This window comes from Amblyomma maculatum, chromosome 8 (assembly GCF_055883805.1).
Source record: "Amblyomma maculatum isolate TAMU_Amacu chromosome 8, ASM5588380v1, whole genome shotgun sequence".
Classification (NCBI taxonomy): Eukaryota; Metazoa; Arthropoda; class Arachnida; order Ixodida; family Ixodidae; genus Amblyomma; species Amblyomma maculatum.
The window spans coordinates 114,038,567-114,110,655 of NC_139351.1; the positions used below are offsets into that span (position 1 = coordinate 114,038,567).

Below are 72,089 nucleotides of genomic sequence, written 5' to 3' on the forward strand. Positions count from 1 at the left end.
AACTGGTCTGATCATGCATTAAAACCACCAGTTGATAACGCTTGTCTGTGTCCCCTCGCTGGTCCTGTCTTCCTTTGTGCGATATTATTTCACGTTTAATAAATAAAGGAGTGGAGCAGGTGGAGCTTCATGAAGTCGACGATGTCCAATGCCCAGCATGAAGGTGTGTTGCAGTTTTACACGAGGCGTGATCGGCTACGGCGATAGCATGGTGCCCTCGTGCCTGGAAACGTGCGAAGATGAAGACGACGATGCTTGTTGTGCAGCGTGAGATGAAACACGTTGTGCACGAGTACGTGGCGAAACTCGCAAACAAACGAAATAAGGCTATCACTCTAAAATTCATAGGCGATTGATGCGATTCATTATACGGAGCATGTGTCTATCCCAACCTCACTTAACTCGAAGGCAGATAGGGGGATTTTTCTCTCCCCGCTTTGTCTCCTGTCAATGGCCTGCTTCAACTTAAACGCCAAAAACTTCAACGTCACCTTCAACGCTATAACTTTCCGCAATAATGGGCATTGCAATGCTCACTCATTAATAAATAAATAATGTTTACTTGCAGTAGAAACAGCCTCCTTAAAAGCACCGCCATTTGCCACCTCAACTTCGGTCTCTCTCTGCTGGCATTCTCTTGCTGACTATGGACCCACTGTTATCTAGTTATGCTATCCCATGCATATGGAAGCATCTCACATATCTTTATTGTCGAGGACAGATATCCAGAAAAAAAAACCTATGCAGTGATGTTTTACTGATGATAAACTTTGGACAAAATAATGCTTGTAATTTACTGACGCCGTGGTACAATTATGTTGGCATTATTAGTCGACACCTTAGGAGGCAAGTTCTTACAGACTACAGCCTTTCTTACAAAAACTATGCTGTCGTGATTGTTTCCGGTGGAAACGGTGAATAAATGTTTTGTTGGCTACGAAGTATTTGTTATGAAGAATGCCAAAGAAGATGCAAGTGACCAATTTTTTTCTTATTTTAATATTTTATCGCTTTTTTGTGGAGGGCGGAGGATAAAAATGCTGATAAATGACGTAGGTGCAGAGAAACAAGCTTTATGTCACAACTAACGCTCAGATATACAATCCCCGGCGCATTCCGTATTTCTTATAATTATACTACATCAATAATTCGCCCATGAAGCTTTTTACACGGGATAAGATTTACCTGGGCAGACAGAGTATCCGCAATAGAAACGTAATTGGTTAAGCATCACTATATTGCGCGAACAACTTGTCAGGCCAGCAGCTACAATCCAATAACACTTTACAATCATCATTGTAAAAGTACGAATTAGTGTGCTACTTTTCTCCTCTATGCACCAGTCAACAACCACAGCCAACCTCTCATATCCCCTCTAGAGCTATACGACCCGCTTTCTTATTTTCTTTTCATTTCTTGTATTTTCTAGTTGCTATTCTTTTACTGCCACCCATTGGACAGTCTCAGCAGAGCTGCCCTGGGTTTCATTTCCGGCATATATATTCAATTACCACCTTATGCCCGACCTTTATAAGGGCTCTCAATTATTCACAATCCACATTGACAAAACGTCACTCAGTAGCCTGCCGCATAGCACTAAAATGTATTGTCCGAAACAGAGGCAGGGAAGAAAGGAAGGGAGTATAGAGAAAGACGCAGTATACTTCTGAATTCGCGGCCACGCCAAATTGCGTTAGCGATCGCAGTTCGGAACCAAACGTACGTTTACTGAATAGCAAACGCAATTACGGAACGAGAAGGGGCATGGTAATGTTTACAACAGAAAGTGCGCGCCTGCCAAAGACGCGAGCAGAGGCATTGCCGAGTCTTTGTTTACGGTCCATCTATCTCTGCCTGCCACAACAGTACTTAAGTACGGCCTTCAGCCTTGAAAACCCTCGTCGCGAATGGTTAACTGGAGGCACTGAGCTTTTACTGTATCCAGAATTAAACCAATTAGCCACTCAGTGAGAGTGCACGAACTATTCTTCTATACTATTCCATGTTCAATCGGCTTCGGATGCGGCAAGAATGAGATATAGCGCCAAAATATTAATTGCGATGATACGCCACCCCTATTCATACCCCCCATCGAAAACTGAAGAAAATCCCGCACGGAATCTTTCTCAAGAGAGCCGCATTGGAATAGTGAGGCAGAACCAAGGGTATAGAAAGTGCTTTTGCCGCAAGATACGGGCCACAGAACGCGCGTAACAGTGACGACAATTTCTGTGGATCCCATGCCTCCTGCTATCTCTCGAAAAGTAGAGTCAACAAAGCCCGCAACAAACTCAAGAGAATGGTTGTCTTACTGGCGTTGTTTCATCACCACGCTCGTACAATCGAACAGCAGAAAACCAGTAGCTATTTACTTACACCGCAACCATACCAATCACGTACATCTTATTGTCGCCACATTGATGTCCAAAGGCCACGAAGGCGACTCAGCGTGTTGTTATCGTGAAAGTGGCGGGTAAAGGCACACAGCCGCTTTTGTCCAGTATGGAAGCTCTAAGCACTGAAAATTAAAAATTGTCGCAGTCAATGGGTTATTTAAGAATATTTAATTTCATTTCATTTATTGTACCCTCAGGGCTTTCGCATTACAGAGAGGGGGGGGGGGGGGGAGTAGTAAAACAAAACAAAATCAAGTACAAGAGGCAGCGTGACACAAAACGATTCTATTGAAAATAGTTCAAAACGAAATTAAACAAAAAGGAATATAGTACACATGAGTCAACAAACAGCAACCAAACAAAAACATCCAAAAATAAATTCGTGAAACAACTTGGGAATCAGATTCAACAGTGGGATCAATGCGGCTCTCAAAACGCGTAGGGTCAACGATGCAAGTAACTTCCTGTGGAAGATGGTTCCAGTCATTGCATGTTTTAGGACGGAAGGAATTAAAGCATGTCATTTCCTACAGTGGGGAGCAGCAACTTTTTCAATGTGGTCGATGCGAGGCGAGATGAAAGATGGCTCTTTTATACGTACAGGTAGCTTTCAACAGTGCGTTGTGGTTGTATAGCTTGTGGAAAAGACAAGCGCGTGAAAGTTTATGGCGGGTAGACAGTGATTGAAGCTTGAGGTTAGATTTCATACGCGTAACACTTGCTGCCCGATGATAATTTCCAACTATGAAACGGGCGCTTCGATTCTGCTTAGCCTCTAGTTCATGTATTAACGTGATATTACCGGGGTCCCAGATGGAGGATGCATACTCGAGTTGCGGACGGATAAGTATGGTGTACAGTAACATTTTCAATGAAGGCGATAAAGAGAAATTTCTGCGGGCATACCCAAGCATGCGGTTAGCCTTTGAAGTGATGTGCCTGATGTGAAAATTCCAAGAAAGATTATAAGATATATTAATACCAAGGTATTTGTAGGATGATACCGATTCAAGACGAGTACCATTAAGAAAGTAGTCTGGATCTGTTTGTTTGTTACGAGTGACACGCGTGCATTTGCATTTAGATGTGTTTGATTCCATCTTCCATGATCGGCCCCAGTCATATATTTTGTTTAAATCAGTTTGTAGGCATGCAATGTCATTCGCGTTAATAATTACTCTATAAATTACGCAGTCGTCGACAAACAAGCAGATATTAGATGAGATATTAAGAGGCAAGTCATTTATGTAGATCAAAAATAATAATGGCCCAAGAACCGATCCTTGTGGCACGCCTAAATGCAGAGGGGCTAATTGTGAGTAGCGATTGTTTATACAGGCGAACTGAGTGCGGTTACTAAGGAAGGCACGAATTCAATTAAGTATGTTAGGATCAAGGTTAAGGTGGTTCAGCCTTAACCTTGCCTTGCCTCAACCTGAGCCTAAAACAAAAGAGAATGACTAACTTTATCAAAGGCTATTGAGAAATCTAAGAATAGGCAATCTGTTATGAATCCAGAGTCTAGAGAGTCATGAAGGTCCTTAGTGAAGGTCATAAACTGTGTTTCACACGAAGAGAATTTGCGAAATCCATGCTGCTTTGGAGTAAAGAACTGGTTATATTCTAAAAAGTTAACAATTTGATTAAATATAATGTGCTCAAGAACTTTACATGGGACGGAAGTAAGTGAAATGGGACAATAATTACGTGAATCGTGTCATCTCCGGATTTATGCACTGGAATGACGTTTCCGGTAAGCCAGTCATAGGGAAGGATGTGATGATCTAAGCTTTGCGAGAAGAGACATTGCAGTGTAATAGAAGAATACTCAACAGTATTTTTAAGGAATTTGATGCTGACGTCATCAATGCCGCATGAGGATGACACTTTTAGTTGGTTAATGACACTCCGAAATTACAATGGCGTCCATTGGTAAGAAGTGATATGCTTGCTGTGAAGGTAGCGTTGAAGGACCAGTAGAGCTGGAGAAAACCTTGATGAACGTGTCATTGAAAACAGTTGCGCACAGTGGGTCAGGCACTGGATCACCCTGCTCAGTAACTAGTACTATGGTGCTCATTCGGTTGCCTTTTACTGTGAAAAAAATTGCTAATGGCCATAAATTATTTTCTTTTAAAGAGATAGACATGGAGAAATCGTCGAGGTAATACAACAGCCGAACGCCACTAGCAATGTGTCGAATAGTATTATTAGCCGGAGAACCGGGAGCTTTTTCACCAGAAAGGTGATAATTGGTTACAAAGGAGAAGAAAAAGCGATCGTACTCTACCATACTCCATACGAAAAATTGTTAAAAGCTAATATAGCAGCCCAAATATTATCCCTGTATAAACTTTTACATCGAAGCTGTGTTGACATAAAGGTAAAAATTGCAACAAAATCTGGCAGCGCCTGGCTTTTATTCTGTGTCCCGTCACGTGATTGAAAGCTAGCAACAGCCTTAATCCATAGCTCTCTTCACAGTCTTCATCTTCTTTCGATGCCCAGTCGCCACACTCGAAAAAACTCTGCCGATGTGAATATAGAGCTATAGGAGAGCGCCTAAATGCCGATGAAGCCACCGGCATAATGTCAGGAAGCGTTAGTTTAGACATACAGAAATGTCATGATGGCAGAAGGATGATCCCGCAAAAGAAGGCACCGAACAATCTACCTGACCAATAAAAACAGCTTTTTCTTCCTCATATCTTAAAATAACCGAGGCAGAGTTATTTAAAAATACAGACACAGCAAGTATTTTCATTGCAACCAAAAACACTAAAGTTATGAAAATTCCACCACAGCTGATTTTGGCGTATGTTTCTAAATACGCAATGCAACATACGCCCAAAGTTGATTATGTGGCTTAGCCGGCACACTAGAAAAACATCGTGAGCAACTAATATTTTCAGTTACGCTCCAATGACCAATCACCGCAAGAACTAGAGGTATTGATTTCGAGCGAAGACATTATTCACAAACGAAAGGCCAAAGCCCATTAGACCTGCCTCCAGAGCCAACGTTATGAAACGAACTGAAGTGCTGTACATGTTTTCCCAAAATTAAGCAAACGAGTGCAGATTAGGCCCACGGGTTTCTATAAATGTCCGCGTTCCTGCGTCCCACTCATTTCGTTGATAGAAGAGTTCAGTAATCCATAAAGATGGATCTAAGCTTTGATAACCGGGAGATTGGAGACCAAACAATTTAGCTGCTTGCGCTGCTAAGCCAAAACATCTCGTCGCTCTGTTGACCGGATTTGTCAACAGTCACAAAATCTGTCAGAAAGCTACAGACACCCCTTCTCTTAGTAGACTAGAGTCGCATTCATTGGGCATATAGATTCGACGATAGTGACTGTCGAGGCCACAGTGGCGACGTTGGATTCCGAAAACGGCAGCCTTGATCCAGACGCGGAAAACGGAAACGCTTGCACGTCTGTCATGTCACTGCATGTTAAAGAAGCCCGCGTAGATGGTAAATATTAACTAAGCACTGTCGACTAAAGCATCACTCATAGCCTGTTGTGCAGAATAAACCTCAGATGTCATAGTAGACTGTAGCGTCTAAAGCTAGTGAACGGTCCCGAAGTTCTTATTAGATGCATAACCAGGAGCCACTGGTACCTTCCGAAACAGCAGCACAAATTTAGTGGAGCACATCGGACTTATTTTTCCCAACACACAGCATGCACAGTGACTGGGATGCCAAAAGTTTCAAGCCTCGCCCTCTCCCCCCCCCCCCCCTCCCCTTACCCCGTACCCCCCTTTTCTCGTCCTTTGATTTACTTCCTTGCGTCCAACTTCAGTTTTAGGCTCTTTGTCTCCTTCGCAAACATCATCGGCCGAGTTAGCGGAAGTGCTCGTGCAAGGTCGATGGCGTCACGTCACCCGCAGCAATTTCCCAAGCTCGGTCGTTCGCGCCGCGCTGCCCTGTTACGTTCCCTTCCTCCTCTCCCCTCTCATTAGCAGGACACGATGCGCCCACGACGAGCGAACTAGCGCGATGTGACCCCCGCTGCCACGCCTCTATCTTCCCCGTACCGGCCATGGGCTACGCTCGTGACCGAAGCGCGGAACAGTGCTGCCCCGGATCTATTTTTCGCCACTCTTCGAATCTGCGAGTCACGTTCGCTCAAGCTGTTTGCCTTGCTCAAGCGCGCCGGTGCGGCACCGCTGTTGTCAACGTTCTCGGCGTTGCGTTGAGTGTGCAGACAGACTTAGGCCAGCATGACGGCAGAGCTAATGTTTCGCTAATTGCGTTAAGAGCGTTTTGGAAGGTTGCTGCAATGTCGCAAAGCAGAGACGCACAAAGCCTAGTACTAAACACTCCACGTGGCTAAATAACATTTTTTGTTTGTTTACTCTCTACTGCCCAGTGGTATTCCTACTGAGTTGTATTTTCTGAAATGCATGTCAGTTTCTGGCCAACCATAACTCTGGTGACTCTTGACCGGTCCCATAATGTCCGCAAACACCACAAAATTCCTATACAAAGAAACAAGCCCGTGCAGCAAAATTGAGGATATCTGTTAAAGTGCCACAACGATTGTAGTGATGCATGCATCTTGCACCGGCCCCACGTATTATTTTATGAACAAGAAAAAAAGAGAGCTGTGGAAGCAAGTTAGACCTAATATTGAATTTAACATTGCGCAGTTGGCATCAAATACACTACATAGAAACATCCCGATCATTACACCATACAAACATGGCCGCAGTAAACATGTATACTAACGTGGTGAGTTATTGGCAGTAACAACCCTCACACATCGGCTTGTGTGTTTCCTGCGAGCACGCACAGATAAGTGGTTTCAGATGAAAGTGCTGCCTTTGAAATCAATTCATTGGCTCTTTCTTGAGAATGAATGACGGTTTGACAAACTGCCATGCTTACGTATGCATTTGTTTAGTGAGCAAAATAAGATGGAACAAACTTGCTGCGTTAGTGGGGACACATTAAATGTAAACCTAGTTGGGAAATAGAGAGAAAGCAGCTCTTTCGACCCCTATTCATGAAGTAAATAATAATCGGATGCTCAAACTTTGTTCCCTTTTATATCGCTCACGACTGTATAAGCACGCTCCTTAAGAGAAGAGTAACACATGATGTACACTTTAAATACAGCGCGAAAAGCATTCAAAAAATGAAGTTCGCACAATCTCCCCGCACCAATGCATTCCAGCAAAATTCGCATTCTTATGTTGCGAAACTGTCGTGGGCTGTGTCGGTTCCAAAACTCCAGATCTTTATGTCACTGCGTTGCTGAGGCTTAGCCCACAGTCAGAGAATCAAAGTTCGGTGGCCGAAATAAGTGAATGACGCAGACTTTCCATTATTTTCACATTGTGTCAGAACAGACAGAACATTCTGCTGTCTATTACGAAAGAGAGCCAGGCGTCATTGCTACCCCCCCCCCCCCCCCAAAAAAAAAAAAAAAGCAGTGTATATATACGTAAGCCCACAGCAACTCGCTTCCACAAGAAGCATCGATAACTTTTTTTTAACTTTATAGTCCCTCGCAGGCGAGGCATTGGGACATTAAGCTCTATATACTATACCATCTTTATCCGCCGTGATGGTGTAGAAAAGAGAAGGCGACAGGCAAAGGTGATATATATACTTAAGCAACAGCGGCGTTAGTTGTTCGATAGAACGAATGTACGTTGAAAACGGTAGAATGTTGAAACAGCGTACTACAGTAATTTAAATGGATATTGAGATCAAATGTTCCTAGAAAAACTCAAAAACTCAATTCTATAGCTTATAATGGCTATGCCGATATTTCAACTACACTTAAACACTCAGTTAGTGCTGACAAAATTGCGCTTGAAACTTTTCTTGCGTCGAAGTTCAAATTTACGATGTCAAGGCTGGAAAAGAATCCGTCATAACTGTGTTTGAAGCAAATGGCATTGTAACTTAGCCTGCGAGGTCCGCAAGATAGGAACTGTATCAACGCAGCGCATTTTTGTTGCGAAATCACCTGTTCATAACTATAGCCTCATATTATTTTACCTCCTGTTTTTTCTTTTTATCTATAAGCGAGCCGTCGTTAAAGCAGTATTGCATTTTTCAAAGTAATCTATCTATGCATGACAGCAATTTATTTCTCTTCTGAAAGCTCTAGCAAGCCTACCAAACTAGCATGAATATTTGAAACAGCGAGAGAACCGGCCGTTACAAGCAAGAAACTAAGCGGGTAAATACGTGTTGTAAACCGAATGGCCGACGTGAGCTTGTTAGTCTAATAGTCCTACTAGAATCTGTGCTTCACTGTGTACGTAATTAACACCACTAAAAAGTCGACATAATGAGCAGCATGGAGCTCGCAGGTCGCGAGTCACATCTTACCAGTATCCCTCGAAAAAAAAAGTGTGACAGCTGCACCTAACGGATAATTACTCGAATTAGCGGGGAAGCTCACGAAAAGGGTACAACCTAAATAGAGGACAGCGTAGAGAGCTATGGAAAGAAAAATGATAGGCGTAACACCTGAAACGTGCAAAGGGGCTCAGGAAACAAATGCAGGATAATCACGTTCTGTACGAAATCAAGAAAAGGGTATGGGCAACGGATATAATGCGAAGCCAAGATAACACATGGTTGCTAATAGTAACGAACTGGATTCCAAGCAATGGTAAGCGTAGCAGGGAAGTTGCAGCATGTTAGGTAGGGTGAATAAATTAGAAATTATCGCGAGTATTGTAACAAATTTAGGCACAGTCCTTCCCCATTGCTTTTTGTGTCCAGCAACTTGTACCCCGTCTTTAGGCATTGCTAAATAGGGAACAGCGCAAACACAGTGTGTCCAGCAACTTGTACCCATTCCAGTCCCGTCTTTAGGCATTGCTAAATTGGGGTCAACACAAACAAACAAGTAGAAAGAAACAGTTGTTCTGAAGGTGGACACATTAGTCCCTACTCGAGAAATTCGAATGTTAGGAAACCCAGTCGTTCCCACCCACGTTAGGAAAGTGCTCAGCCTTGGCCCGAAGTTCTGCATCTCACCAAGATTGTACAGAATGGGAAAGCCTGAGCACTGTCCGCACCACAGCCTCAAAAGACAAAGCAGGAGATAACAGCGTGCTCATACACCTAGATTTCGACCAACTTCCCAACAAGCCATGCATGAAAGTATCAATCAACATGAGCAATATTGTATCTACACTGCCAGATAATGAGTGAGAACTTATATCCAGCAAATAAGGCGGGTACGTCGTAGTAGCCAATTGAACGTACTCTCTAAAACCCAAGCAGTCACTAAGAGAGAAGTTTGAACAAATAAAAGGAAGAACCCTAAATAAGGAAAAAGCGGAAGCTGAAGTATTATTATGAAACCCAGGCTTGAAAGAGATGGCGAGCATTGTAAAGGCCTAACCTCGAACGCCTTCTTCTCTGCAAAACAACTCAAAGAAGGTTCTCCTTCTGTTCAATTGTCTCAGAACGAGACATCTCGTAGCACATTTTAGGTGTCTATTCGCAACAATCTATGTCATTGCTCGCAATCGACGATCCCTTCGTCATCAGAAACACTGAAGAGGATGCCTACGTAACGCTCTCAAGGAATAGACGCATCATCTATAAAAAATATGGACCTCTACTGCTCTCTGCAGCAACCGGCAATTCCATCAGCCGTCGGTGAAGTAATAAAAATCACAGAACAATTAGTTTTTAAAACAACTGTTGCATGAGCGCAGTCGGAATGTATGTTTCGCTGTAAAAGCACCCCTCCTTTAAATTTTATGAGTGCTTCATCCCTCCCTCTCCTCACCTCCTTTCTGCCTTTTTCTTTCGCTTGTTTCGTTTTTTTGGTGGCAGTGTATGCCAGTTCAGTCGTTCAGTCGTGTCCGACTCTTCGTGACCCTATTGACCATGTCACGCCACGCTTTCCGGTCTCTCACTATCTTCCTAACATTGCATAACTTCATCTGCAGTGCCTCGAGGATGCCATCTAACCATCGCGTTCGCTGCCTACACCTTCTCCGGTGACCCTCAACCTTTCCCAACATCAAATCTTTCTCCAGCGACTCCTCTCTTCTCATCAGATGACCAAAGTAGCTGAGCTTTAACTTTAGAATTTCGACCAACTGCCTTTCTGCCTCTTTCTTTCGCTTGTTTCGTTTTTTGGCGGCAGTGCATGACATCCCTAAAAAATATTTCTGGCTACGCCACTGAACTATGCCATCAGTGTCAGCAAGTTCTTCGACGTGCTGCTGCTCTATCTTCAGTCTTTGGCAGTTTGGATTGATGGGACGCTTCACAAGCAAAAGGGTGGCGTATGCATAGGGTCCTACTTAGTACTTGCGCTGAGCGACCTATCCCTGGTCACATATGACAGAATCATACTACAAAATCTGAAGACTATGAGACCGTCAAACTCATACGGCATGTTGATGGCTATCACATCGCCATCAAACAGATCGCCTACAATCAGCTCCATCATAGGCAAGTTTAGGTTCAAACTGGCACGTCTGTTATTGACTTCAGATGTACCGGCATGCAACGAACTCAGATTCCTTGGCATGACCTTCACAATAACACCGGATGACATCTGGTGGAGATTCGTGTCACACTCGATGATGCGCCTTATAGCCTTCTCGTCAGCGCACTCGAAACTAGTGAAGTGCGGCAATCCCGCATCAGCTTTAAAGGACGCACTCCTAATATCGTGCTTCCCCTGTGTCCCGACCGGCTTCCACGCGCAAGGCGGACGGTTAACAGACGCGGGGTACCTCACGTCGGACCTCGCAGGCTTAGCAGAAAGAACTACTACGTGAAATTCGCCATATCCACCCCACTAACTACGGCACGGATCAGTCCATAACAGAGGTCACTCCCTACGTGGACAAAGCGAGACATACACTCAAGAAGATCGCCAAAAAACGCGGAATTGGCATATCCTTTTGGGCGCCCGAAACACAATGAGACCTCTGCAAAAAAAAAGTAATAATAATCAAGACAATCTCCCGAAAACAGCGCACAACGTTAAGCACAAACCACCAATTTTGAAGCTCTGGGAGGTCTCGGTTGTCTACAAGTGTCTGGTTGTCTGTCGTGCAGTGCGTCCTACATTGGACAGACAAGAAGATGCATCAACGAGCGTCTTAAAGAACACGCTAAGTCACTCAAGACCAGCACATGCAACAATTCGCATATTCATTGTAAGAAATCATTTTGCCTGTCAGCCATTGACGAGACGAAGATTTTCAAAAGATGTCGCGAAAAACACACACGGGAGATTCCTGAAGCCCACCTGATTCGAAACCATGACAACGCATGTGTCAACACTCCCTCCATTAACCTACTATTAACAGCGCCTGTGTCGTTCTTGTCCTCTTTGTCCTGCGTCTACGTTGTTTCCTTGTTGCTGTTTTATTTAGCAATGTTACACCAACTAGCCCGCAACACTATCCTCGTGAGCCGTCTTTGGATAAGTGTGATGTAAAGACACCAGTGTGCGTCTTCATGGCAGCTAGGGACTACTGGGGTGTATATTGTGAATATTCCTCGTCAAGTAATCCTCCTCATTGGCTCATAGTTAGGCTAGTATTTAATAGCAAACAAAAAGAGGATCAATATTCTCTATCTCTCAGTCCAGAAATTGCAGACAACCGCGATGAATTCAAGGCCGCCTAAATAATAATCGATAAACGAGCATATACAGAGCATGACAAGTGTCCAGTTTTTCTCCCCTTTTCATTACGTAGCAGAAAAATAAAATTGTGCTTATTATGAGTAAAAGATATTTAGCAAAGCTTGACCTATTCCCCTCAAAGAAGAAGTTAATCGAATCTCAGGATAGCGCCACATGTGAACCTAATTAAGTGCATACAGCGCTTTAAAGCTTCTTCCATCCCAACGCACAAGAGATGTCGTACGCTGTAGGGCTCGGAAGAGCAAAATGTAGTGCTTTCATTTCCGGCAATATTCTAAAATGAGTGTCACTACTGCCTGGCTCCACACCTTGTCTCCGACGTGAAGCGCAGTTCCTTTATGTTGCTGATGGCTTTGTCATTATTATTTTTTATTTCCTGCTCCCCTTACTTTGACTTTTTTCTAGGTACACTGTAGATCACGAGAAAAAAAAATAGTTACTTCAAGAAGCGCAAAAGCTGGACCTCAAGCTTCATTTAATTTCGATAATCATTCTGCAAGGCCTGACCGCTGATAACAAATATCAGTATGCCCTTTTTTTCTTCTTGTAATAATATGTCCTCACACTGCTCTAACCCCGACACATTTGCAGTAAGCCTGGAGCCTAATTTAACTACTATGAAATGGTTAATTTCCTGTTCCCAGCATAACCTATTTAACGAATAGTGCGATCGCAGGGGAAATCGGAGGAGACAAGTGATTACAGTCAATCAAAGTAAACAATAAAGCTATAGGCCAATTTAACCTGGCTTGTTTTGTGTTGCTATGCTCATGCTCATGCGGATCATATTTTCAGGCATTCATATTCCTTGCTGTTTCTGCCGTAGAAGATCGCCTGAAACTTTAACTGATTTTTTTTCTCTTCAGTGTTTTGATCATACCGTAACCCCCTGTGCCATGCCTGAACCTAAATTTGCTCAAGTTGCGCTTTGTTGACGAGCATCCAGGACATCCTCTTTTCTTTTTAATCTTGCCTTGCTCCTACATTCCTGTTACTTCCAGAAGGTTTATCATATATACGCTGCCACCTTTACTTATGCTGCCCATAAGTGAGCTCTCATACGCCAAAGCAAGGGCTGCACATCCACGCAAACTAAGACAAGCATTACACACACTAAACAGAGCGAATAATAATTGATGAACAACACCAACTGGCTCTGCTAGATCGTTACAACACCGAGTTTCGCCTGGCTCAGTGACCTTGAAACCAGACCATGGTCAAGCCAAGTACATCCCTTAGACTAACGACGTATGCCAGGTATGGCTATAGAATATGGGAATGGGAAGACGCAGTATCTGTTACACTTCTCAGCAGGCGCCTGAACCCCACCGTAAGGCAAAGGAGGAAGATGAAAGCGAAAGAAGAAAGAGGCGCCGTAATGGAGGGATTTAGAGTAGTTTCAACCACCTGGGGATCTTCGAATTGCAATGACATTGCACAGCACACGGCTTTTTCTTTTGCGTTTCACCTACATCAGAACGCGGAGAGAAAAGTCGTATGTGTGCTGTGAAACTGTGTAAGAAGCCAAATTGGCGGCTACATGCGTGGCTTTCCGTGGTCGCAAGTGCACCAGCATTGCAGCGGCTTTAAAACACCAGAATTACAGAACTTTCGCTCGTTCTATCTAATTTTAGGTGGGATGTAACATCATCCATTTTTTATCACCGCCTTTCCCTTCTTAAAAGAAAGAGGGGGAGATGTCTAAAACATGATGTCATCAGTACGTTGTGCAATCTCTCTGAGCGTAAAATTTTCAGAGGGATTCGAAATTAATTTGGTGCCATCCTTTAGGAAAACCCTTCCCGTCTTCGTTCTTTCTTCCCCGCTCAGCGATTCAGTCCTTCACTCATTGCACTACTGAGGTGTCCATCCGAAAATGAGACAATTTCTACATCTTCCTTTAACTCAAACCCATTTTTTTTTTCATCTAGCCTCGTTTGAGAGACATTCATTTTTAAAACTGTCGAAATACATAGCCTTCCAAAAGTTGCTTTATGCTTCATAACCCCTACCCTGTTAAATTTATGGAAAAGCTCTTCAGCGACGTGGACTCATGAGGGGTATGATGTCAGACTTCGGTAGGAGAGCTTTGATAAAGTTGAACGGATATTTTGCGTGCGGCAAACGTTCCGAAATCAATACCCGTGGTGTCCCGAGTAAACAAAATAATAAAAACTAGCTGCATCTATAGCCCATTGAAGGCAAAAACCCGACGTTAGTGAAATTCGCAATCATGTGAAATTTTGATGAAAATAAAATCCAAGAAAATTATCTACCCCTCGCTGAAACGCGACCAATGCATCGCCCACGTGTACCTCACAAGGAGCGAGCCTGTATATATGCCACATGCCACATCGTCTTCCCTCTGCTTTACGCCGGGTTATCCGCTTGAACAGAGTATAGACAGACCCACAAATCTAAAGCACCGTTGTAGTGTGTCCCTAAGGACTCGATGCGCACTTCAAAACATGCACCACGTCATTTATTCCGTTTTACACCTCCCCATCGCTTCAATCACTTGAAAATCTACGGCGTTGGAATTCAAGACTGTCGAGGAATAATAGCAACAAATCAAGACAAATCCCTCTCTGGCGTTCCAGCGCAGTCAAGATCTTCACCATGTGTAGGCTTCACTATATCTCTTCGCTGTATACCCTACACCGCTTTCCACCATTCCTTCCGGCTCCGTCCCACGAGGCTCCAACGTGCAGGTCGTTTGTCTTTGACAAAGCTGTTTACCGGCTTCTTTATCCACACCGGCATTGGCACGGCCCCTTCTCCGTCTCTGCTCTCCTTTGGGCGCATTCCTCAGCGAGCCCCAACCCAATGGCACACTACCGTGCGGTAAAGGGGCACAGCGAGCGCCAGGTCCATTTAGCACAGCCGGCCCACACTCACGAGAGGAGACGAGGAAAGCCTTGTCCTTTCACTTGCCGCCCCAGACGCCGCCATTGTTGCCATGGAAACTACTTCTCTCGGCATCATATAATGCGAGGTCGCTTGGAGTGGCTAAGGCTCGGTCTGAGACAGTAATGGGCAAGCATTAATACTACTATGTCTTCGAAAGTGTAGACTCTGATCTCATTTAGCAATAGGGAATGACATTCTACATGACCTGTCGTTTCGTTCCCAAAGAAGCTAATGTGTCTGGGCTGCATAAACCATATTTTAAATAACACAAGGCAGAATTAAAGTTTGATTAATGAACATTCAGATGGCCGCAAGGTTATAATTTCAATGTGGTCACAAAAAGCGGCGACCATAAGGATGCAAGTGTTAGAAAACAAAGCATAACAAAGAAAGTGAATGCGACTAGTTTGATTGCCCCTCGTGCTGTTATAGTGCAACCAAAAGCGCGAACCGTGTGTGTTAATAGTTTTAAACTACAAACAGCGTTAGCATGGCGCACAAAAAAAAAACGGATCCACAGTCTACATTGCATGTAGATTGTGAATCGAGGTGCTGCTTCTGTTAAATCACAAGCCGACTCAAGTAATGCTGCTACAAAGGCGTTAGAAACGCACCTCTGTGATGCACGAGGTGCTAAAATAGAACAATTGCTTCATGGCAAAGCCTTAGAAAATTACAAGCGCGAGCCGTCAGCATCGGCACCTACAGCCTGACCGCCGAGAACGTTGATTGTAATAGCACGCTTGCTGAAGCCGTCACCTCGAACAAAAATTGGTGCCCATGTTTTGCGTTATTAACTTTATTCAGGATTAGACGTCAGCCGGAGGAGCCCAAGACAGATCCTAGATCGATGTTTGAAAACCCTGACTTCGAGAAGTGACTTTAAGGAAAGAAATTGCATCGGATCGACCTGGCCACTCCCGTTAATCCACACATGCCGCAATTTGAGCAATTTGGAAAAAAAAAAAAAAAGGCCCTCTTTCGCATAACATAGTCATTTGATACAAACTTAGACGCATATAATTATTGCTCGACATACTTTTCCCAGGATTTAGTTTCCAGTCACCCCACAGTGTAGAAAACCAAATGCGTTACCCACTGTACATGGTTAAGCGCCAAACAAGTGGCATTCATTTAAGGATCGCATTTATCTTCAAGTGCGGGGTATCCTAATTGTAATGCGAAACATTACTTTCTCGAAGAATGATAATGTAGTCAATGAAGTCGAATTATAGGAGTCATAAAATGACATTCAAAAAAGGTGGCGGATCCTATTGAACACACGCAGCGCCAAATAAAGAACGCGCGCGATGCAGCTCTTGCAAAGGAAACGTTTAGACCAACCCAAGCATTTCAAGTGGGAGGCGAGAATGGAACTTCATAACCACGACGTGTTTTGAAGCGAAAGGCTTCACCACGAGGGTCGGAGCCCTTCATGGTCCGAGCCAAGCTTCGCGTGGGCCGTATGATGCAAAAGCCATATTCTGAGCATGCGCGAAGCCGAGTGACGTCACGCGCAGCGCAAGTGGCCGCCGTCTCCACAGCCGTCGCCGCCTGATCTTTCGCCGCAGCCGCGCGCTACTGACTATGTGTGTCCTCTTTTAAAAAATTTGTCTCCACCTGAAAATCGAGCATCCCTTGGATCTCCAGCCGAGCGCTTTGCCGCTGTGCCACGACCCGGGTCATGCAACGGTCTTCATAATTCCTCTTGTCATTATTATTATTATTATTACCATGAGGATAATCGCGGGATTCCGTCAGTGACAGATACTGCGATTGGCGCAGAATATGAAAGTACCAAAGACTAAAATAAATTCACTTAATTAGGGTGACGTCACCCATCTGCCGTCAGCTATGAGGACCAAGCGGGAACGAGTGCGCTCCAATGCCGCCGGGCGGCGCTTCTTGCCTTCCGCGAGTAAGAAATGCCGGGATAATGAAGCATAGGGCATTGTGGGGATACAACAGGTATGAGGTTTTGGGGGGTACTTGAAAAGTAATTACGGTGCCCAGGCTTACTTTTGAAAATGCGGTTTTGTGCCTAAAATCAGAGGTACAGTCGACATTAGAAGTGAATCATAGAGCCGTCGGACGGTTACCACAGGGTGCCCACGGCAAAACCACAAATGAGGCGGTATAGAAAGATAAGGGCTGGGCATCTTTCGAAGTACGGGAAGCTCACAGTAAAATATTATTTGAGGAACGCGTGAGGAAAATGGACAGTAGCAGATGGGCACCTAAAGTATTTAAATACCTATACCTAAAAAGCGTTGACTCACAATGGACGAAAAGAACTAGGAAACTAACCAGTAAGCATGCTGGTCACAAGGAAAAGGAAATAAAGAGCGTTAAGCTAGAGTGTTCACTCTACCATCGAATTTGTCCAATGTTTACCTTCTGTGTTTTTCACCTATTGCTTAGGTAAGCAATAGGTGAAAAACACAGAAGGTAAAAATTGGATAAATTCGATGGAAAAGAAACAGAGCGTGGAACTTGGAAAAGCATATCAGGAAGGAAGTTTTCTTTGATAACTCAAGAGGCAGTGCCCTACTTTTTAAAGCTATATCAGGGTGCCTTAGAACACGCAGCTAGAAAAAGAAATTTAACAATGAAGATAACTCATGTGCAGTATGTGGTAACTGCACAGAAACAAGTGCCCCTATTATACTCGAATGTAATGGTATCCATCCGGAAGTCGATGCAGGCGCAGTCATTCTTCCTGAAGCTCTGGGGTTTAAAGATACCAACGGCTGGATGAATGAACCTGCGGTGGAAGCTAGCAAAAACTATTGGAAGATTGGCTGCTCAAAAGCAGAAAAGTAGCATAATGTTAGTAATGTTAGTAATGTAGAAACAAAAATTCAATAAATAGAATGATGGTAGAATTAACCAATCTAAAACAATAATTAATATATAGGGGGGGGGGGGTGAGCAGAGCATAATTGCAGCTGCTACCACCCCGTTCCAAAAGGGACGCTTCTATATTCCATCCATTCAACCGACTGGCAGATGCAGCGCCTTTCTTTTCCTATAAACAAATTATAGAACGCCGGTGAACTTCGACGTAATCGACATGGAAGCCAGAGAGAGTTTAGTTTCTGACGAACGGCGCAGAAGACTGGAGAAATTAACTTCTTGTGATAACGAGGTAGTCACTGCTTTTCGGTACGTATATCCAGGCATAACGCAGCTAAGCCATCTTTTATTTTATTTTCTTTATTGAATGCTTAGAGAGGAACATAAACATATAGATCAATAGGGACAATTCGTCAGCATCACAGAATAATACATCGTTGTATAAACATTTCCTTCAAAGCCTCTTGAACCTTCACTAGCAGGTACAGGAATTTAAGCAATTGACTCTTAGTGTTGCTATGGAAACAAACGAAACAAACGAAGAATCGCTACGAAAGCAACGAAGCATTGCACAATAATAATAATAATAATAATAATAATAATAATAATAATAATAATAATAATAATAATAATAATAATAATAATAATTGGTTCACGGGAAAGCAAAGGCGCATTATCTAGCTGTCAGACGTGTTTCTGTGGACACCCTGAAGGGAGGGAGGAGGGAGTAAAAGTGGAAAGAGCTGCGGAGTAATTTCGACTACCTGGGCATCTTTACCGGTCACTAACATCGCACAGTACACGGGAAACAAAACTGATTCATTTATAGGGAGGGAAAGGTGCGGTAACTGTCTCACTTGTTTTCTGTGGACACCTCAACCCACGGACGCATGTCCGTTTCGTCTCGATCGGAACGCAGCCGCTAGCGATCGGGATCGAACCCGGGTACTCCGGCACAGATAGCGTCTGCCCCTTTTCGTCATAACTGCTTTTCTTTCAAAATTTTGCATTATATCCGTGCCTTTCGAGTCGCAAGGCCTCCATCAATTGGTACAGCACTACTTCAAACAAAAGCGCGGATGCAAACGGGAACGCTTATAACAACAAGACCGCTTCGCTGCAGCACGAAAATGCGTGCAAAAAAGCCAGCTTGCCTTCTTTGAAAGCAGGAAGCGCAAAAACCATTAACTTCTGAAACAAAAAAAAAAAGAACAAGCTATGCTTGTTACAGATTGAAATGCCACAAATTCAATAAAGCTGTTACCGGAACCATTGATGAAATGTTTTCCACCTATATCAAAGTAAATCTTCTTGGTGGGTTCAGTAAAGGGAAGGAATTCAATGTGGAAGAACCAATGTCCGGTTGAGACCGAAAACGAGAAGCCCTAAGCTTACAAGAGCTGTGTTTTTTGCGACTTTCTCAACGCTGAAAGTAACACATAATGAAATGAAGAGTAACTGGATGCATCTTCATTAAATCCTCATCAGGACATCATTACCCGAAAAGCGTAATTCCTCACTAACTTTTACGACGCGACAGCAATAACTTTCGACTGTTTTATTATTGTGCGCTCTGCAGTATGCTCTTTATTTAGGGCTACAAAGGAGGTTTTGCAGAGGAACTCCGCGTTTAATAAGACCGTCACCAAAGGTGCAGAAATTCAAGCGTAATAGCTCTGCCCGAAGGCCGCCTCAGGCCTTATGAATAAAAAGTGCAAATTCTCTCCATATTGTGCAGCAATCATAGTGATATTTAAATGAGACAAAATTGGTTATAGCCTAAGGCGCTGCAGCCTTTGTTTGGCAACTAATAGGAAAGTCAGTTTATAGTCCTTGTTGAGAGGGAGATTAAGCTTTTTCGATGTGAATGCGAGAACTTTCCTTATTTCAGCATCAGTCTGAATACTGTTATCGACGTATTTATCTATATCAACTAGGCTTTTATATAGTATAGAGCAAGTAGTTTCAAATTATCCGCCTTTAACCGTGGCCAATACTACATATCTACACAGTTATTAGGCGATACGTTCTCATACTTTCTGTGACCCTTAGCAACATTGTTTTTCCTTCTGAGTGGATAGACTGCCATCCTTAAAGACAATAGATTGTTTAATCACTGCATGACGTCTTGTGCATATTTCTAAAGTAAAATGGCAGTTTTGACGAGTTGGTTTAGCCGCTTTGCTTTAGGCAGCACTACGGACAAGGGAAAATAGATAAATGACAAACAGCGTGGTATGTGTCCTTTCAGTATCTATTGTCCTATGCCTGAAGCACTGTCCAAAGCGAATTGCACATGTTGGTTATCACCACAGAATATCTGTAAGGATATCATTTACCCGAATGGCTTCAAAAAAATAAACAAAGAAGCATTTTTATCTCTCATTATTGACCCCAGCATCTATCTTTTTATAGCACATCTCGCTCTTCTTAACGCAGCTTCAAAGCCGTTGTTTTGTTCTTCGGTCTGCCCCATATTTCGGGCTTACAATTTACTCTGACTTTATATCACCAATGTTTCATTTGATTCATTTCATTTTTATTTCCCTCCTTTTGAGGGGCATTACATAAGGGGTGGATACAAATTTTGGGTGAAGAGAAAATTATTGTAGATATTCCTTTTCTTTTCTTTCAAGGGTTACAGTTACGATACAACTCATAGCACAACAGCTCCTCTCAAACGCATTTCGACCCCCCTCATCCGGCTAGTTCCTCATAGTCTATACATACTTGCACTCCTTGGCGTAGGCGGATGTCCTCGTGGATTCTTCGAGTATTTCGCTTCCATTACTTCCGAACTGCCTGCCACTGCGAGGATACGCTCATTTTCACAGTAATGCCCCATTAGGCCAGAATAAACGATCGAGAGACAGCCTCTCCAAGATGCTTTCGACCCTGGGCACTTGTTCAAAGCGATTCCAACGTTTTGGGCACGTGACTACTTGCTAAACGAGCAGGTCACGCGGGTCCAACAACCTCGCGCGTGCTCCTTCGTGCAACGTGCAGGCGGAAAAAAGGATTGTGATCGATACAAGCAAACCGCACTCCATTTCCGCCTTTCTTTCCGTTTCGCTCTCATAATAAGAAAACGCCTGACCCGAACGCCGTCATGCCCTGTTCCTCAATGAAAACCGTGCACCATTTGTAGAACCCAGAGTCAGAGTTTGGCCGTTGCAAAGCTCTGAAGCTGCTGCACTGCCGCGCCCCGCGCGAGTATCACACGAACTGCCGAGGACTGCTCAAAGCACAATTATAGACGAGGCAGGGTGTGGTCGATAGTTGATTGTTGAGGCAATATGTAGCGCCTGAGGTAGGTAACTTGCACAGATTGCCACAGGTCTTTCCAAGATTGAAATTTGGAGTATCTAACTGGTAACATCAGGACCCCTGTTAACACTGATCGATATTTGCCATATTACTTTGTAACTATTCCTTCTGATGATCATACTTTTCACTTCTTGCTCACTACTCTGCGCTATCGATCGTGTTAGGGTAATACCTAGCAAAACTGTTCATCTCTGTCCAGGAAAAAGTGTCACAGGAGGGGCTGCACACCAGGCGAAAATGTAAGAGAAGAGACTGTGACCAAACATAAAACCTGAATTCCCGATCAACTTCTACATTCCATGCTGCACGCTTTTACTCGGACACAGAGCATGACGGAATGAGACAAGAAATGGTGTACACAAACACACAAGTCCTCCGTTGTTCACGTACAGCTCCGAATGGGCTGCGGAAATGGGGCTCTTATAGGCTGTTTGTCCCCGCCCATTCTTCCCTATTCCACGCTCTATTCCACCTCTTCCCCAATGGTCTCTTCCCACGCGCGAAGCAAACGGAGGGCATTCCTCCTTACTTGATATGGATCTCACCGTTGCCAAACTTGGAAAGTTGAGGGAGGGGAATGGTGAAGGAAGCGTGCGGTGGAGGAGGAGGATTCAGGAGCAGGGGCTTGCGGAATGTACTCTAGAAAGCGTAACGTATGCTGCACAGCGACCCCAGAAGCTGGTGCTTCGATTGCGCAAACGTGAGGAAAAAGCGTCGACCCGTTCCTCTCAATGTTTTTTGTGATTTTAGTTTTTTTGTTATTCCTGGCCGCTTCTAGAGCCTCATTTCGATCACGCAAAATGAGCGTGCAATTTCCGCGCACTCGAGAACGGCGAGGACAATGACGGTGGTGGGTACGGACGAATGGGCGAAGTGCCACGGTCGTCACCCCTGGACCATTTAGCAGGAACCCAAAATGAGCGAAGGCATATTTCTTTTTTTTTTTCTTCAACTGAGTTGGGAGATTATTTTGGCTTCAGTGCGCCAGTATTTATTTTTTTATTCTGTACCTGAGCAGTACAACGCCGATACCAAATTATATTTTAGTTCTGTGTTGTTTTCGTTAATAAACGTGAAGCCTTTTGTGAGATATGATGAAGGAAATGATGTCAAGGCAAGTCCCTGGCTGTAGCTGGTCCTTGGTAATGCGCATACGTGTATGGAATGCTTATTCATCAAAGTGTCTAACTGAGTAATCTCGAATCAGACAGTCGATATGCAAGACAGTTCAAAAAAGGCACGCAGTCTCAACAATACAAGAATACAATAATTCATACAAGAATGTATGGTTGGTTAACATCAACAAAAATAAAATGACAAAAAGCTGCCTGCTGAGCAAGCGGTATGCCGGTTCCGCCGCCAAAAAGTGAACATTGTAGATAGCCGGAAATTTACGATATTTCGAGTATCAATATTACAGCTTTCAGGTCGTTTAATATGCCATCCTGTAATGTCTTGCGTGGTCAGAAGCTGTTACAAGTGCGGGGTCGGTCCTATTTAGTCCTTTTGAGCCTTTATCCGGAATGGTATTAACAGCGCTCATTCTTACCCAAACAATCGACTGTTAGGTCCGTTGGTACATGGCTGGTTGGTACAGCGCGCAAGAATGGTCAGGACGAAGGAAGAACAAACGCATTTGTAATCTGCTTTGAATATATGTACTGTTTTTGAATAGCAGTGTCGGTATTTGTGTCCAACAAGCCACCCGACTCCTCCTGCGTTATTTTAAGTTCAAGCTGACATTGGTCTACATAGGTCGGCTCACGTCTTGCATTGTTTCGAGTGCTTTCGTTTCGCTTGCTCTTAATCCTTCGGATAAAGTATTTCTAGAACCAGAGGCTTATGATGACACGTTGAGAACGCTGTAACCAGCACAACGACAAAACTGGAATTTCTGTTGCGAGCGCTTTTCCGAAAGGTTTCTCGCAACAACAACAAAAAAAAAAACATCAAAGATAAATATTCAAAGCGTCTGGGCATCACAGGGAAATTCCTTGTGCGGATATACTTGGTAGAAAAAACCGCATATAATGACTGCATTCGACTGATCATGTTCGTGACTACATGGACGGCAAAAGTTGCACATCGGGTGGTCATTGAGCACAAAGTTTCAGACTAAATATGCAGACCGCTGAAGACTAGTTGCCACTAAATATTAGGATCATGGGATAAACTTAAACATAAGTTAATAGTAATGCAGCTGACAAGGCAAATCAAACTGATATTAACGTGGTTTAGAGCCAAGAAGGGAAAGTCGTTGGTCAATTCCAGTTAATTACATGTTCCTGGAAATCAAGACACCTGGAAATCACATGAACGGCAGGTATGATGCCGACGACAGATAAATGCAGGTTTGCTGGGAGAACGAACTGAGATAAAAAAAAAAAAGACAAACGTAGCTGGGTACGACTGAAATTTCTGGACAGGGACGTAGAAAATTGCGGGAACAGGGCAAAAAGCGGCTGACCCCGCGCTGGGTTCGTGAGACGAGACCGCTAGCCCGTGGTGGAGGTAATTAGGTGAAAATTATAGCAATAACTGTTTCTTGTGTAACTTTGTCCTCAATTATCATTGCACTGCCGACTATACGGTGCTCCAAAGTTGATGCATTCGTGTCGCATTCAAGGAAGGGGCGGATAGAGAAAATAAAGCTACACGGTACAGCACTAACGAGGAAATGTGGAGTAGAAAGAAAGAGTCCAAAAAGACCACGAAAATCTAGCAAGAAGCATGATGTCACGTGTGTAAAATAGCTGGTCCTAGCAGTCACCTTTCACCAATAGTGGCAATCAACAATCATTGTCCGCTGATGCTGTACCACCGTTAGAAATTCCCAAGGTTTTTTTTTTGTTTGTTTGTTTTTAAATCTCCTTGTAACCACCTTACAGTACCCCATACAATATAGACATCGACCTAGCTCCTAGCAAAATCATCGGGCAATATTATGCTAATCGCAATTCTTGTTAAATCCCGTGCATTTGAGAGCATTGTCCCAAAAAAAATCCATTCTTTTGCAACCCGCCTTAAATGTCAAGTCCCATCTGCAGGCTGAATATCTGAGCTACAAAATAATTACATGTGAAAACCAGGTTATTCCGTTTCTACGCCTCGCTCTAATCCAGGCCTCATGAACATCAATACACCCCATAGCAACCTGCTTGGCTCTCTTTGGCCCAACGTACCTTGCGCCATTAAAGCCCATCGCCGTCATCATTTTCATCATTGTCGTCATCGTCCCAAGTAACCTGCACCCTTTCTCTACTTTATTTTCTTCATAGTCATTGATACTTAGTCATTTCGTACCTTAATTTTAATAATAGAATAATGTAAAGAATTGTTATTTAGACCACCATTTCTATGCGGAAGGCTCAGACAGGTCAAAGCCCACATGCGAAAGCATCAACGCGAAAAAAAGAAAAAAAGAAAGAGGCTTGCCCGCAGCTATCTCTCAATTCATCTGAACACGGCTCTCCCAGCTCCACGAATGCGCCTCCGCTTCGGGCGCCAGACCATTCGCGTTACGTACGGCTGGCCGCGGCTGGTCCACATTGTTTATTCACGGGGCTGATTCGCTTGCACGGCGCCTCTTCAAGGTTGGTGAACTCCCATTGGAAAATCAAAACAAATGAAAATCAAGACCACGCCACTCGGCAATACTGGAGGGGCCTCGAAAGAATAAGGGGCGTGATTTTGTTCCCCCAGGAGTATTGAAATGCGTGAACAGCGTCCGCGTGTGAATTTGTTGCTTTGTTACCTATTGGCGGCTCACAAGAGTTTCCCAAGGAAAGAAAAAAAAATGCATGAAACGCTCAACAGCGTGTCGCAATTAGTCTTACTGGTGTGCGTAAACAAAAACAAAACAAAAAGAAGACCCGTCGTCCAGAGAGATTGAATATTGGAGAGCAAAACCATTTCAGTCTCCTGTCAGAAGCACACCCTGTGGAGGAGGTCATCGGCTTCCTCGCTTTTTCTCAGCTGCTACCTTTTTCTGATTTTAAAAACAAATTTCAATAGATGGCGTGGACGTGCAGTTGCGCAAATTATCCCGTGCATGAAAAGCATAGAGAAATAGACGCCCCTCAAAACTTCTGGAGGTGTGCAAGCGGGTTCTCTTGTGAAAGTCACTGACGCGCAACTCCACTTGGAGTTGCTTTCTATTTTTTTTTTCTTATCGCCATCCGCTGACCTCTTGACCTCTGCCGGAGAGAAAACTGCCGCCAGGCGACTTTCACTATCATATTCTGCAGGTTGCATTCGAAGCATCTCGTGCATGAGGTCAGCATCTTTCTATATGCATATATAAAGATTGCGTTGCTTCACAAACGGGAACCGCTTGACACCTCGTTAGCAAGAGTGCCTTATGTATGTACACCTTGCAGCGGTAATTGTGGCGGCGAAGAATGTAAACAAGACATGTGAGCCCACCACGTAAGCCATCAAATGGTAAAATTTTGATTTACGACAGTTTAGCTATGCTGACCATGTTCATTAAGCTGTGTTTATTGCTAGGTAGCCAGTTTCCCCAATGCACCTTCCTATAGTCAGGGGGAAAAAACGCAGTACTTTCAATACAAGAAAGCGCGAAGAGAGACGCGTCAAAGTAATGAAATTTTGTATACTGTTTGTTTAGTTTATGCTTGTTGCCGGCAGAGCTCCGATGAGCACTGCTTTTCTTGTGCTTCTTTTCTGGCGCATTTTTCTTTAAGAGGCGGCCGAAGCTGTTTCCAGTGCATAGGTCCGTGACGCCATCATTATGAGGAACGCTAACGCGATGCTTATCAGCCAGGAACGTCAGCACAACAAACTTTTCATTCACGGTGCACCCTGGCGCGACAGTAACGATTCCATTTACTGAACTAGCTGCAGCTGAGATTGCCGTTCTTGTTAAACGCCTATTTTACGCGCTTCTGACGACGCAACCATCTCACTATCACGCGATAAAACCGGACTAATAGAAAAGTTAGCGTTAAACGGGGAAAAAGTCCCTCTCCGCGTATTAAGTATACCCATAGATGGTTAAAAAATAAACAAGCAGCTTCGCAGTGTCCGGACGTAGCAGAAGCGGTGCTGGCAAAAAGCGCAGATAACGCTTGCCCATAGCGACGTTCAGAATAGGGGCTGCACCGTGGCGACTGGTCGAGATAAAAAAGAAAGTGTCGACGACCTCGTCTCAGTCTGAGCCGTCGCTCCGCGCATCGAACCATGACCACCTAACTAAAAGAAAGAAAATAAAAAGCAGCTGCACCTCCGAACGCGCGAATAAAAATTCACTCTTGATGTCCTACGAGTTCTGCGGGTTCCACGAAGAAGCTGGGACACCGGTGTTTTCACCCACAGTGTTATGTCGCACTACCAACGACACCTATTGCGAACTAAAAGTCAAACACGGCAGGGAAGCAAACAGAATAAATTTTAAAATAAAAGCGGGGAATTCCAAAGATCGTTCGTGGAAATACCGCACACGCCGACGCGCGAAGTCATCCAGCACACCCACTCTCCGTGGCCTGTAAAAAGTTGGGAAAAGATGGCGCACGCACGGTACGCTAGCGGAGGACGACGAGGCTTCGGTTGGTGGTGATCACCGTGGTGGTGATAAACACATTTTTCTTCCGAGGAATGCACGTGCCCGAGGTCTCCATCCTCGACCTCCCTCGATGACCCCCCTCCCCTCCGACCTTTGCGAACTCTGCGCCCACTGGAACTCACAACGACTTTTTATTTTTTCCACTTGGCGTCACTGACTTCCTGGCTCGCATCATTTTTAATCTCCGAGCATCATCCTTATGAGCTCGCCTCTCTTCATATTTCTTCCTTGGAGCTGCCGAGACTTACTCTTTCTAAGCCTAAGGACATAAAATGTGAATCATCATTGTTTTTGTTTTCTTACTTTGCTTTTTAATGCTTTGTGCGACCGTCTTCATCATCATCGTATTATTCTTAAGAATCTATAGCACGTGCTGAAGAATAACGCGTGGATAATGCTGCAGCAGAAGAACTCGAGCGGCCAAGCAAAATGATCGCCTAATGAGCGCAAAATAAGCGATCACAGCAACTTCGGATGAAAATAATCCGAGGAGTTGCAAGTATTTTTTTTTTTCTTGACTTGTAGCGCGGAGAGCGCAGCAGCGCTTAAACGAACAGATTGTGCGAACCGGCACCAGAACTGAGTCATTAACGGTCAAGATCAAGACAAATGGACCTTCGCCGACTCGTTTTCGTTTGTGACAAACTACGAAGCCCTTTGTTGCGGACAAAGCTGTTTTCAAGCATGACTAGCGTAACGACCTCCGCTGGGCCGTGCGTTACTGCTCAGTTCTCTACACAGTGTGCATTAGTTTACGGCCGTTTGAACTTTGAAACAGCCTCGTGGAGGGATTTCGACGTTTATCCGTGTGCGTATGCTCCTAAAGCATAAAGTTAGTATTTGAAAAGCAAACTACGCTTTTGAAATGTCCCTCTTTGTCTCGGGGCCTTGTATTTAGTGCATTGAAATGCCAAAAGTGCATTTACGGGTTTGTTCTTTATAAGAATCACTAAAACTCTGAAAATGGTAGGCAGTGAACCTATTACCTTAACAACCGACAGTTTGAAGGCAAAACGGTCGATTAACCACGATAACAACTATAGTTATTAACTGGGAGCCCAATTAGAGCTTTCTAAAGTTAGCAGACACTTTTAAAGGCAGAACATCATCTTCAACAAAGTGTAGCTTGGCTTTAAATATTACTAGCTTCTGTTGTCGCCTCTGATGCACCCGACATCAAACATCCAGTTTTGACTAAAGCTGCGCACAAATCGGCAGCAACATGTGAAGTGCCTAAACAGCTACAAACATTCTAAGACAACGTCTACATATCTGCCTTATTTTTTACTTTCTTTCCGTAAACAGACGTTCATGTTTGTCTTAATTAAGCACCCACACAGCTAGTAATAACCTCTAGTCGAATGCTGCGAGTACAGATAATTCCAATCTTAATTTCATGAATTCTGTGCTATGCCACTCAATGCAAAGAAATATCGTCCGAGCACAAGCATTCACCCCCCCGTTATATGCTTTTATTCACTATTTGGAAAGTGACAACCAGCTGCGTTGCACCTGCACAGTGTCGTTCCAAACTACACTGAACTCCACACCTGGTGCAAGGCTTATTTCTATATCTGAATGGACTGATGCGGAAAAAAACATCAATTCCACGAATGTACTGAATCTCAGAAAGACCGCAACTCATGGAATGTGATTCATTTCACCATGTCCATAACCGTTGCTAAATACCTCAGAAATGGTTTCTGAACGTAACTTTCTCACGTGTTACGCAACTCCATCATAACAATCAAAGTCGTATGAATGGTGATCTAGCATGGCAGACTTGTACTTATTTCCTATTTATTTTCAAAAACCTCATCACATTGGTTTTATGTGGCAGTCTTAATAACGTCGTTGTTAACGCAGGACAAACTTCAGAATAAACTGTACTACGCTTTGGAAACTTAGAGATTTTATATCAAAATGTTTTAAAAGAACCGTATAATATTTCACCATTGTTTCAGAACCACAGCCCATTGGCTTTCTGTGCTACTTTTAATTAGTCTATGCGAGCGCATGAAGGCTTTAAAAAATATATGATTTCTAATTTTTTGAGACCAAGATAATTCCCATCAAAATATGCATAACTGTGTCTCACAATACCTCACAATTGGCTCACAATTAAATATACGCCAGAAGGCTGTACGTGCGCAGCTCAGACGTATTTCATGCAAATATGCAAATACGACAACAACACTCAGTGAAGCAAATCGCAAGCGTGATCTCCTTCGAAACACTACAAGCTTGACCTGAGGGCCTACCAATGCGATCAGAGAACAGGGTGGAGACTAAAGTACTATGATATAAATCGTGTTTTATAACAGCAAGAACCGCACACTTATCCCTAAAGAAAATCGATTGAACCTTAACTAGGCGAAACAAATTGCGTTATATTTCTTGTCAGCGGTTCCGAAGATGTCGTACGTTATTACGGATGCAAATTAAGAAAAAAAATAAAATACTACAACTGTAATGCGCTTGAGAGAAAAAGCCCACTGCTATCTTCCTTCTATTTATTTTGAAATTTAGCGCAGAAGGAAAATTTCTTGCTTATACGCTCTTCAAGGGCTGCCACTCGATTCACAAAGAATCGCCTCAGCACCGCCTAGTAACAAATTCATGGCCACGGTTCTGGGCGCATTATGTCCTCAGTTTCTATCACTGATCCTTTGCCACTGAATCAATAAAACCGACACTAATGCTGTTACAGCAGCAGCAGAGTACGTAATGCAGGCTGCGACAACTTCATAACAGTCTGTAAACCCAAGCGGCAAATAGCCAGCTTTCTAAAGCCCTTCGTGCGCAGCAGTGCCCTCTAACATTGTTTACCAAGCTCTTTCCGGTTACCACAGCATACCACGCATTTCCGAGTCCCCCATAATGCTTAGATCTAAGTATATTGACACTCACGTCATATATATATATATATATATATATATATATATATATATATATATATATATATATATATATATATATACACGACAGTAGGGCATTCTTCAGAAAGTCGTCCGCGCCATGGCCACAACGTCGGCGATGAATGTCTCATATCTGTATGTATATATTATATCCGTGTGTGCGTGCGCGTGCGCCGGTGTGATCGAATGAGTGAGTGAGTGAGTGAGTGAGTGAGTGAGTGAGTGAGTGAGTGAGTGAGTGAGTGAGTGAGTGAGTGAGTGAGTGAGTGAGTGAGTGAGTGAGTGAGTGAGTGAGTGAGTGAGTGAGTGAGTGAGTGAGTGAGTGAGTGAGTGAGTGAGTGAGTGAGTGAGTGAGTGAGTGAGTGAGTGAGTGAGTGAGTGAGTGAGTGAGTGAGTGAGTGAGTGAGTGAGTGAGTGAGTGAGTCCCTTCGTCTACAATCCGGGACCCTGTTGTTGACAATGGGAACGCAGGCGCCCGGAAGTGTTGATGTTTTAACAAAAGCATAGTAAAAAGTGACCAAGATAGAGTAAACTAGACGCGGCAGGTCCAGCGATGCGCCTAGTCCCGTAAATATTTGGTGTCGCTGCTAACGCTGCTCGACAACGAACACAGTTCACCCGCCCGTGAAATCAGACAGAACCACGAAGATTCAGCATAGCGCTGAAGTCTCGGTGTTTATCTTCCTCCCAGGGTGGCGCCTTTCGCGCCTGTTTTAATCTTTATTCCTGACATTTCGCCGAGAATGGGAAGCTTTATTTTTTGCTTCGACTACATCGCCTGGTTTTCCTTGCGTCCACAAAACAGCAAACAAAAACAACGTCAAAGACCTTTGCCAGCTGCTCGAAAAAAAATCGCCTTAGCATTTGGCGCTTTCTAGTTGCGCTGGTGGTCGTCGTCGTTAAACGTTGGACGACACATTTCGTGTGGTGTCGTTTGAACGTGCGGCTCCACGATATGCAGCGATGCGGACAACTAGATTACTAACCAACGCAGTTTGCGCGAACATAAACGACTCGATAGCCATCCTCCCCAGGAAAAGGCCATTTCGACGAATGTACGGACGTGACCACGACGAGACTGCCTATGGGTTAGGGGTATTCAATCTGCAGAACGCTCAATCATCTTTTGTTTGGAATTTTAAAGCGCGATTCTCAGGTTTCGGTGAAGTCAGAAATGCCTGTGTTTATATCTATATTCCTTAAAAGCTTAGAAAATAAACAATTGCACATCTGTGCTGCTTTTGACGTTGTTTTGGCCATTTTTTAAGGCAACTCATGTCGATATCGTCAACGGACTGGGAAAGAAACAAAACGTGTCTAGACGTCAAGAACACGAATGCGTATGAGATTGCGACAATATCGGGTATTCTAAACGTGATCAGCAAGTCGATTCCGTGGGGACGAAAATACACCGGTGTTGATTCTTTAAATAGCCTGTAAGAAGCATTTTTTTTTTTCGAAAACCGCAGTCCGCCGACCCGGCGTCATATACATAGCTTCTCATGCGCAAAATACTCCACGATATTTAATGACCTTCAGATAAGCCCGTTTGTATGAAACAAGAGCACTACGGATTAGGACATTTAAGTATTTCTTCACTACCTGCGAAAAAAGAAAGGCCTGAATATAAATCCGCGCACCCACTGATGTGTTTACGCGCAGAGTAATCCGTTAACAAAACTGTAAACAGCGATATAGTGTTGCCTAGGTGATGAGGCATTGCACGACTGAATGTTCCGCCCGACGCTGTGAACACTGTAGACCGAACACGCGAGGCATACTTCAGTTCTAATTAGTAGCTTTGTTAAAAAAATGACCTAAAGAAGATGCGTAACTAATTCGCATGTCTTTCAATTGCTTTTTCAGCTTTCGTTGTCAAAAAACTGTGACATTAAAATCCGCTTTAATTTGCATGAATACTTTCTCCAGAAATCGAAGCACAAGTCTACAGTTGTTGCTTTCCATAACTTTCGTGGCGTTTGCTAATAATGCTGCGTACACTCTGAATAACACTATTTAGTTTTGAACTGAATTAAAAGTCTTTTTAAAAATGTGTCTAGATGTGCGCTCGTTCAGCAGAAAAACGTGTCCATTAATAAAGTATTTTTAAAGAATTAAGCACTTCTTTCCCCTCGTGTAATAGGAACTTGTACCATCAATACCATTAAAGATCCCATTACTCCTGTTGGAAAATGAAGGGCTCATACCCTAGCTTCAGCAACCCGCATCAATAAAACAAAACATCTTAATGTTATCACAGTTTGTTTCTGACAACGGCCAGTAATGGCTTTTGAGTACATGTGTTTTAATCTCTGGCCTTTTCAGTCTTTAAGAGCTCTGCTTTCAATGAAAGTGGCATCTTTGTCATTACCACGTGGTAATTAACTCAAACAGTTCTTGTGATTTGGACTACATGACTGATCCTTATAGAAGTATTTCCTTTCTCTCCTTCTCTTCCTCTCCTTCGTAGTCGCCGTGGTGGTGGCGTTCTTCATCTGCTGGGCCCCGTTCCACGCGCAGCGCCTCATGGCCGTCTACGCCAAGGTGCCTACACCGGCGCTCGAGATCGCCTTCAACCTGCTCACGTACGTCTCGGGCGTCACGTACTACGTGAGCGCCACCATCAACCCAATCTTGTACAGCATCATGTCGCTCAAGTTCCGCCAGGCGTTCCGGGACACGCTCATGCGCTGCTGCGGCCGTCGCGCAGCGCGCCACGGTAAGTCGGTCGTGTCGGTCACCTTCCCGTCCGGCTTCCGCTCCACCTTCCGCTCGTCGCTGGCCTTCGAGACGTCCGACTTCACGCTGCTGACGGACGGCCCGCCGCCGCCCTACACCGTCGAGGCCCTGCTCGCGCAGCGGGCGCGAAGCGTCATCGTCTCGATCGATGAGTGTAGTGAGCCCGGCACTAGCAGTCGCAAGGCCAGCTCCATATCCAACAGCAGCCTCCAGATGGTTCCCAGGGACGCGTTCGACCGCGCAGAGCGCCTCTCCGATCGGATGGTCGAGCTGGGTAGCTGTGGTTGACTGCGCTTTCTGCACTCGCACACTGTCAATCTTCCGACCTTCGCTTGCGAGGCGACGAGACGTAACGCGATGTCTGACTTGTCGATCACTCCGCTTGGCTTGAACCCTCAAAAAGTCCCCGCCATGTACTTTTGCTGTCACGTCCTGGCGACACATCTGGACGAGGGATCACCGTTGAATCAACGTCATCGCGGGTATAGTCTTTCTGCCCACAGTGGAGTATCTTCGCAAGCCTTTCGGCCACGCAGACTCTGGAGTCTTTCTTAAAGTTCTCGGGCTCAGAACAACCATGGCCGGTTGTTCCAACTCTTCTGATCGGACACAGGCGGTACTGTCTTCACCTTGTCTTGTGGCTTCATGTATTTGACGCTCGACCAGCTTTGCTTCTTTTGCAGACGACACCTCCGGCGTAGCGTTTGTGGCTTTTGCAACTCCGTGCCCGGTCGTGCGGACTGTTGTCCGGACGCCGGTTATCATCTCTTGATCCTTCGGAGTAAAACTCCTTCCCATCATGATGACTTCTCCATTTGTCTTCGTTTAGCTGCTTCGGCTTATCATGAGAGGCAACCTAGCTATGGCTCCAGCTCCTTTTTCAAATGCAAACACACCGCCCGTTTGACAGTTCAGGCCATTCTGTCACGACTAATTAAGAGCGCTGATGAGCATTATGCTGGCGGTTTGTCATAAAAACGGCTGTAGCATGTGGACAGCCTGGTCGCGTTCAAATTATAGCAAGCTATAAGTGAGTAAAATAATGTACTAGGTACCAATACTTGCCAATGTCAAGTCATTTTACATGGAATCACTGGAATGTCTTAGTTTGTTGTTTCTGGCATTTATTTTTCTTCAAACATTATCTACAAGATTTGACACGTGTCAGAGAAATAAAATATATCTATCTTACCCTCTACGACCCGTAATTCACACTTTGGTTACGAGTCTGCAAAAGATGATTTATTTTCCGGCAGCTTGCGAGCCATATGCACACTCGACGAGCTTTGAACTAGGATCACAAACTGCCATATTTTTAGAGGCCCACAATAAGAGGCGTGGCACACTTTCACACTCGTCGCGCAAAACCAGGAGTATTTACACGATCCCTTCTCTGCTCCAAAGTGCAGAGTTTTTTATCACGTAACAAAGAAACAGCTGACGTAACGAAGTGCTAGCTTTGTCACTTGTGAGCTGACCCCTACGCTAAAGTCCTTATATTTTGCGGCTCTGACTCCTTTGCTGTCATTATGGTGTGTAGACTAGACCGTGGTGTCTCGGTAATGTTTTCTTCTAGCCGTGAACGTTCTTGTCGTGGTGCTTAATATCCCTCTCTGTAGTGTAGACTCAGTGTTTCGGTGTTGTGACGATTTCACCAGTCTTAACTGTCTCAGATGGGCAGTATAGAAAACGTGCATGGCTGTCTTGTCCTGGGTTGTCGCGGCTCTGTCCTCCCTGCGCTGAATAGAAGAAGCTGGTGTTTGTTCCGTTGGAGTCAGGGTCTTTTTGGAGAGTGTGGTGGCATTGATCTTCGCCGTCATTTCGTAGTCGCTATCGTCGTGTCGCTCAGTGTGGTTAAGTGTACTCTGTTTGTAACGCTGCCACGGCCGCAGGATGTTTTTCGCCTCGTCAGTGGTAGCAGTGACCGTGTTCGATGTTGTAGTGTGTCGCGCTTCTTTTCCCGCCTACCCAACGTGTTTCGAGGTGTTGAGTGAGAATGAACGTTTGAGGGAGAAATATGGAATCCCGTCCTGACAAGTATTTTCTTTAGAAAAATCGAAGGTTCAGAATGAGGTGTGAATGGTTTTCAGAACTAGTGATATTTTACCTTGAATTTTCATAAAAAGATCTTTATAGTATTGTGACATTGATTTCTGTGTTCAGTGTTTTTACATCATGATGCACCAAATATTTTAAACCTCTTGGTGCTTTGACGTTTTGCTTAAACACGAGGCATTATAAAATTTCAACAAATATTTTTTTATTACACTAGTAGACTTGTACCAAATGATTTAGAATCGGGCCAAAGCGTTTGTTGTTTTTTACTGCCTCATATTATGGTGCACCAAAAAGCATTGATAACCTCTGAGATGTTATATCCATCAGGATGTCTTTTAATGCACCGCGCCCTATTGTTGTGCGAAAGTATTCACAGCCCGTTTTGAAAAAAAAAAATCAGTTGACTCTTTATTTCTGCTTTTAGTTCAAGAAACATTTTTTTGTTAGACCTTCAAATGCTGTTTGTATTACTTGTTTTGCGATCGACGAATTCTGAGGCAACTAAAAGAGCACCTGTAGGCCAAAGACTGCCATTCATACTACCTGTGGGGATATGAATGACTCCGCTTAGCTTTAATAAGACAAGCTTCCATTGACCTCATCTGCTCCATCCTTGGCACGATAAGACCCACAGCGGGCTTGAAATCATTTCATAGGGTCTCAATTAGAAATCCAAATTCGTCATGCTTCACGCGACAATTGTTTACGAACTTAAGACTGTAAGGTATGTTGTTTCTGCAATTAACCAGAGACAAAACATTCAAAATCACTGTCAAATCATTATGCAGCTATCGGCAGCTACGAGTGGGAAGCAATATTAAGCACGTTTCTTTGCGAAAAAAAAAAACCACTGCCATTTTTGCTAGCCCCACAGATTTATACTTGAACAAACACAACTATGTGATCCAACGATAGCAGTCGTCTCGCTGTCTGCCTGATAGAAGCTTTCTAATGCATAGAGCAGTTCCCATGCAAAAGCTTCAATTGCATTTTTGGGGAGCTGGTCGAATAGCAGACGGCCTTTAGGGCATAGCAAAAATGCGCAGTTCGTAAGCAATAGAGGAGAATCTTGATGTCTCTTTAAAAGTAGTGTTTCAGACGCATTAAACACTCGTACTCTCTTGAATCACTCTGTGCAGGCCTAGTCTCTACTTCGTACTCAATTTAGAAGCTTTCACTATATATCCTTGTGGTGCAAGCGCAATGGTGAGCTTTCAGAGTCGTGCGAAGGCTTTGTATTTTGAGGTGCCGTTTAGTGCTCATATCTGGGTAGAATTTCAGTGCTTCTCGCAGGCCGGCGCCTCAGAACATTGTGTTTTTCAGAAAATTGCATATATAGTATATATTTACTAAATTGGTTACAACGAAAACTATATAACTTCATTTGTGAACACCATTTCACTTCGTGCTATATGGTTTCGGCCTGCCCATGCTTCACGTTGCTTCATGTATGCTCTCTCATACAGACATGAAAACGTTAATTTAGAGCAGCAAACAAAAAGTGCATATTCACACAACACACTCTGTGTTTGTATTAAGCACGGGCTGGCTTTGGTGTTGTACTCATAGCAGCATGTCGTACCTCTGCATGTTTTTTTTCTCTTGCGCATTTGCTTCAATGTCGTATCTCTGTCAAATGCTGCTCATGAAAGTGCAGCATACTGCGCTCATCTCATGCGTGCTGCAACAATCATCTCTGGACGTATGACCACAGCCGATGAAGCAAATAACAAATAAGTGGCTAAATTAGCGTAACTTCACTGTCTGCTTGATATTAGGCAGGTGTTAAGTAGAATTCAAGTGAAAATGCTTCCGGTGCGATTTCCGCAACCAGCGAGTACATCGTGGCTTACGCCCACAGCAAGTATTATGTAGTGCCTGAGATATTGGCATAGCAATACAAGAGAAACACTGATCCCATTTTGGTGGCGCCTTTAGAATCAATTCAGGAAAGCACTACAGAGTTTAAATGCAGTACTATCAAAAGATAGTTTCGAAACAAATTCTTACCTCACCGCATTTCAAGATTTCAGCGCCACACACCTTGGGTTGTTCTGCTGTACGCAAGTCAAACAAACGAAGCGCACATCTTGAACGAAATACTGTCATGCATGCTAGCCTGCCTGCTGAAAAACTGCAGCGAGTACAAGTTCGCTCTTTATTTTTCGTTTAGTATTACCCGATTATTTGTAAATGACCATACATTTTACTGTGGGATCATTTCGCTGTTGATCAAATATTTTTTTTTCTTTCTAACTGGACACTGTAAGATTCGGCATTAAGCAAGATTAGCCATCAGCTCATTACGCGTGGGAAAAAAAAATTTAAACGGGAAACTTATTCCAAGCCGCAAACTCTGCCGCTATCGCTTACACTATATCTTAAACATAAGCACACTCAATGAGATCTGGAAGAACTATAACTGTGCTGCAACGGACAGCGGTCATAAGTTCAGAGGGAAATCACTTCCTTAATGCGTCAATAGCTAAAGCTGTGTCTAGCTCTCTTTCTATGGCATCCTCTGTCAATGCTTATCTTTGCCTGCTGCGAGCATATTAACCTCTCCTGTCTGTGCCTCTATACCATGCTAAATAAAACCTCTCGGCGTCCGCCTCACACCACTTGCCTCTGTGTGTGTTCCTTTCCTTGGCCCGATTGACTGCATCGTGCGTCACTTCCGCTTTTGGCATTTCCTCCCTCCATCACACACGTTTTCCTCTGCCATAATGACCAACTACACTACAGCAGCCAGCCTTCGTTAGGCTGCTAAGTGCTGCGCACATTACATGTGAAGTATCAAAAAAGCTTCAGAAAATTTAACAACATTATCATAACTAAATCAATGCCGCTAGTCATTCTCGTGAGATAAAGTGTTTACATAGCTACAGGCATCAACTAAATATGCATCCAAAATCAATGAATAAAAATGTTCCAGGTAAACATCGTTTCCTTCATACTAAGCTGAACCGAAATGGCAAATCCTAATCGCTGCTCGTGTGCCACCAAAATCTGTAAACGACAGAAGAAAGAAAAAGGGGTAACAATCGCGCACCCTGTGATGTCTTTCCCAGGCAGCAAAAATAGCATGAGTGCTCGCTAATACTTATGCATCAAATTGTTTTGCTTCTCTGTTGTTTCTCGCTTTCCTATTCGCAGCAAATTAGAGCACAAACAATAAATTGATGCTGATTACATAAGCCACCCAAAATGAGGAAATATGCACTGTTGCTATTACGCACAAATTACAAGGGCTGCTTTGGAACGAGGAGACAGTAGAAACCGTCCATTTAAACAGGGTGTAGCAAGCTGGGAGGTAAAATGTGCCCTCGCATGAAGATTTTAACCATCACATTAATAAAAATATCAGAGTGACGGAGTAACTTGACTAGAGGCCGTCGTTATATAGATGTTCTGAAGCGAAATAACTCGGAGCGACATAGTATGCTGAGCAAAATATTTTAATGCTGTACTAATTACATAAAGAAAAATTAAACGCAATTAATCATTTTCAAGCATTGTACCCCCGCCGAGCAACCTGTCACCTTCATCACACTTTTCACGAATATCACTGCCTTGCAAATCAAGCAAACAAAACAAAAAGAAACAAAAGATGCCTTTGTTGCTGTCACCCATTGCTAAAACACCCCCTACTTGAGGCACCTCTGCCGCCCTATAGAGGCCTGCTATCAAGAATCTACACATCAGCACTGTCCCTCCGTGCCTGCAACCTCTCTCATTAGAGCTCCACAGCGTGCCTGAATGCATGCCTGTCATTTGCAGCTTGGCCTTCGCAAGAGCACCAGGTGCCTTACAGCGTCCTATCATTCCTTGACCGAGGCCACCAAACACACACAGTCAAATGGAAGCAGCCGTCGAGGCTAGACGCAATAAGACGACCAGTTCTTACACCATTACCCCATTCTCCTAAGAGCTCGTTGCTAGGGCAATCTATCAATGTCGCAATGCAAAGAAGCGCCAAAAAAACCCGCGCCTTTCTTTCGGAGATCCTCCTACGTTCTGCTAACTCCAGCAGTAGAAAGTTGGCCTGCAACTTCCAAAAATCGCATACTACGCCACAGTAGGTGCGATGTGTCATCTGGTAATGTGTAATCGAGATTCGGCCTTGTCCGCTTCCTAATATTGGAAGTCCCTTGAAGTGGATAGAAGTTTATTTTTTTTTAAATAAGCAGGAATTAAGGTTTTTTATTTCATTTTTATTTTTTCAAGAGACACTGTCTGAATTAACGTAACAGGGCCTAGGTAACGTGACAAGTGCGAAGCTTCCGTTCACTTATTCTTCTCCACCCTCATCCTTTGTCCCTTAGAGTGGAATTCAGCTGAGTGCTACATCTCAAATCACCAGCTCCACACAACGCCTTCGACGGTGTGAACGCCGATTACAAGCCTGCAACCAAGGTAGACGGCCTACGAAACCTCGTTGAGACTGTGTACTGTACGTGCTTGTGCAAATTGCATACCGAGCCAGATAGTACCTTCCTTCAGCTGTTCTCAACGAGAAACTGACTTCGACGTCTGGCCCTGTGCATGTGAATGATGTAATGTATGCGCTGAACTGAAAGCATTGCTTCCTTGGCAAGCAACAACAGAACGCCTCGCCATGATTTCTTTATTCGAAAGTGTGTGCTGCGTGCTGGAAGCCGGACAACTCTTGCATTTTCAAGACTCCGTGCTTCGAACTCGCTAAATAGTATAACTGTGGGACTGTGTTAGAGCGAAGCTCGACCCTACGCTGTGTTCAGATAGGTGAGTCTTAACAAAAGCAGAAATACGGAATCAGGTGACAAGTGGAAACCGCTGGTATACCACTCTTGCCTTGTGCAATGTTGATGCACGCGAAAGCAGGGTAAGACACGCGATATATGCCGACTCTATGACATCGTCATCAACGTTCTAGCCGCCGAAACCAAGGCAATGTCGTTGTTGCGATTTTTTTCTTGTTCGAGTTACTCAGTCCAGTATTGACAAGTGGGACAGTAACACGAACACAACCTCTCCCAAAGACTCCTGCCTCAAGAAGGCATGCCTCATTGCTCAATGTGCTAGTCTTTTTTGTGTGTGTAGAACTGTCACAGTAAATCCTAAACACATGTAAACAATCTGCGATCTTCTTATCATAGCTATAAATGAGAAGGCTGAGAAAGAAACGCAAAAAAGAGCTCTCACGACGCCGTATATGTTAAGAGGTAACCACTTAAAAAGAGAATAAAGCTTCAAAAGTGGTGTAAATGTTCATAAATATGCTACATGCTGGCAGCAAGAAATAATGCTCTTCCTCAATCAAAGCACCCTGATACCAGAAAGCTTCGCTCAAAAATACAACAATGCCACCTTCAAGAAATGCGTTATACCTAGCTAATATATGTATTTGCCTCGGCAATCTATACTCGCAACCGCGCTTATGGCAAAGACCTCTCAAAAATTAATTTTTTACGTGTTAATGAGATATTATGACCACAGTACGTCTACAAAGCTGTTATGTCCTCTAACATTTTCTTATTCACCGAAAACTTCGTCTGGAGCGGCTTGAAGCCTCACAATGCCTTGTCGATAAAAGTGTCTACCAAAGCATACTGCATTGGTCAAAGCTGAAAGTCAAAAAATGTGTTAGTCAGGCAAGTATTCCGCATCATACCGAGAATACAAGCTTACACTGCTTTTCACATAGCGGTGAAAAGTTATTGCGCTCGGGAGGGATTGCAATAGACGTTCTAGCCTTTTGGATTTGGAGTACCTATAGACACTATTGGGGACAACCAAGCTATCACTCAGCATAGGGCTCAGGCTCTACAAATAAACCAGGTCGATCGAGGAAAGTGTGTGTGAACGCGGTGCGATTGAGATCATCAAGTACGAAATAATTACAGCTCAAAATGAATCAATTTTCAAAGCTCACAAGCAGTTTTCAGTATAATTTGAAAAAAAAAAGGTAAATCTATAAACTGATTGTACTTAATTCAAATTTTGGGACGTGTGCAGCATCTGACTGTCTTAACTTCTTGCCTTCTAACTTAATAACTTTATTGTCGCGAATGCAGAGACCAAGTACTCTTAAAGTAGAGTCTTATCCAACAATTTATTGAGCAACAAGACGCAGCTCGTTCGCATTAGCAATGCTAATTTCTCTTGCGTTCGGTTCGAACACAGATACAGTTCGTGATTCAGAAGATGGTCCGCGCCCGACTTCGTAGCACTCAAAGACGGTACCTGAAACACTGTGCTGACTCATCTGGGATCACCGCAGTGAACGTTCCAGTAACTGAGTGACCCAGTTGTCGGCTTTGTCAGTTACCACGAATTACGACCACGAATCCTCTGAGAACCAGGCAAAGCAAAAAAAAAAAAACTCGTTTACTAATGGCAGTAAATGTTCTTGGCACCCCGTAGGCTCTCCAACAATGCACCGTTAAGAACAGTTCTAGAACTGCCCCTAATATAAAAGTAGATCACGCCTGCCCCGACCTCCCTCATACGCGCACATGGCAAAACAGCATTGCCGGAAGTGCTGGGGAACAAAGCGCCAAATTCTTTACTTCCTGTCCCGAGTCGAGCTTCGTCCTTTGCAGAGGCTTCCAACCGTTACTCTATTCACTGGACCACTTTTGCCTCACTTGTCACTCTGAAGAGTAAATCTCCCTCTAACCTTCTCGCTTTTCAACCTCGTGGCTTCATTTCATCTCGACCTACTTTTACTGAAGTTATGCGATACACAACATCCAATATGGGAGGTTCCAAGGACTGGCTTTAGGTATGCTAAGCACTGTATTAAACTTGGTACGGTTGCAATCGCACGATGGGATACAAAAGCACTGAAAGCTCGAGACGCGTTTATGAACTTTTCGTAACATTTCGCAGAAAAGCGGCACTTCTATGGATTACATAATGCCGCCCACTTGCTGCAGCAGGCATCGAGCTCCAACAGTTGATATTTAGATGAAAAGGGACAACTAAAGGTTCGGGAAGAAATGTAGGACGACAGTGAAAAACATCTTCCGAAATAATGCGCTTAGATGCCAGGACCGTGAAAAACAGTGTGAAAAACAAGCGGCTTGATGTCTCCCACTCATGCCCAAAATATGAAAGGTGCTTCAATCAATTGGGTTCTTTTATTCGTGTTTCTGTGTCATGTGCTTCATTTCCATGTTCCTGTTCCTGATCCTTCAAAAGCTGCCTGCCGGTTGCGATGAAAACCTTTCCAGCTTCATTACCTGCTCCGTCTGAAGCGCCTAAGTCATTACGGTGCTCAAAATGTCACCCTAAATGCCATTTAGGTGCTTTCATCACGTTCATCCCAATTTACCCACGCAAATTCAAGCATTCTTAGTGTGGTCGCTATCTAACTCAACGTTAGACCAAACCGGATTCCCTGCCAACAGTGCTTGGTCTTAAAAAAGTGTAATCAAAACAGCTTACTACCATGTCCCAGGCACGGCAAACAAACGCAAAGTGACTAAGCCTATAAACGTATCAAGTGCTTCGTAGCAAAAGCCAATAAAAACATCTCTTACAGCTTTGCTTCAGAGCACTAATATTTTTGTGCCGTGTAAACAAGCCCAAGGCATTTGTAGTTGAGCAAAGCAGTTTTCTAGGCGACTCGGTAAAACGTCAGGAGCAACTAAAACTTCAGCACGAAAAAAAAAAAAAGAGCTGCTCAAGGAAAGCACGTTATAAGGACCAGTGAATGTGCTTTTGACGTGCATTTCGCGATGTCGACAAAAACTATGGAAACGACTCTGTTCTTGTAGCTTGTTTAATATTACAGCTTCACTGCAAAATATTTTTCAATTGTACAGTAATATTGCGCGCTGCGCTGTGCAGTGGCTGTGACTCCTTGTGTGTACCTGTATGTTCTCATGATGCCAAAACAAAAGTATTGTGAAATAAACGGGGACCACCGTACAATAGTGCGGTGTGCCCTCATAACACTCTGGGCGGAAGCCATGTGTACCTCTGTGCGTTTTTTTCTTTAGCTTCCTCCTCCCCCTCCTTTTGTTTCATATTACACCACAATCACATGCTGCGCTCGAATAAAGCACGCGGATGCAGCAATTTCTTACGGTGACTGTCCTCGCCCTTTTACAAAGACATGTCACGTATTACGGTCCGCTGTTTTTGCGCTCTTCAGGTGACAGTGCGTCGCTTAAACTTCCGTTTCATTCTTATATGCCAGTCATATCTCCTTCACTCTTGGAGATGGCTTGATGGAAAGGTATTCATGAATTCGCTATCCGCACTTCAAAATGCAGGCTTGCTTAACATGCCCAATTTTAAAATAAATGTGCAGACAACGTAAAGTATCAATTTTTGGACAATTCAATCGATCCATTACGTTCAGAGTAACGTCCCCAAACAGCAGAATCACAGGTAACCTCAGCAAAATCATGGAACAGAAAGAATAAACTTTCAGCCGAAATTACATTAAAGCAGACAATACCTTTGTTCACAGAAACATTAAGAAATCACACCTTAGTGTTGCTATATAAAACCATTTTCGTACAAATTATAAAGAAGCATAATATTCCAGCAACACAAGAGAGTAACCATAAAGCGACTTATCTTCAAAACAAATCCGATATACCGAGCAAAAAATAGGACTGACATCATCCAGCAGCTCATGTCATGCCACTCACTGGCCGATGCTCTAAAGCCACAGGTAAGGTTTGCCTACCGGCATAGTTCTTCGACATCGTTGGATTCCACTCTTCAAAAGTAAGTACAGTGTATCTTCTATTTTGTTTATCCAACGAATGCCCTTCGATCAATAAAATTGGGTCATAGTGATAATGCATGAACTTCGTGGCAGAAAGTCTCGCAGAAAAATGTTAAAGCACGTATTGCGCTTACAAGCCCAGGATGCTAGAATAATTCATTGCTGAAATTTCTTTTCGGCACTGAATAGTACGGCTCTTTTAATTTAGTGAACTTTGTTGTTGCTTGTTGTGGTTGCTTGCACTAAACATAACAGGAGGAAGTCAACTGTGACAGCATTTACACAGAAATGACAAAGATGGAAGCAAATAAGATACACATTGCTTGCAAAAACGTTTGCTTCATCCATTAGCATATTATAGGACTCTGTTGGTTCGCCCTTATGGCGTATGCAGAGTAGCACAAAAACGCGACGAAAATAGAATAGTTGAAAAAATCCCACACAAGATTCATTAGACCGCCTGTACGGAAATCGCAGGTCTGACACGAACTAGATAAGAGGCAACAGCAAATGAAGGTAAAAGAAATATTGAAAAAAAAATGTTGCTTAAAACAAGAAAACTGGTAGCTTAACACTTTGCTGGTGAACCAGAATGAAGAAAAAACGACAATCATGAGCAACCGGTGATATCCGCACCAATGACCACCGCATGTTGATTGGAATTTGAATTTTACGTACGGTGATCTTCAAGGTAAGCTATGTCGCCACTGTGCAACATACTTCTATCGAGGGCATTTGCATTGAGCAAAAAATCTTCCGCGGTTGCTGTCGCAATTCATCTAGGGTTAAACCACAACTAATTTTTTTTTTCTGTATTAAAACTGCGCCAATTCAGTAGGCGGCTTTCTTCATGTTCTAAATTGCTATTCTTTCAGGTTGTGCTTCCAATCTTGACGTCTTATTTATCTGACAAAGATCGGGATGGTGGCAGTCATTTCGAAAGCGTGGCTATTATCCATAGTTCAAAGGGTTCAAATGAACCGAGCCCTTCATTCTTAGCACCCCCTCCCCCCCCCCCCCCCCCCCCCCAAAAAAAAAAAAAAGCTGAAAACAATTCTGAATATAGAGGTAAAAATTAGTTTATGGCTTATGCGGTTTAATGTCCCAAGGCAACTGAGGCTGTGAGAGACACCGAACGAAACAACTCCAAAACTTTTGGCCACCTCGAGTTCTTTAACGTGCACTGACATTGCACAGCCCATGGGCGTTTTTTTTTTTTTTTTCGGCTCCGTCGAAAAGCGGCCGCCGCGGCGGTCCGCAAAGTGATTGAACAGTCTTCCTGATTTCCCATGACAAAATTAGATCTTATGTATTGCAGTTTCGAATATTTCAAAAGCAATTCGTCGCATCGTACGCAAAGCCACCCTCGGTTTTGTCCAGTCAGAGTGGAAAACTTTGTACTTGACTAAAAAGATGAAAAAAATCTAGGACGGTTTTAGCTAGTTCTAGCTGGTTTCAGCTGGTCCCAGCTGGTACTCAACTGGCCCCAGATACCAACTAGTTGATATTCAGTAGGTCCAAGTTGGCAGTCAAGTGGAATCAACGGGTGCTAGCTGACTTTCAGTTGGGAGTCTGCTCGTACCAGCTGGCAAGCCAATTGCCCTCTGTCATTACTGAAGTTAAAGTCGTTGTGTGTTTTATTAATCTTAGCAGAAAAAACTGTGACAAAACCAATAACTTATCAGCGAGAGATTATGAGTGTCCATATCAGACAGCCGCCACAGCAATTTGTCACTGCTGAGTGTGAGACGTAGATTTTCGGGCGGGTCAACCTTTACGATCTGATCAAGAAGCTCTCCAAGCTAAAGACTATTAACCCTTATAGAAACGTAAATACCCTTATTCGCCAGCTTAAAACTGGAATTTAAAGAACAGACATACTATAAGAATACACGCCCCATTTCAAAGTTTTGTTTCAGTGAAATATTTAAACTTACATTTTCTTCATTGTGTAAACATATCATGTTACTGTCAAAAAACTAGGTCGCTTGAGCTTCGCCTTGCAGACGTGATAACAAGTTTTAAGTGTTCTTCCAATCTTAAAAGAAAGTGCATGTAAGCCAACAAGAGCATGCATGGGGAGCTATAAAATAGAAGCTATTGCCAATAACGCTATCCTATATTACATTTAAAGGCGGAGTTTAGGTGTCCACCCTATATTTTCCGACCACTCTCTACGGCGGCGGCAGTATCTCGAGGGAAGGAGCAGCATATGATAGCTCGTAAAATAAATTTATTCTGTAATTTGGATTCCAAAAGGCATATACATGCAGTAGTGCCTAATTCTATTTAAGAAGTAGAAATTATATATGTGTAAAATGTAAATGTACTGTTCTTGTAAATGGTAAAAATCTGTATAAATGTAAATATACACAACTGATTATTTGAGCACGACTAAATTTTACTTTGTGCCACTTCAGTGGCGAAGTCATCATACAGATCATAATATCGTAGTTTCTATAGAGACACTGGCTTAGGCCAGCATCGCTTCATCTTGCTCGAGGAGTTCACAAACCTATTAGATATTGGCAGCGTATTTACGGTAAGATTTTGCGAACAGCTTAATAACTAGACCTATCTCTGCTTGGCCATGTGCACACACGTAACCCATCATCCCATGCGCTACCTCTCGAGAAACTTATTTTTCACGAATACATGTTTTGATTTCCGAGGGTGTTGTGTATCCTGCCATTTCGTGAGATAGCTCAGTCTGGATGCCAGTCTGTCCATGTGCTCGGCGCGAACGTATGTGTTCAGGCGGTTCCCATAAACAGAACATTCATCAAGCAATAATGGCGGGTGGTCCCTGTAGAAAATTCTATACCGTGTTGCCTCAAACATAATGACATGAGGCAGGGTAGGGTGGTAGGGAACTACAGGGGCCCTCTTATTTCTTTTTCAACCAGACCCTCATCACTGATAACCCGCCCCTGCCATCAAGTGGTGCATGAAGAGAACCATGTTGGTGTCTGAAGAGCGAAAGTTTTCTTGTGCTGTTGATCAATCTGTCTTAGGCAAGCCACCATCATAGCACAGCTTACGCATATCGGAAGAGGTTGTGCCTGCCTACTGAATCCGAATGGAGGCTAACCAAGAATCGTAAAGACTGTCGTGCTACTGTACGATATTGCGCGCTTAGCTATGCTAAGCAAGGCGCCTTTTTCAAGAACCTTTCGGTGTCGGAATCGGCTGTGCGAGTGAAATAAAATTAATTACGGTTCAACTCTGCTGAACCAAATATTGAGCGAAAGCATTAGCTGCGGGTTACCGAGCGTTCTTCTTCCCTTTTTCTTCTTCCTCAGCCCACATATAAAACCCCGCGTTAACTAACCCGTATGAACGTGCCTTAGTGGCCTATAGGGGTAATGTTAATGCCAGGGTCCCAGCAGGCTGATTGTGACATAACCGCCCGATGTGAAGCGAGGGACCCAAGGTGGCAGCTCCTGCCAGCCCACATATAAAGCCCCGCTTTAACCAAGCCGTATGAGCGTGCCCAGCTCTCACCCTAGTGTCACGTGGGGTGTGACGTCGAAGCATTATGTGGGTGGGGCTGCACTACGCCGACCGCTTGAATTGGTAGCCCAGTTCTCACCCTATTGTCACGTGGAGTGTGACGTCACAGCATCACGTAGGTGCGGTCGTGCCAAGGCTCGAAACCTAGAGCAGTATTGCGCTTTCGCAATAAAATCACTTCCATGGCTTTGGCAGGCGGCAGCTGACAGCTGACATGACAGCGCACTGATTGGTCATAAGGGTGCGTGACGTCACGTGACATGGTCAATTTGGCAGGAGGTTTCAAGTTGGTCTTATCAATTCAGATGGGAGGGTAAGAGAAATCGAACCCTCCAGGATCCTTGCATTGCTAGTGAGGCATTTGCTGCCCCTAGGCTACGCAGCCACGTTCGCACGGCTTGATCTATGTCGGCTGGCCTTTCATGAAGAATAATCGTGAGATAATAGAGCCACAAGTCAGGAGACTAGTTATGAGACGAGTGGTAAAGTGCGTATACGTGAGACAGGATTCATAAAAGAAACCGCGGACGGGAGTCGTTTACTTTATCGCGTTATGACCTTAAAGGCGGACCTTATACCTTCCTCTTTTAAAAAGCCGCGAGAGTGCGGTTGCGTGGTTTAAGAGTAACGTCTGACTCGGGACCGAAGAGCATGTCCTAACCTCCATCTCACCCTTTTATCGCAAAAGAAGCTACCAGAGTTATCAGCGTCTGTTCATGTCACGTGATTTCGTGACGTACACAACTCGCCGACCACTCAGCAGCCTGCTAAGTACCACGCGGCAAAGGCATGCTCGTACGTCTTCGCTCGCAACCCGAACGCCTATTTTGGCGCCGTACTTTTTGGAGAATAAAGCCTAACAATATGCCCCTTTAGACGAAACCAAATGAACAGGCTCGTCGACTCTTAAATTAATCATGGTCACTGTCTTCAAAGTGTGCACCCGGCTACGCATTGAAGCTAGTGGCTGACGATGCGAACCACCGCTTCACTGTACCTCTGTATGCTTCCCTAAATTTTCTTCGATATGCGGCCACGGCAGGGGCAATGACATATTGAAGACAGCGACCACGTTGACCTGTTTTCCCATCTTTTTCTGAGAATAAAGTATAGTAATGGGCTGGTCGCAAAGATGACCAGACAAAATACCTACAAAAAAAAAAAGAATTTATTTCATCCCGTGCGGCTTGTCTCATTTTTTCGACAATGGTAAATAGCCATTCTTACTGCATCTAACTAGCGTCCTCATTTACTGCCGCTTGTCTGATCTAATGATTATACATTAAAAGTACAGTCCCATTTCTTTTACTTTGTTCACGATGCTAACCACAGGCTTAAGGGATTAATCCATTTTCTTTGCCCAATAATTACGATGTTTTAAAATGATTCCAAGTAAAGATAATGAGAAATTGAAATGACAACCGAAGAGCAGCTATTTCCAAAAACAGGCTTAAGTGCTTGGGTGGGGTGACGCCCACTAAGTGTAAGTACAGAAGAGTAGTTAAGACCAATGTTCACAGCTTCATCACTTGTTATAATGCTACATGCTATGGAACCACGCACCCTGCTAACTTAGACAATAAAGAAGCGCCATTTACCATGCTTAATCCTTTCTCGTCCCCGTTCAAAGCGGGCTCTCCCAGTGACGTAACGTATCTAATTAAGCCACAAGGCAAATGCGACGCGATGTGAGAGGCACCCTTAGCGTCAATTACCTTCGGCGCCCACTAGTGAGCGATGCGTTACGGCTTTCAGCCGCGACTGCGTTAAGGCGTTCACCCCGAACGGTGATTAGCCAAGTAACGAACGCCCACTCGTCAAAGTGGTGCCTCCAGAAAGGCCCTTTTTGCAAAGTCGCCTCGCCACTTCACAGCACTCCCCCAGACAATCGACGACTCAATTCAAAGAGGACGAGGCAAAGTGTTCGCGAGCAAACCTTAACTTCAGTGTCGCGAACACTGACCTCCAGACGATGAGTTCGGCCTCCCCACAGAGTGCAGGAGCGAATTCTAAAAGGGGTGAAAGCAGTTCATATGAACTTGCCTATTCAACAATGAGCAGTTCGCGACGGCTGAATAGGACGCCCCAGATCACAATTGCGCCACACTCGAACACGCAGAATTGTCTGAAGCGGAACAAACAGAGCCTGTGTGTTCGCACAGCTGACACTTTTTGCAACATCACCCTTGTTTCTGGAAGACTGGCTTATTTTCTGACGCCTCTCCGTCGTTCCATACCGAGACATTGAGCGTTCTCCTTACGACCGCATTATTTCACGACCCGTTCACACAGTGTCAAGTCAAATCACTGGAAAAACCTGGGTTAGAATACGAAACTAATTGGCAGACCCACGCAAGGGTCTCCGTAGTGTTGCGTAATATAATAATTACGGGGAGTCAATGGGCATCTACTGTTCACCGCGTAATGCTGACAAGTTAGCGACTTCGCCTCATGACGTACGGGCTGCTAACGAGTCCAAATTAACGACAGCACGCACCGTTATGCAAGCCAAGCCGCAGAGCGGTTACGTGTCGCAAGGTATCATCGCATTATATAATTGTTAGTGCGGGTAATACGGCAGACTAGTTGTTACGAGCATACATGAGCCCCCCCCTCCCCCTCACACACACACAAACACACACATTTGACGCGGGTTAAAGCCAACACATGTGTTGAAACGAGTACCGGTGACCGGATGAGGCTCAAAAGCCATTTATTGGTTACTTTTTAGCGTCTCTTAGGAACACTACTCAAAAGTGAAATTTAATAATTTAATATTGTAATGTAGAATTGTTTAAGATTGTATTAAATAATTGTCTTCCAGTGACGAGCTATCATGCGAGCATGAACAGTGCTAAGTCCAGTTTTACAATTTTCAGCTTTTTTGAGTGCAGCTCTCGGTCATACAAAGAACAAACGATAACTTTACTCTTGCTGAATGAGCCTCTCCTTTGAGAAATTAACCTCGCCTTGTGGCATCTATTGCTCTCAACTGCACAAAAAGGGAATTTAAATCGGTGCTACATAACATACAATAATCGCTTTCGTCTGACAAACAATGCGCAGAAAACAAGTACCATTCATTCGTTAATTCATTCATTCATTAAAATTTATTTAATTATTTAATTATTTATTTATTTATTTATTTATTTATTTATTTATTTATTTATTTATTTATTTATTTATTTATTTATTTATTTATTTATTTATTTATTTATTTATTTATTTATCTATACCGTGATCGAGTAGTGATAATATCAACCAAGAAACCAAAGTATAACCAGAATACAAAATATCAACCAAAGCATACAAACATACTTATGTTATGAACATTTCCAGGCCCTTTTCCAACATCAGGAACGAATTCTGTTTAACAGGCTTACTAATAATTTTATTTTACTCCTCAATCCCCCCCCCCCCCCCCCCCCCCATAAAAAAAGTCCTTAAAGCAGTTATTTCGCAAGTTCAAAGGGGTTAATATTTTTTTTCTCGTGTTATTACCTGAGGAATCAGCAAAATGATTGGAAAAATTACATTATAGTGACCTTTTACCAGCTGGAAATGAAACTTTGCTAAGCAGACACTGTTGCGGTCAGTCAATGGGTGATCCACTACGTTTCACGAGCTCACTGACAGATGCACGGCAGTATCGGTTAAATACAATCATAACTACCTTATGCATGCTGCATTCGCTCTAGGGAATGTGAACATGACGTATGAAAAAATACCAAATTCATTAAATTTGACTGGCCAGTTTACTAAAATCCTCCCTTTCTCTGCATTCTTGTAGAAAAACTGCGCATTTCAAATAAATACCTTTTCTTGTAGCACCGTAATTACGATTCAGGTGTTACACGTCTCACCTGAGAGGTATACTAGTCTCCGATCTCAAAAAAAAAAAAAAAAAAAAAACTCGGAGAAGACCTACAACGAGTATAGAGTCACATACCGTGACAACTAGGCGGTTCTGCGAAATTTCCTCAAGCGGTATAACACGCCGCAGGCAACTGCTACCTCAAAAATTTGGCTCGCTTTAAAAATTGATATAATTTAAAGATAGAATTCATGGCGCATCTGTTTGTTCATGCGTGTCGTGCACAATCGTGTTTTGAACAATTATCGACGGCAGCGAAAAGAAATACATCATGAGAAAATAAGTTCTTCAACGGGCTGTGGCGCCATGATTTCATTCCCCTAAGCGCTTCATTTTAGAAAAATAAAGGTACGAAGAAAATATGATTTGTGAAGTCGACTGGAAAACAATCTATGTCATGTTGATTGCTCGGAGATTAATTCAGGAATGTCACAGTCCAAAAGCTATTTTAAAAAAACGTGCTGAATTGGCCCCATTCAGCACCCCATTTCGTACCTTAGGGATGCATGCTTCAGTCTCTAGCGAAGTGGCTTTGGTTTCTACAGACGCACGTCCAAAGCACAGTTTGCTTCTCAGAAATTTTTTCTCTTCATCAAAAGCGTGTTATGTACTCACATTTGACTTCATTTTTAAGGCTCTCAATACAAGAATAGCTGAATAAACCTTCTCAATACTCGGCTACATACTGACCCCTCAAAACTCATGATCACGTCATTATACGCCACACAGATACGTAGCACCCCAACAGGTATATCACGGTTTTCTCATGGATTCTGCTACTATATCCATGGACTGGGTGTCTGGAAAGCAGTCCCCACGGTGGAGATAGCGTCGCAGGCTTCAAGACCTCTCAGTTGCCTCGCATAGATGCCGCCAGATGTCGCGCACGTCTGGCACACTGTCGCCGCTCGGGTCCAAAACGACACAGGCGTGACCGGCCAGCGTGAACGGCGGTGACCGGAGCCGCAGCGTGCCGTGACCTGGACCCACGTAGAACACCTCGCACTCGTCCACGGACCCTTCGTAGTCCGTGGTCACGCCACCGAAGAGCAGCACGAAGGCGTCCGCTATGATTGGCCACGCGCAAACGACGAACGCATCGTTTTAGAAGTGCTGTCAAAACGATTTGTTGGCACTTAGCTTGCTCATAACTCCTGTGGTGACCAGAAAAAGACATCAGCTCGAAAGATGGATAAGCTCCAATTTTATAGAGTAAGGACACCTAACGCCAGAATGCTCTCTAGAGCGACGATGACTTACTCTTGTGACATGTGAGGATAAAAAGAGATAGAAAAGAAAGCGTATATGAAATCAGTTTTAAAAACAATCGTTACGATTCGTGGAACCATCGGTGAAGGCAATGACAAAACAAATTATCAAAAGACTCCTTAAATATTATATCATGTGTAATCTCTAAAATTGGTATCAGTCAGGCGTAATAAATATTTGATGCATAGTGAAAACCATGGCGCAAGGGGCAGGAAGATGGAATTCTTGAAGAACATTAAGCAAAATATAGAAGGGGTGACGGGAAGGCAAAGTTCGTTCTCAAGAGGTATAGTCACGGTGTATAGAGTTTAAATACGCGTTTTAGCGACATCGGCATGATGGACACCGTGATGGAGGATTCCGGATGACTTCTCTAATGTGCACTGATAACGCATAGTAAAGGGTGTTGCACAATTAGACGCGCGCTGTAGAATGCATCTCCCAGCTAAACCGCGGAATCTTTGCAGTTCAGATTTCGCACAGAAATCATATTTTGTCGCTAGTATTTTTTAATACTAAATTTGTTTAGGGTACTTGCCTGATTCGATCAGAAGAAGTAAAATATTCCCATCGCCTGCGGCGGCGGCGACGCCAGACAAACCGCTGCCCCAGCGATGGGACTGGTGGCGCCACCTCATGCTGCTTACAACAACTTTGTAGCAGGAAAAGAGGGGGCGAACGTTTCTGGCAGAAGGTTTGAGTTGTTGTAAGCAGCATGAGGTGGCGCCACCAGTCCCATCGCTGGGGCAGCGGTTCGTCTGGCGTCGCCGCCACCGCAGGCGATGGGAATATTTTACTTCTTCTGATCGAATCAGGCAAGTACCCTAAACAAATTTAGTATTAAAAAATACTAACGACAAAATGCGATTTCTGTGCGAAATCTGAACTGCAAGGATTCCGCGGTTTAGCTGGGAGAAGCATTCTACAGCGCGCGTCTAATTGTGCAACACCTTGTATAAGAGGGCCTTGAGTTTCACCTGCAATAAAACGCACCCGCCCCAGCTGAGATCTAACACGCGCCCTAGAGGTTAATAGTCCAGTGTCCCAACCACTGAGCCATCAAGCCATAAAGTGCGCTTGGTAGTCATCAGTGAGCATGGTATTTTATCTCTAGTAAACAATGTTATGAAGTTTTTTAGCATTGATATTTTAGATTTTATTAATGAATTTCGAAACATGTCCCGCAATGTTTATTTCGTCTTATCCATCCTATTTTCACAATTAGTTTTATTTAAATGATTTCAAGCAATCAGCTTCCATGTGAAAGTAAAACTCCATGCATATGTGTCCTGCCTTTTTGACAAACTATGTGCGGGTGCCTTGTATAGACATAAAGCACTCTCAAGCTGATAACGGCCGCTTTTTCACCTGGTAGCCAGAAATAAAGCTTTGAATTGAACTAATTTTTTTAGCTCGCTTTATCCCACATGACTAGCCGTCATGCTCATTGCTCAGTTTAGAGTCACCCAGTCTGCTTAACCAGAGCAATTTATAACTAGTAAGGAAGTAATTTCCTCGTTGACATCCAAAAAAGCCCAGGCTACGAAGGAAAGTTATACAGCTCTCTCAGGGAATAACTACTGCATCCTTACAAATCTACTCCACTTTAGGGCATCCCCTTAAAACTTTCAGGTTTAATTCCTTCTTACAAGTCAGTGCGAAGAGCTCTACCAGCGCATTATTTCTCATCTAGATAGGCACAATACGATCAAGAAGTCGACACGATGCACTGGCATTGGACACCTGCAAAGTGATTGAGGACACGGGCGCACCAAATATGTCTTATCTCCTTAAAGGTCAGTGCGGGGATCTCTAGCGCACTCTGCGTGGACTTAAAAGCTACCAGGGACATCGCCTACCATCCAACAGTCTACGGAATCCTTGCTCGAAGAAATTATCCTTCTGTAGAAAATTGCGTTGCGAAAGCGACGCTCAGGAAGGCGATGCGCAAGCCAAGTGCGGCACTGAAAGAAAAACCCATTTTTTATTCCATTTCTCCTACAACGCAGCCCCATTTAGATGTCGGTGACATGAAAGAAAGCTATCGTGAGTGCAAAACCTGTCCAGGCTAGAGAATCACTGCTGGTCCAATCAACCACACGCTTGCGCTACGGCGTCCTCCACAGCCGTCACGCAGCTTGGGGTTTCAACTATATCAATGGTAACGTGTCTTAACATTATCATCAGATAAATTCTATCAAATATATTTTCCAGCTTATTTTACTAAACCGTACGGACGTACTAAACCTTCGGGTCAATGCTATCGTATTTCCTCGTAAAATGCAAACCACATGTTTAACGGTTCGACTCCGATCTTCTCAAAGGTGATAAATATAAGCCCGGAAATTAATGACCCATATCTAATTTTCTCATCTCCTCTAAACTGCCGAAAACGTTACATTCAAGCTGCAAAAATTATATGTAGTAACTTTACCAACTTGAAGAGCACATATCATAACAGCGGCTCAGCGGGGCTTCCGTAAGCATCAACCTACTGAGCTTAAGAGAATACATACAAAAAGAACTTAAACAAAAAAAATGATCGATTACAATTTAGTGAAAAAAAAATGCTCCTCCTGTCATTTTATCCCCCCCAAAAAAAACATTCTCAGCAATTTTATGGCTCACCCTAGTTGCTGTAGCAACAATGTTTTCCTTACGCGCGCGACCAGTACCCAGGCATGCTGGCCAACTCAGGCGAAAAAGAAAACGTCTGAGCATAGTGAATGCGGACACAGGCGTTGCTAGTGGGAATCGAGAACAGAACGTTCCGGCCATCGCCGTAGCCGATTACAGCTCATGTTACTGCAACACACTCTCTTGCGCATCGTCGTCTACACAGTCTACATCAACTTTCATCTGTGAGAAAAGGCTTTAGACGCCCCATTCAGTTTACCAACGTTAAATCCCTACCATGTTTATTTATTTATTTCGCGAATACGTTCCGCTTTCTAAACCGAACAAAACTAGTTTGTGAGTTTCAGTGTTGTGGATACCGCGGACATGCACTATCGCCTGCGCAGTCTTACTTCATGCATCTCAAACAAAGAATAAAACTAAATGGCCTCCTTCTGGAAACGCAGATTGTGCTGTGGCACGGCAGGAGAATGGGAGATGGGAAGAGGTAGTTCTTTTTCTCTTTAACATTTATATCATTTTAGTCAAAGTTGCCATCAACTCTGGCTGCACAAATATTTTTCTGGTCGGATGCTGTACGAGTGATTTCATTTATGAAACAAATAAGTGTACTCGAGCAAACAAAAAAGCTAAATTATGAATTAGTTATGAATTAGTACAGCCGAAATTAAAGTCGCACTTTTACTTTTTCACTTGAGGCATAACTGCAGCAGGATATCTTGAAAAACTAAACGCGTAACAAACAAACAAATAGTTTGAGTCCTGAAAAACATTCCATAAAGCCGTCACACGAGAACACTTTTCATAAAGAATAGTACACTTCACCAACACAAATGTTGTATGCTTCTAGTGCAAAAAAGTTTAAAACACAAAATTTCAAACAACGAAGATTTCGTTTAAAGATTGATTAATAAAAACGAGTCTCAATGTACAGCACGAAAAATGTTAAGAGGGGGAGAGTTAAAGCTTACACGACTTCGCATGATGATCAAATATTTGACAACAGCGTACCCGGAATTCAACAACCATGCACAAAGCAACACTGTTCAAAATACTACAAGCGGAAAAATGTACAAGAACGTTTTGCCTTTAATCCAGGCATTTCTTTCTTTGCGCATTGTTTCAAGTACTTGCTAATTTTCCTTTCCCGCTGTAAGTTATGTTCTGCCAGTTTTCAATGTGCTCTTGCTCCTCCACTTATTGCTACGAACGAAGATGCGTTTTATTGCGAAAGCAATACTACTCTAGGTTTCGAGCCTTCAGCGTAGCGCGGCGGTAGCACGTCTCACCCACGTGACGCTGTGACGTCACACCTCACGTGACACTAGGGTGAGAGCTGGGCTACCAACTAAGTGGCCGGCGTAGCGCGGCGGAAGCCACGTCTTACCCACGTGACGCTGTGACGTCACACCACACGTGACACACGATCTGGCAGGAGCTGCCAACTTGGATCTCTCGTTTCACATGGGACGGTTATGTCAGAATCAGCCTGCTAGGACCCTAGCATTCACGTTACCCCTATAGGCCACTAAGGCACGTTCATACGGCTTGGTTAAAACGGGGCTTTAATGTGGGCTGAGGAAGAAGAAAAAGAGAAGAAGAAGAACGCTCAGTCACCCGCAGATATTGCTTTTGCTCAATATTTGGTTCAGCAGCGCTGAACCCTTGTAATTTTTTGTTTCATTGTCTTCATTTGCCTTGAGGTTAAATTGCGATGTACAGTCAACCCGCTTAAGACACTCGCAGTTATAACCGACACTCGCTTGATACGAACGGTGATGGAGCTACCATCAAAAAATTGCCCGGTTATAAAGCAGGTAAACAGAGTAGTTTATAAGGACTTCTTGCTGAGCTAGTTGGTGCATGGCTGTGTTGTAAAAGATGAGTTGCGCACTTAAAAGACAAACACAATCGTTATTTTCCTGTGTTTCTTTTATGTGTTCGTAATTCGTCCTTAGCAGTAAACCGAGTAGGACGCGCGAAAACGTTTGAGCACAGATCAAGTTGAAAATCAAGTACGACTGCCCAATAGATGCAGGAGTACACAACGGACTTTCAAAAATAAAAGCCACTTCTGTCTGTCCTTTTATTTTACACCCGTAATAGCACGAGTCAACTTACTACGAACGTCGGATGCAAAGAACATAAGTATCTTGGCGGTCCGGTTTGTCATAAGTGGGCTCGACTCTATATCTAAATGCCTGACTATTGTTTTGTTGCTAAAATGGCTACCTGAGCTTTTGTCAAGCTGTCAAGTGGCAACTGTTATTTGGAGCTCCAGCCGTGATTTTTACGATGCTGACAAACAGAACTGAACAGAACTCACTTCCTGAACTGAACTAAAAACCATTCATTCCATGTAATCAAGGTGACAGTGCACGAGTTACCGTGCATCCGCCTAGGAAGTGACAAAAAAAAATGTGTTATTCTGAAATCCACATCAGTCAATCTCCTGTAGATATGTATATATTTAATTCTATTTTTAGCTTCTCGAAGCTTCAGTGGAAAAGAACGCGTGGAGCAAGCTGCAGGATATAGCCTGACATACGCAGTCAGCTGTTTACAGGAAACACAGCGCTAGAAAGCAAGCAGATTGTGCATGCAGGGAATGACAAAAAGCGCTCACATAATAAAAGGCTCGATCAACACATTCAAATATATCGAAGCCCAAAAAAGGAGCAGGCTAAAATTTACGACCAATACATATATGTAACACGGCGCATGCAGAAAAAACTATGCCTAGCTATCAATTTCGACGTCTACAGCATTTTTTTTTTTTTGAGCCTGTGTTTGAGCTTGGCCACTTGAGCACACGAAGCAGTGGTATACTTTAATCGAAAACGTGTTTTAGGTCGTCCCGCGTTTCTATTTCTAAGCGCCACATGTTACTGAATGTCCACACCGCACACTTAAAAACCTATCCCGCTGGTTCGAGGTATCGCCAAAGCTCAACACACTGTTAGTGGCTACGGCGTGTTTCAAGCGACACGGTGTCAAAGGTGTAATTTGAATCTACGCCCACATGTCGACGTCCTGTAACTCGAAAAATGATATATACGCAGCGCAGGCTTCTAGAAGCCGCGATCATTTCTGAGACAATTACACTTTTCTATATCCGTACGGACTCTACGCGCACAGTACCCTGGGGCTCGTTTGCGCAATCCATAATATATTATTTCCCAAAAGCTACTTGTGCGCGAGACGGTTTTACCCCTACTTTATGAATTTTCCACACTAAAAAACAAACGTATGCTTCTTAAAAAAACTTGCTACAAAATCGGCACCAGCACTCGGTGACTATTATATATGTGTACGCGCGCGTCGTTAATTTTCCGAAGCGTGACGCCGAGACGCGTTTTGGACAAATGTGAGAACCATAAATGTTTTATCGCATCTCCTAATTCTATTTCACTGTGTTTTAACAAGTTCAGTCAAAGAACATCGCAAACGAAATCACACTTGCGGACAAAGTGCCATGTTAGGTCCCAACAGTACCATGCAGTACTACTGACGTGACCGCTGACCGTAGCCTATCACGAATGAAGCTCGCAATTATGGTTTTTGGCAGCAGTCCCCCAGTTGTTGCATGCAAAATGAAGACTTCTGTTGACACGCACATGAACGTTTCCGAGATTCAGAAAACATTCTTTACAGTAGTAGCATATATAGCTAGTGGTATATGTCGCCATTATAAAGCTGAGGATTTGTTCATATTGATATGGTGGTGTTAAATGATTTTTATTCCACTGGTCGGTCTCTGAACAAAAGCCTGCAATAAAAAATTCCCTGCTCACTATTATTTGCTACTGCCTGCTATTTTGCAATATTGTTAAATTTTACTCTCAAACGGCTTTCGAAGCTTTCTGAACACTGCACGGATTTTTTCTCACGTAGCACAGCTCTGCACCGGTTGACAAACCAAGCGGCGCTTCAGTTCAGCGATAACAGGAACTTGCGCAAGGAGCAGCGCGGTCACGTCCGGTGCTTTCAAGTTCAAGGCTGTGTCGCAAAGCGCTTGTGATTGCGTCACTGCTAGCTAGACCGTGCGACGAATTTACTAGTTTTAGAAAGTACGACCTACTTCCGAATGACGTCACGAACGCTTATGCCGTTTTGAGAATATTTTCAGTGGTGGAAATGCATTTATTGCTCCCGCTTCACGGAAGAGTGCATCAGGTGCTGCCCAGATTTCAGTCAACATGGCTTTCCAGTTCCGGTACTCAGTGAACTAGCCACGGGAGACAACCCTCTTTGAAAATCACGCACGAGTGTACACAAGCCTTGGGCCACACACTGAAGGATACTGGTCCCGGTAAAGAAATTGATTTCTATGCTGCCAGGACACCCAACTCCGCGTAAAAAAATCACGCGCGTCAGCGAATGTGCACATTTCAGACGGTGCGGGATAAGATTTCATCTGCCGAAAATAAATCTGCTACTTAAAAAGCTTTCAGCTCTTTTGATCGGCTATCTCACTCGAACAACCTCTGAAAACCACGGTGAAGTTCAGGCCGCAACTGATGGCGATCTCTCCCCGAAAGAGCGCCGAACAGGAATTGAGGCCACACAACTTGTCCACCTGCCGCTATAAACCCCTGGCCCATGCCAGAAAGTACGATAAGAGTGAATCTCGTGTTTTCATTGAGAAGCCAAGGAGCGTGTTTATCAGCTTTACAAAAGGAATAAAAAATAATGCACCTTTTAAATATCAAGCAGATCATGTAGGAAAGACCAATGTTAATGCATTTCCGACAAAAAAGAATAGCATGTGTACATGACCACTATTGCCAATAAAGTAAAGCATTAAGTTTCATGCAGCTAAAACGACTGGTGTAGACGCTCGCGAGCAAAGTTCACCGTACGAGCACGTGGTGGAGTCCACGAACCTAATTTCTACCGCTCCCAGGGTGGCTCGCGGACTCCGTAGCCCAATTCCATGGTTTAGCGGCCAACTTTAGGAAAATTTTTCAACTAGGAGGGCTTGATATCCCTCTACGTATCATAGACTTTCTTGTGATAGACCATGTTAAATTGCAAGGATATTGTCATGCTAGAAATAAGAAGAACGAAATTAAAGTATGACGTCACACCTTCAAGGATGTTAAATTCGAGTCGAGTTAGGGGCAACCTTAAAGCACACGCCAGGAGTAAGGAAAAAAACTAGACTGCCCAATAGATGGGTCAGCTTTCCGAAGACGCACCAATAAGGGTGCTGACGGACCGTTCGGAGATTTCGTATATTTAAGCTATTTGTAATGAGTACTTTCGAATAATTAAATTTGCATGGAATGTACTCTGCATGAAATGTCCTCACCATATCCAGTACGATAACTGAAATTCCTGCTTTGTAATATTGATAAATTTGACTGCATTCTATCGGTTTGCCGTCCTCGTCATATATTGAGACCACGACTGCTCCGGATCAGCGGTCGTGCCGAAATAAAAATCTAGGCTTGGCGATTTTTTTCTTATAACTGCGATGATTTTCACACAACTGCATTCCCACCCACAACAGTTTCAAAACTGCGCTGAGGTAGACGCTCAAAAGTTGCCAGTCTACTGAGTTAAAACGGAAGAAAATTGAGACGCCAACTAATGACAGTTATCGGAGGCCCACGCACTAAACTGAAGTGGTCCTTCCTGTTCAGTCGCTATGGGACGCTAAGCTCTGTAAATGGAACGAAGCAATATCAAAGACCATTTAATTTTCTTAAGCTTATCTTATTTTTTTTTATCCTGAACGATCGTAGGGGAACTATGACCATCAAACAAGCATAAGAATTAAACCTCCTCCAAGATTAAATGTAAACGTCGACTAAATGTTGCTTGAAAAATAAGACAGCTCTGTATTTGAGCGCGCAGCAGTATGTTCGTCCTTAGCTCATTACTATTCTTGACAAATAAATTCCTGTGCACAAGTCCGCTATATAATCAGTCATTCGTCCTACGTCCACAAATTTATTCCATTGGCTGGCAAGAAAAACCGTTATAGCAGAATACGGAAGGTCGGTTCCTAGTTGTTGCTCCCTACTTTGGTTTGATTTGGTTTCTGATGTTTAACGTCCCAAAGCGGCTCCGGCTACGAGAGACCCAGCAGTGGAGGGCTCAAGAAATTTAGAGCACCTATGGTTCTTTAACGTGCACTGACAACACACAGCACACGGGCGTCTAGCTTTTCGCCTCCATCGAAAATTGGCCACCGCGGCCGGGATTCGATTCCGCATCCTTCGGCACTGTAGTCGAGCGCCGTTACCACTGCACCACCACGGCATATTATTTCTCCATAAGTCACCCCAACGCAAAAATGAACCATCCATGACAAGAAAAACGAACAAAAGCGCTAGTGTTTCCCCTTGTCACTGTTCGCATGTATGCATTAATTCTAATTAATCTAATTAATTTGCTAAGCGCTGAAGCAGCTCTAAAGATACGCATTTGAATCTGAGGCCCAATACCGAAACATGTGCACATATTACGACTCTTGCTGATGAGGCAACACGAGATGTCCTAGACAGAAGGCGGCGTACTAACAGACAGGAGCCGACTCCAGCACATCGAAACTACGGGCAGAAACGAGGTGTTCGCAAGGCACCCTCAACGTACTTTATCTACCATAGAGGAAAGAAAAAACTTTTTTCCTCCGCGCATTCAAGAAAGGAAAAAAAAAAAAAATTGTTTCTACCGCTCTCTGTGAGATCAGCTGCGTTCCAGCGCCCGAACGCTTTCTGGCGTTTGTCGGTGAAACCGTGGCGCCCTCTCGTGGATATTTGGAGAAAACAACCAACGTGGTTGCTCCTTTCATCACGCCGAGGCTCCACATCTCAACGAGTGATGAGCGTGGAAATATAGACTGAACCAGCTCAAAATCGCGTTTCCCCATGTTGGAAAGAAAGCCTACGAGCGGCCCTCGCTTTCACAGCTACATCACAGAACATATGTCGCAAGTGACTTGCTTTCGCAAACGATACTGGGATTCCCTCGTCATGTTTCGTGGTTTCGTCTCATGCGTCATCTGTATTACCGATATCGACTATCGTGTTAACAAAGCCGGCTGGACAGAGTTGAGAATTCGCATTACTATGCAATATTTGCTTTTTGTGGCGCGAGTGACGCTAAATCCCGGAGGCCTACAACGAATGTTCGTCTTACTGTTGCATATATAGTTTATTCAGGATGTCGTCGTAAGCGTTTTAGACGCGCACGACAGCTGGCGCCCCCAGAGGAGTAAAGCGCGGCGAGGAGGTTGTGCTACAAGTGTTTAGCTCCATCATGGTACTACCATGGTTGCCTGTACTCATTAGTGGATTTTGGCTAATAAAGTTAGGTATTTTCACTTCACTTGCAAAAAAAAGCTCTAAGAAGTAAGCATTAAAAATTAAAATCAGAAAGAATATTTTAATTAAAATAGTTTAAGGCGCAAAAAACAGACAAACACAAAGGTAAGTGACGGGACGAAGCGCCATCGTCCCGTCACTTACCTTTGTGTTTGTCTGTTTTTTGCACCTTAAAATATTTTAATTATGAACCAAAACCAACTAGCCCAGCAGCGAGTGCTTTTAGAATATTTTAAGTATGCATTTTTTCACAGTTGCATAATTTGAGTGATATAAATGTTGATAAGGTGTACTTGGGATCGTTTCGTATCACTTTTTCTGTCATTTTACTACACGCAGCATGTACTGCGCGAGTCGTTTCCTGTGCACACTATGGTTGATAGTATTTCTAGTATAGTCACGTGCACGTAGGCCACCAAGTGGCCTGTGACCACTGTCAGTGTAATGATCACGTGAGAAGTCAGTCAGACGTAGAAGTAGCGGGCGCTAGAAGGGCGAAACGTGTGTAAATAGGAGCCCCTCTGGCTCCTGCCTAGGTTACAACACTGAGTTAGATGGAGGAGGACGAACACCCTGCTACAGTAGCGCGTAGGAACGCGAAGTAGGCACGTCGGAATGAGGCCCTGAAAAGGTGCGTGCCGACGAGACCGATGAAGAACGAGCTTTAAGCTTGAAGAACGGCACAATCTGTTTAATGCAAGCTTGGCAATGAGCGTAGCGATGTACATGGATCTTTTTCTTCCCTCCAGGGTTAACCAAAGTTAAACCACCAGCAATTTTTTTTTTTTTTTTTTTTTTTTTTTTTCAAATGGGCATATCTCTACACTCGTTCCTTTGCCGGCTCTATTTCTACAAAGATTTTCATGCCTCGTTCGCCAGTGCTCGGCCCCACCTTGACCAATATTTCAAATCACAGTCGCCTAAACTTTTCGAACGAACTAGGAAATGACTAGTCAACTAGCAATACTGAATTGTGACGCAGCACAGTTCCACGAACAGTTCCAAGCCCCGCACCACAGTGCTTGTGCTGCTATATGCGACGCACGCGGCCGCCAAGGTCGCCGTTTTGCCAACGTTGCCAGGTTGATACACGGTAATTTGCGCTAGATTTGTTCCAAAAATCACGTGGAAAAGGCTGGATACCATGCGCGAAGTACCATCATGGCTGCGAACATGATTAGCGAAGGCGTGGAGAGGGTTTTCATAGGAGTGCTGCCGCCGCTTTCGCTCTAGTCTTGGTTTTATTAACTCTATTGGCGCCCTGCTGCAACACGGGATCATTTGCTTCGTGACGTTAGCGGCTCGTGTGCAAACGCTCCGAAACGTCGCAGACACGTGACCAACTGAGTAAGACGTAGCCCTCACGCCCGGTTACGTCCGGCTTTAAAAAAGGTGATTTAAGCGCTTCTCCTTACTTTCTTCCACTATGTAGTTCCCTCACTTTATACGACAGAGAGCTACGTCCCAGTAAGGACAGCGTCCTTAACGGCTCATCTATGCCTGACTGGGTTTTCTTTGTATCCTACTCTACGCACACATATGCGATGATACAGAATTAAAGTTTCCTTGAAGGAAAATAACAAATCAAGACAGATCAGAAAACCAAGATAGGCAGAGACTAGACGAACGCAGACAATACATATCAGATGCAGAGGACCCTGAAGCATGCCGCATCATACAGCTGGACGGGTGTGTTTATGATAAAATTATAGGGGAGAGTGCAAAAAACAAAAACGTATAAAAGATCGCGTCTCGCGTTGTCTTTCTTATCTGTCCACGTCTTTAACGATCAAATCAGACGCAGGTATGGCTGTGGCCAGACCTCGAAATGTGCCAAATATCCTAAGCACTTCGTGAACATTTAATTACAAATGATTTTGTACTAGCAGTTTAAACATCGTTCAGCGCCACTACTCGAATGCGCCTTGATGTCACATCAGATCGGATAAGCGGTTATAAAACTTCTGATGACAAAGGTGTCGCAAGCAGGTAGTGGTTTTTTTTTCAAGAGCCATTGACTTCCACGATGGCCTAATAATTACGGCAAGCGCACCATTACGGTCCTCGATGCGGTTAAAAATGTCAACCAGCTGATCGGAGAACACACAAAACCTTACTAAATTATGTTTCACTTAAGGCCTGCGACTCCAACTTGCTAGAAGGCCTCTGCTAGCTTTAGGCTAATAAAAGAATTGATGTTTATTTGCTTGGAAATTCGCTCTGTACCATATCGATTGAAAGTTTTCCCAACCAAAAAAGGATATAAAGCATTTGTCCTATTACTAGTAAGGTCATGCCTTCTCGTGTTCCCAGCTTAATTCCAATGAGCTACTTCACAACAAAAGACCCGTTCCAGGGAGGTATGTAAATTCTATGTCGACTAACAATAGTCCTGTTTGCGGTATCCAGAAATATTATTTTGTATTTAATAGGGATGAACGTGTCGTAAGGGACATGCTATATATAGAAAGAAAAGAGCACAAGTGTCAGCAACACTTCATAAGGCGGTCCCAATAGCGCCCTAAAAGTTACAAGGCTATCTCGAAAGTATAATGATTAAGGGCTTGGTGGAAAACAGCGAGATAAGAACAATTAAGTCAGCGTTTACTTTCTTAATTTCGAACTCTTCTGAAACAAATCAACTTAATACCAGCGCACAAGGAGCTAGCTAGAGAAATAATCCCACTGAAAGGGCAGTGCGTTTATTCTTAATAAATTTCCTTACATGGCGTTACCGACAATTCTATATTTTCTGGTCATAATACGCGCAACGCTCAGGGACTACATATCAGCAGAAAGCTTAATCTGAGGTTGAATTCTCAAACCTGTGGACAGTCACAAATTGTTCGTAAGAAACGCGCGATGCAGCAGTCAGAGACCGAAAGCGAAAATACGAGGCGCCCTAGAAAAATACCGTGACGAGACACCTCCAGTGCGAAGAAAGTGAACCTGTTTATAGCTCGGACCATGGCCTCCGAGATCACCTCCGCACAAACACGCGCGAGGAGGTAATCTCGGAGGCCATCCTCGGACTACGATTTTTTTTCCATTCTCTAAGAGATGGAGCCACCACCAAACCCGCGACGAACTTTCGTATTTTTCATGGAGGATGGAAATAACTTCTTTGCCAATTTGTTCCCTGATGCATCAACGTACTGTCACCCGCAAAAGTTTGCGGGATCTCCAGCGCGTGGCTGAGCGGCGGTAAACTGCATTCCTGCGCCATCTGCCGTCAAAGAGCACGGCGTCGAGGCTCACGGAAATGGCGCGCCAGGGGCGCTTTGCGCATGCCTGTCCTTTCTTCGCTATCAAGCATGTCTCGTCACTAGCTTCCCCGTGATGCGCTTTTGCCACTCGCGGCAGCCGCTGATGCGCCGCGTCATCATCGTCGCGTGTCTGCTTTGGCGGGTAAGATGAACGACGAAGCAAGCCGGTGTGTTTTGCTCGACGCGCAACGTTGTCACGGGGAAGCTAGTGACGAGACATGCTTGATAGCGAAGAAAGGACAGGCATGCGCAAAGCGCCCCTGGCGCGCCATTTCCGTGAGCCTCGACGCCGTGCTCTTTGACGGCAGATGGCGCAGGAATGCAGTTTCCCGCCGCTCAGCCACGCGCTGGAGATCCCGCAAACTTTTGCGGGTGACAGTACCTACCCCTCCATCATTTTTTTCCGTTCTCGTTCTGTTGCACCCTTCTCAGACGAAGCCATCTATAAACAGCGGATCTTCTAGATCCCTGAGATGACTTTCGCATAGAGCGTACACACCTATTTTGTCATCCTTCAACTGCTGTTCTATCTCTAGCCATTTCGCTCTTTTTCTACCTCCTTGCAAGTTTATGCAGCTGATCCTAGTGTTAAATCTCATTTTTTTGTACCTTTCTTTCTCGACCTCTTCCTGGCCATTTTTGGGGGCTCAGCCTCCGTTATTACGCTTTCTTCTGCTTCACTTCTAACTACCTCCGTGCACGGAGCCATCGCGGACCCCCTAAAAAAGCTACAGCCCTGCCTACCAGGCGCCAGCCGATAACTCCTCTCACCCTTCTGTTAAAATGAATGCCATGTCATGTCGATGAAAAGCCCTGCCAAAACCTGCTTTAAGCACCTCCCTGTTTACCTCAACCACTTCGAAATGCTCCTCCAGGCTTAACTTTGTCTTGAGTAACTGTCACCACGTCCTTTTCCAGCTTTCCGTTCGATTCTAGCACCTCCGGTACTGCACATACAACTATCAGCACTTGCTGTGTTATCTCCCAGATATCGTAAACTCCCTTAGCTAAACTTTCCACCACTGCATCGTCACCATTTAGGACATCGTTTAGCCCCGCGGCTACTATCATCATATTGCGCTCTGCGGAATTTTTCAACAGCCTATTTTTACTATCTTTCAGCGCTGCCCTCATTGTCATCCCTGGGAAGGTTCCAACTAACACTCGCTTATCACCTTTTATACGTTCCAAGATATCTCGCTTGCACCTGCTAATGTTAGAATATCCAGCGATAAGCACCTGGGCCCACTATCTCCCTCTCCCAACTGTTGGCTCCTGCTTTCGGTTATCTGTGTCATTCTTTCTGGGATTTTCATTATTCCTTCTTACTTTTCCGGCTTCTTGGTAGCTGCTTCTAAAAAACTGTCGGTTTGGATCCGCCTGGCCTACTTTGCTTATGCCTTCCATGCCAGTGCCGGTCCCAGCCACGTGGTCCGCATTGGAATGTCTGTCCTCGTTGGTTACAAGGACAAAGTCGGCAATTTGTTTTCCATTTGAGGAAGCTGTCCTAGCCGTTTCTGATTTTCTGCCCTTAACAAACCTACATTTTTTTTAAATCATCCACAAGAGACACTAAACTGCCCTTTTCTCGTTCGAATCGATCTAGGCGGGCACTCAGCACGCAACACCGACACAAAAAGTCGCTGCCTTCCGCTTCATCTACAGAGTCAAAACGCGTTTCCTTGAGACTAACCTGCGCCTCACACTGAGTGCACTTTACCTTCTCTTGATTACACATCTTAAGCATGTATCAACTGAACTATTTCTGCTACGAATTCTCAGACTATACAAACTTGAAAAGGAAGACACAAAAACGACTAGCAAACACGCGTTAAAATAAATTCTGCGAATGCCACTAGCCTAGAAAAAAAGAATATTTATCTAAACAAAATAGTTAAAGAATGAACGCCGAGAAAACCTAGCTGCAGCCACGAAAAACCAGGGCGCTAGGTCAAAGAGCTAAGACCTCTTCTTTACGCTGAACCTAGCCTAACTAGCTGAAAACGAAATAAAGTTAATAAAAGAAAAAACTCATCTATTTGATGCTTTCGGAGGCTCCCGCTGTCGCCAGTCCGTCCGTTCCCGGTAGCCACGTGCAATCGGAGGAGCGATGGAGCACGCGTCCGCGCAACACGGCTGTCAACTGTCAACTCATTACGTCACTGTGATGTGGCGCCGCCTAGGCGCTCTCATGTGAAGCATTAGCCTTTCGATTTCCGCCACGAGATGGCGACTCAAACATACTGGGACTGGGCCTTCGATGTCGTTTCGACGCACTTTCACTGCATCACACTTGCTTAAAGTATTTAAAAATCGGAAGAATGAACAAAGTTTTGTGAACGAACGGATAAAAATATAAAATAAGGAAGATACTATCTCAAAAAGACATGTCTTCGCTATCAAAGCCGCTGTGATGCGTTGTCCAGAAACGCGGTAGACTAATGCCACATGTAGTGACGACGACGAGCACGTGACGGCATGTGTATGGCTGAAGTAGGAAGTGCTTGCTGATAAATCCAGCCAACTTGCACTTTCCGCCTGGTTGAAAAAAGGCCTGCTGAAACAAGACCTGCTTGAATAACTTAACGATTCACTTTATTTGTAACTATTCCAAAGAAAAAATAAAGTATTTTATCAACAGCGCGAAATTCAGAAGATTAACATTACCTGGATATAAGCAATTGTGTTCTCTGTTAGCGGAAATTGGGAAATATTCTCTGTCAGCGGAAATTGGGAAATTATTCCCTGTCAGCGGAAATTGGGAAATATCGAAATGTCTATAACAAAATTCTATAACATGCTTAATCGAAAAAGATGCATATTATTCATAATAGTACGTACCATCTCTGCCAAAAGCAGCCACCTAATGATCACTAAAACTGAAATGAACGTATTTCTGACATTTAGGATCGACGTCCGCGCGCCTTCCACATAAGTATCCGTAATAATGAGGCATGAGTGCATGGCTTGCTTCTCAGTAGTATAACGGAGCACTTAGGTCACCCCTAACTCTTTAAATCTCTTAAAGGTAATGAGGTAAGGAAACCTTAAGGGTGCCGCTATACGGACGAGAAGAAAACCATGCTACCTGGTTGCCTTTAAGAAGGACAGAACATCATAGCAACTGACATTCATAACGAGAGATGACAATAAAAGATAAAAATTATAGCTAGCTTATCACGGAGCCGACCCACTAATGTTTACAAACAGGCTTTTGGGAGTATCAAGGCGTCTTCAGCAGCACCATAATACCAGCATTGGAGACTCGAAGAAAAAAAGGTGAAAGATGATAACTAGTAATTTAGTTAACTTTTGCAGCTAGACTTCAGGGTGGCAGTTGGCGATTTGCAGCCGGCCGTTAGCAACAACAAAGTCTGTATTTTTTTTGTTTTTTTTTTTCATTTCCGCTTTTATTTTCATTTTCAGGCCGCTTTTTCATAATTCCCAAGACTGATATGGTCATTGCTAACATGCAGATGCAAATCTCTTATTGCAGCCAAGCACCTAACTGTACTAGCTAAAAGAGTAATTACCACCAAATTAGGTAGCAAACTGACTAGATAACATCACTTACCTTTTTTGTGATGTCTGCCAACACGGGTATTACGGTGCCGCCGAAGCCGTCTTTAAACTACCTACACAAAAAGCCTACTTTTAAAAATTAGGGGTCGGCTTCCCCAAAACACATGGTATATTGTTTCTTTGTGTTTCGGACGTGGATATATGCGAACGCTTACTTTTCTGTATTCTTAATTCAAAAAATATTCCTTAGCTCCTCAGTCACATTTGCACATTTGTCTTTAAACTTTTTCTTGATGCCGCGCGTCTGTAAGCGCGGACCGGAGGCAGTTTAGTTGCCTACTGGAGGCTTCCTGCTATCTTTCCGTCTGAGATACGGGTAAAACTAAATTCAATACCTTTTTTTTTAAGGCAGAAGTCTCTCGTGCACGAGCGGCGTGAGCAAGAGTGATGCCAAAAACATCACGCAAATTCTTATCAAATTGTGTTGCTTGCCAATCGTTCTTTATGCAGTGCTCAATGAGGTATCATGTCCTTTCGCTTCTTACTTAGCATCCATCCCCTAGCCTATTTCGAGGCTGGATTACGACATGGAATCAAACCGACGACGTATGCACCTCCAGTTGTGACGTCACGTTCATCGTACAGCATTGCGAGTAATGTCATTCGATTTCTCGTTGCTCATGGAATCCCGTCAAATTGTATACAGACCGATGGATTCTAAACAACGACATGTAAACTCTCGATGAGAAATTCACAATTTTGCCTTTACAGCAAGCAAGCAGTCATGGTGACCTAAGTACTTTTTGTTTTTTTACTTTTCTCCTTGAAAAGCAGACAGTGGCTAGCAGCACTGGAATGCTCCCCATCGATATGTTTGTGTTGCATGTTGAGGAGAACGCAATTCTAAAGAGGAATACCTAAGAAAACTAAAACAACTCTATAGTGGGCTAGAAATTGCCAGAAACCATGTTGCTCGAAATGACATTACTGCATCGCCCAGACGAGCTGCATTTGCGTTCGCACAAGCCCGCTCAGACTCCTTCCAGGCGTGATTGAACGCTCCCGGCTGTTTGCGGCCACCTAAGCTCAGCCATTGCGCTGATAACGAAGTAATGACGCGCTTGGACGCCAGTTACCGGTACGCTGATTAAGGCCTGACTTGTTTGCGAGAGAAGCAACACCAAAGAAGTGTAGGACGTCCGTCGCTCGCGGGCGCGCTCTCGCAAATGAAAGCATGTGGTTTTATGCGCTAGTCATCAAGCGGGCACCGTAAGGGAAAATAGAAACGGTAGGAAACACTTGCAGGTGCTAGCGTTTGTACAAGAACTTCAGGCTTCAATTAGCTGGCCCGGGCCAACGATGAGAATTGTTAAACAGTCAAAGGCTTGCGATCCGATCCTGAAGAAGAAGAAGAAGAAGAAGAAGAAGAAGAAGAAGAAGAAGAAGAAGAAGAAGAAGAAGAAGAAGAAGAAGAAGAAGAAGAAGAAGAAGAAGAAGAAGAAGAAGAAGAAGAAGAAGAAGAAGAAGAAGAAGAAGAAGAAGAAGAAGAAGAAGAAGAAGAAGAAGAAGAAGAAGAAGAAGAAGAAGAAGAAGAAGAAGAAGAAGAAGAAGAAGAAGAAGAAGAAGAAGAAGAAGAAGAAGAAGAAGAAGAAGAAGAAGAAGAAGAAGAAGAAGCTACGTCGGCTTTGCTTACCGGGTTTAACTAAAGCTAAACACAAGCTAATTTTTCTCTTCACCTCAAACTTCATTTGAATATTTCTACAAAGCGCTCCTTTCTTTATAGCTTAATGCCTTCTATCTGAACCCTACCTACTTCAAGAATGATCCCTAACATAATTTCAAGGTATAAACGTTCAAAGACCCGCGGAAAAAAAATTTCCGAGAGCACTGCATAATCTGCACTGGAGAAATGCGAAAGCCTGGGCGTAGCTGCTGCACACGGTACATCAAGCGCCTCTTGCATACTTTTTTCTCGGAAGGCCAGGGCTTCCACACAGTGGAAATTTTCTTCCCTTGTCCCGACCGCCGGCCCCGCCGGGGTGGCGCAGTGGTAAGACGCCCGACTACTGTGCCGGAGTTCCCGGGTTCGAACCCGACTTCGGCTGCGTTTCGATGGGGGCGAAACGGAGGCGTCCGTGTGCTGTGCGATGTCAGCGCACGTTAAAGATCCCCAGGTTGTCGAAATTACTCCGTAGCCCTCCAATACGGCTCCTCTTTCTCTTTCCACTTTCACTCCCACCTTCCTCCCTTCCATTACGGCGCGGTTCAGGTGCCCACAGAGCAAGTGTGACAGATACTGCGCCTTTCCCTTCCTGTGAACCAACCAACCAAACAAACGACCACCGGCGGCTGCGTTTCGATGGAGCCTAAACGAAGAGGCGTCCGTGTGCTGTGCGATGTCAGCGCACGTTAAAGATCCCCAGGTTGTCGAAATTACTCCGTAGCCCTCCACTACGGCTCCTCTTTCTCTTTCCACTTTCACTCCCACCTTCCTCCCTTCCATTACGGCGCGGTTCAGGTGTCCACAGAGCAAGTGTGGCAGATACTGCGCCTTTCCCTTCCTGTGAACCAACCAACCAACCGACCGCCGGCGGCTGCGTTTCGATGGAGCCTAAACGAAGAGGCGTCCGTGTGCTGTGCGATGTCAGCGCACGTTAAAGATCCCCAGGTTGTCGAAATTACTCCGTAGCCCTCCACTACGGCTCCTCTTTCTCTTTCCACTTTCACTCCCACCTTCCTCCCTTCCATTACGGCGCGGTTCAGGTGTCCACAGAGCAAGTGTGACAGATACTGCGCCTTTCCCTTCCTGTGAACCAACCAACCAAACAAACGACCACCGGCGGCTGCGTTTCGATGGAGCCTAAACGAAGAGGCGTCCGTGTGCTGTGCGATGTCAGCGCACGTTAAAGATCCCCAGGTTGTCGAAATTACTCCGTAGCCCTCCACTACGGCTCCTCTTTCTCTTTCCACTTTCACTCCCACCTTCCTCCCTTCCATTACGGCGCGGTTCAGGTGTCCACAGAGCAAGTGTGACAGATACTGTGCCTTTCCCTTCCTGTGAACCAACCAACCAACCAACCGACCGCCGGCGGCTGCGTTTCGATGGAGCCTAAACGAAGAGGCGTCCGTGTGCTGTGCGATGTCAGTGCACGTTAAAGATCCCCAGGTTGTCGAAATTACTCCGTAGCCCTCCACTATGGCTCGTCTTTCTCTTTCCACTTTCACTCCCACCTTCCTCCCTTCCATTACGGCGCGGTTCAGGTGTCCACAGAGCAAGTGTGACAGATACTGCGCCTTTCCCTTCCTGTGAACCAACCAACCAAACAAACGACCACCGGCGGCTGCGTTTCGATGGAGCCTAAACGAAGAGGCGTCCGTGTGCTGTGCGATGTCAGCGCACGTTAAAGATCCCCAGGTTGTCGAAATTACTCCGTAGCCCTCCACTACGGCTCCTCTTTCTCTTTCCACTTTCACTCCCACCTTCCTCCCTTCCATTACGG

At 44.1% G+C, this 72,089-nt stretch overlaps 1 protein-coding gene across 1 annotated transcript; it reads left to right on the plus strand.

Moving 5' to 3' along the window:
- The first annotated feature begins 21,681 nt into the window (after nt 1–21,681).
- LOC146182233 (neuropeptides capa receptor-like) lies at nt 21,682–32,676 on the plus strand. The gene is made up of 2 exons (XM_084575916.1): nt 21,682–21,847; nt 32,120–32,676. Exons 1-2 carry the CDS (start codon nt 21,682–21,684, stop codon nt 32,674–32,676), a joined length of 723 nt encoding a protein of 240 aa, XP_084432042.1.
- The last annotated feature ends 39,413 nt before the right edge of the window (nt 32,677–72,089 follow it).

Coding starts and splice junctions, on each gene's coding strand:
- LOC146182233 (XM_084575916.1), top strand. CDS start 21,682: ATGGATCTCACCGTTGCCAAACTTGGAAAGTTGAGGGAGGGGAATGGT. Junction 21,848..32,119: donor GGTGCTTCGATTGCGCAAAC/GTGAGGAAAAAG, acceptor TCTCCTTCGTAG/TCGCCGTGGTGGTGGCGTTC.